At 37.2% G+C, this 72089-nt stretch overlaps 2 protein-coding genes across 19 annotated transcripts in view; both read left to right on the top strand.

Annotated features, from left to right (window-relative positions):
- Positions 1 to 37710: 37710 nt before the first annotated feature.
- LOC107815739 (uncharacterized) lies at positions 37711 to 58641 on the top strand. Of its 3 annotated transcripts, XM_075219122.1 has the most exons (11): positions 37711 to 37962; positions 39673 to 39783; positions 39923 to 40039; positions 40394 to 40501; positions 41339 to 41441; positions 41515 to 41572; positions 41655 to 43051; positions 43167 to 43278; positions 43680 to 56137; positions 57514 to 58324; positions 58429 to 58641. In XM_075219122.1, the coding sequence occupies exons 1-7, from the start codon at positions 37860 to 37862 to the stop codon at positions 42975 to 42977; spliced, it is 1923 nt and encodes a 640-aa protein (XP_075075223.1). In that variant the 5' UTR covers positions 37711 to 37859; the 3' UTR covers positions 42978 to 43051; positions 43167 to 43278; positions 43680 to 56137; positions 57514 to 58324; positions 58429 to 58641. The 3 variants fall into 3 exon arrangements, with proteins under 3 accessions (XP_075075223.1, XP_016496845.1, XP_075075224.1); XM_075219123.1 differs by lacking the exon at positions 37711 to 37962 and having other exon boundaries at positions 37972 to 39783; positions 39918 to 40039; XM_016641359.2 differs by lacking the exons at positions 43680 to 56137; positions 57514 to 58324; positions 58429 to 58641 and having other exon boundaries at positions 43167 to 43386.
- An 8216-nt stretch (positions 58642 to 66857) lies between these two features.
- LOC107815740 (uncharacterized) overlaps positions 66858 to 72089 on the top strand; it is a 5801-nt gene continuing 569 nt past the window's right edge. Inside the window, exons 1-7 of one of the 16 annotated variants that reach the window (XM_075219116.1) lie at positions 66858 to 67023; positions 67114 to 67196; positions 68369 to 68509; positions 68980 to 69050; positions 69157 to 70989; positions 71394 to 71544; positions 71648 to 72089. The exon at positions 71648 to 72089 is cut by the window's right edge and continues 569 nt beyond it. In XM_075219116.1, the coding sequence (XP_075075217.1) occupies positions 68377 to 68509; positions 68980 to 69050; positions 69157 to 70989; positions 71394 to 71544; positions 71648 to 72089 (2630 nt within the window). In that variant the 5' untranslated portion in view covers positions 66858 to 67023; positions 67114 to 67196; positions 68369 to 68376. Of the gene's footprint in view, positions 67202 to 68368; positions 68510 to 68979; positions 69051 to 69141; positions 70990 to 71390; positions 71545 to 71647 lie in introns of all 16 variants that reach the window. The other 15 variants (XM_016641366.2, XM_075219113.1, XM_075219111.1 and 12 more) reach the window with 15 other exon arrangements.

Raw genomic sequence — 72089 nt, 5'->3', positions numbered from 1 at the left:
AGAGGAATGAAACATCAGTCTTAAGGGAAGTAGTCTTTGGAGGAGTAAGATAACACATTTTTTAGAAATGTTATCCCCAGCAGTTCGCATAGAAGACAGTACAAGTTTTGAGGGAAGTAGTTTGAAGAAAGATAATTCAGGACAAAAGGAAAAGGGTTGATAGCATCCCCAGCAGGAGTAGCGCAACCAACCACCATGTTTAAACTCACAAGTTTCCTTTGTTTGAAACAGGGATGGAAGCTAGGTTCATATCAAAGCTAGGAAGGGTGAATTTTTCAGGTGTAGTGCCCCAATTCTGCTTGCGCAAAAGGCTTTTGAGACGATCACACGTCACCGCTAGGAAAATCATTTCCTAGGCTAGGTCTTTCAAGTTTATTTTACTCCTAGGAGACGCATTTCCTCCTAAGTTTATTTGTCCCATAGGAGACGCATTTCCTCCTAAGTTATTTTACCCATAGGAGACGCATTTCCTCCTAAGTTTGTTTTACCCATAGGAGACGCATTTCCTCCTAAGTTTATTCTTACCCCTAGGAGAGGCATTTCCTCCTATGTTTGTTTTACCCATAGGAGATGCATTTCCTCCTAAGTTTATTTTTACCCATAGGAGAGGCATTTCCTCCTAAGTTTATTTTTACCCATAGGACACGCATTTCCTCCTAAGTTTGTTTTACCCATAGGAGACGCATTTCCTCCTAAGTTTATTTTTACCCATAGGAGAGGCATTTCCTCCTAAGTTTATTTTTACCCATAGGAGACGCATTTCCTCCTAAGTTTTGTTTTACCCATAGGAGACACATTTCCTCCTAAGTTTATTCCTACCCATGGGAGAGGCATTTCCTCCTAAATTTATTTTTACCCATAGGAGATGCATTTTCTCCTAAGTTTATTTTTACCCATAGGAGAGGCATTTCCTCCTAGGTTTGTTTTACCCATAGGAGAGGCATTTCCTCTTAGGTTTATTTTTACCCATAGGAGAGGCATTTCCTCCTAAGTTTATTTTTACCCATAGGAGACGTATTTCCTCCTAAGTTTATTTTTACCCATAGGAGACGCATCTCCTCCTAAGTTTATTTTTACCCATAGGAGACGCATTTCCTCCTAAGTTTATTTTTACCCATAGGAGAGGCATTTCCTCCTAAGTTTGTTTTACCCATAGGAGACGCATTTCCTCCTAAATTTATTTTTACCTATAGGAGAGGCATTTCCTCCTAAGCTTATTTTACCCATAGGAGATGCATTTTCTCCTAAGTTTGTTTTTACCCATAGGAGATGCATTTCCTCCTAAGTTTATTTTTTACCCATAGGAGACGCATTTCCTAAGTCAATAGTTCAGTCATGGGAGACGTACTTCCTAGTTTTAGTCACTAAAGTTCTCACCCATAGGAAACGCACTTCCTAGTCTTGACCATTTAAATTCATCTTTAGGAGACATACTTCTTAAGTTTGCCTCATTCAGGTTTCAGGATAGCAGACGCATCTGCTAGTCAGAGCCTTGGTTTTACTGGTAGGAGACACACATCCTAGTCTATTCTTTAGTTTAATCTTATCATTGCATCAATAGTAGAAGCGGTTTACAATTTGGCCAACAACTCACAAATATTCCTAATGCAAATTGGGGCAAATTTTTTTTTTGTTTTTGTTTACTTTGGTTGCAGGAGCCCACCTGGAGGACAAAGGAATACATTTCAGTCTTTGCATTTTAAGTATTGAAGTTGGGAGTCCGCCCATATAATAGAGGAGTACATTCAAGTTGGAAGTCAGGAGCCCGCCTGTATAATAGAGGAATGCATTTCAAGATCAAGTCAGAAGCCAGCAATGCGGAGGGTTACAACAAAAAATACCCGCAGTATGAATCCCAACGGAAATCCGAAGGAAGACCACAAGTCAAGCCGAAATAGAGAAACAGCAGAGGAAACACAAATCAACGAGACATCAAGGCAACGAGAGACACAAGAGCAAGACTGAAGATCTAAATAAGATTTTGTAATGCATAGACTATAGTTTAGTCTAGCTTCTTGTTTTCTTTCAGCATGGTGTAATAAGAAGGTCAGTAAGTAGAGGCAGCAGCAGCAACAACAGTAACAGTAAATCCACAGCCCCATGGTAGTCCCAGCTACCAAAACTTTCCGAACTACATTGACCTGATTCCCTTTTAGCCAGGGATATGCAGGAAACCTTTGAAGCAGAGGTTCGGTCATATCTTTCAAAAATGCTTCACACGGAGTATCCTAACGGGCAAAAATTGCTCATATGCGCTCACTTTATCTTTGCACGAAAACCCTTCGTGTTTCCGGACAAAGAGGGGCAGTTGTGAGCATGTGATTTTTGCCCTACGAGGACTACTCCAAAAAAATTCAAAATAAAATAGTTTTGTGTTGTCCGTGATTTATTCATATTTGTCTGTGCATGTTTATTTCTACTTTAATTAAGAAAAATACAAAAATATGTGTCGCATGTGCATTTACGATTTAATTGTGCATTTAGGAATTAATTAAACCTTAATTTGGTTTTAAAAGGAAAATCACAAAAATATGCATTTTTATGCTATTTGTTGTCATTGTGTGATTTTATTTTAATGTTCTAAATTGTGTGTTAATTGTTGTTATGTGTTAGTTAATAGTTTAATTTTTTGTTCCACATTTTTAGGAATTTTGTTAATTGTTAAATTAGAAGAAGGAAAAGAAAAGGTTGAAAATTAAGGGAAATTCAGATTGGGCTCATGTCAAACCGAAGAAAATCAGGCCCAAAGCTATACATTGACCCAGTCCATGACCCAGCCTCTCAGACGAAAGAAACGACGTCGTTTCAGGAGCTTTGATATGAGCCGTTCATCTCTCTTGATCCAACAGTCTCAAACACGCCTCATAGCTCGACCCATTCCCATTTGAGACCGACCCAGTCTCACAATTAAACCACACGACGTCGTTCCCATTGACGAAAAGATCCTGGCCATTGATCTCACTAGATCCAACGGCCAGGATCAAACCACCCACCCCGTATATAACTCCTCATCTCTCTACCCAGCCCCCCAAGCCTAGACCCCCCCCTCACCTCTTCGTCTCTGAGCTTCAGAGACCAAATGTTACCTCCGCCACTCACCACCGTACTCTGCCCACCGGAAATCGCCTCACGGCGGTTCCGGTGGTCCAAACGACCCTAAAATTACACCATAGCTTCCCCATGACTTCTTCTTTCCAAATCCCTTATCTGTTTAGTTCGAATCTCAACCGAGCTCTTCGAATCTTCAATCGAAGAAACGACCTAAAACCTCACCTCCTCCTGACCACCTTCATCACGAATTCGTTAACCGTTTGCTTCGAATCAACCCCTAGCTTCTCGAATCTTCAATCTAAGATTTGAGCAAAACCTAAACCTACCCCAACTTACCCCAAACTCATACCACGGAACCCCCTGACATCCATCATGCCATAAACACCGTTGGTTCCTTTCGAATATAACCAGAAACCTTCAAGCCCCTAATCGACTGTATGAACCCTAGAAATCTAGAACCTTGGGGTCTGTCCAATTAAACAAAGGGTTGGGGTCTAATAGACCTTAATCGAGGTGTTCTCAGTTGAGAACACTTCGATTAAAGTCCGTTCGACCTCAAATGGTCGAGTCCGGTTCGAGCCTGGGTCATTTTGTTTTTGAGCTTCCAAGATAAGTTTTTCTTTCCCTTCTGTCCTTGTTTGAGTTCTATTTGTGTTTGTCTGCATGTCTAGTTGATTTGTTTGATTTTTCTGTTATTTTTCTTTCAATTTTCTCCGGCTTCATAAGACCTTTTGTTTGGTTCAAATTAGCTTCTGTTTGTTTGTTGTTCATTGTTATTGTGAGTTGTGTGTCCATCATGTTTAGAGTCGTAGAATAGTTTAGTTCATATCAAGGTTCCCTGGTAAAATCACTGAAGCTAATTTGGTAACCCGCTTGAGATATTTTGGTTATTGATTGTTAGCTATCTATTGTAGCTCATATAGTCAACTAAATGAATGTCGTCAATTGAATTCACTAAAAGAAACTAGGGAACCACGAATTGTTCATTCCAGTGTTTGTCATTTCTGCCTCTTTTCTGTTCTTATGTGATTGAGTTGAAGTTGTTGAACATATCCAATTGCTTCTTTGAACCAAACTGGCTCGCTCATTTTAATGCCACATGAACCTCATTCCCTCATCCCTTCTGCCTGAAATCAGTTTGTATGTTTGGATAGGATTGAATAGGTCACAGTTATATAATTTGATAGTTAGTAATCAAGATTTAGTTGAATTTAGAGGGGTTTATATACTGACTATTAAGAGTTAGGGCATAACAGTAATCTTCAGAGGGTTAAGGGTAATTTTGGCATTTGACAGAGTTTTGGAATTAATTTAAGAACATGTCAAGTGGTAATAGATAACATTAGTATAATTGTCAGTGGGGAACCAGACAACAAGCATGGGAATTAAATGAATACTATAAGCCCCCATAACTATTGATTAAAACAAGGGAACAAGTGTGGGGAACCAAATAGTTTGCATCAAGAAAAGACACTTAGGCATGGGAAGTTAAGGGGTATGGGCAGAGTTAAGGTCTGAAGGGATCAAGGCAGCCTTGTGCTTACCTAATTTGCCTATAAATAGGCTCATTTAGAACAAAGTAAGGGAGAGACTGGACACTAAGATTTCAGAATTTAAAAAGCAAAAAAACCGTGTTGGTTTTGAATCTTCATAAGTCAGAGGATATTGAGTGTGAGATAGGCTGGAATTTGAATCGAAAAGTCCAGAGTTAGAGATCTGTGGTTCTAGGCTGTTTTCTTACAGTTATTTTCAGCATATTGAGAGATAGAAACTGAAAAAGTGAGGTCTTTTCTTTACTGCTGAATACAATACTGTTATAGCTTCATTGGCCTGTCGATTGTTCGATATTGCTGGGTTTTTCAAACTGGTTTTGCTGGGTCTGCTACTTGGGTGACCTGTTACTGTTTCATTGAGTGTCCTGGGTTTCTGTTTGGCTTTAAAAATCTGTCACTGGGTCCTTGTTGCTGTTAATTGCTGGTTGTTATTATTGCTGTTGTTGTGTATGCTACTGCTGCACTGATCACTCCTCTTCTTCTTTTGCTTTCCAATATCAGGTACACAACTGATCCATTGGTTCAATGTAAGCTGAAATTTGAAGCATGAATGAAAAATGAAGAGTTGAAGTTGTTTTGAATACTTTTTAGTTGTATATTGAACATTCAGCGGTATACATATAATAGTTCATGTCTTCTACTAGAATCATGTAGGTGTGGGCTATGTATAACTGAACAATGTTTTGTAGTAGTTTAGTTGTAAACTTCCTCCCTTGTATGCTTAGTTAAAATGGATTGATGTTGTAAAAAACATATTCTGTTATTTCAGTATTATTTGTTAAATTGCATATCTCAAAAGCCTGTTAGGCCTCTTAGACTATTTCTAAATACTTAATAGTTACCTCATGGAACAAAAGGCTTGTTTTGAAACTTATAGGAACATTGTTTAATTAGATAGCACGGGTTCACATTTCAGCCCCTTGTAAATGTCAAACATATATAAAATAAGTTAACTAGGCCCAATTGGAATAAGGATGGCCTAGGCCCAGTTTCACGCCATGCTCTTACTACGTTCATTTTAGATTTAACGAATCATGTTCGAAACTTAACTATAATAACTCGTAAGTATGTAAATAAAGTAGGACCTTTTCTTCATTTATTTTAGAGACAAACGAAATAGAAAACATAGTCATTATAGGACGACCTTTAAAATAAAATGAGGCGCGCCTCGCCAAATAAATTACAAATCGCGGGGCCCTCAATAAACGTATACAATAATTGGTTAGACTTCGGAGTTGGCCGTTTAGCGAATTTTCACGGTCTCTTCCTAAAATAACAATACGTTAGTCTCTTTAGGACGCGCCTTAATTAATCTTACCTTCTTAAATACGGGTGTGCATTTATGTAACCCAAATCCAAATCCCAATGAAGTCGAAATGCGTCGACCAATCACGAGTACATTGATTGTGACGTGGTTCGAAATGCATTTCCATGATGCTGCAATTCTTTAAAACAAAATAACAAATGAGACGAGCCTCGCCAAACAAAAAAATGCATAAGCTGCGGGGCCCTCTATACGTGTTTGCGAAGTTGCTTAGACTCTGGGACGGGCCGTTTAGCAAAATTTCACGGCCTCGCCCAAAATAACACTACGCTAGTCGCTTAGGGCGCGTCTTTATTAAAATTATTTCCTTAAATACGTGTGTGCATTTATGTGACCCAAATCCAAATCTTAACGGAGTCGAGACGTGTCAATAGCCTCGGGTATATTGATTGTGACGAGGTTCGAGATACGTTTTCACGATGTTGCAATTCTTTGTAAAAATAACAACAATAATAATAAAAGCGATAAAAGAATCCTAATTTGCACTAAGTACATAATTGTAAAAATCAGATAAATAAGCCGAATATAACAGTTGAGCGACCGTGCTAGAACCACGGAACTCGGGAATGCCTAACACCTTCTCCCGGGTTAACAAAATTCCTTATCCGAATTTCTGGTACGCAGACTGTAATACAGAGTCATTTTTTTCCTCGATTCGGGATTAAACCGGTGACTTGGGACACCCTAAATCTCCCAAGTGGTGACTCTGAAAAATAAGTGAACAAATCCCGTTCGATTGTCCTTTAATTGGAAAAACTCCCTCTGCGCTCCTGCGGGCGCGGGCCAAAAGGAGGTGTGACAATAATAAATAAATTTAACAAGATTGTTGCAAGGAGATTAAAATTAATTATCTATTCTTTTGTATATTTGGTTGATGATACTAAGGATATATACTAACTATAAGACCATGAGTCGATTAAGACTTTAGTATTTTAATTTTAAATAAATTAACATTTAAATTTAAAGTTTTAGTATGAATTTTCACTCTATATTTTAAAGATTTTTTGATCTTATATAATTGAAAATTTATTTTACTTCATCATATATTAAATGCAGTAAGAAAAAAATATTATCAGAAAATACTGAATTAAAACACTTTATTTCCAAGGCAATACCTTAATTTACTATAATGCATATTTCCTTCAACTAGATGAATGACTTTTTTTTGGGTTAAAAAAAAGTTTGTTACATAATTTGACTTTAAGAAAAATAGAAATTAGGTATGAAATTCGTCTCATAGCTAATGGGAATTTTTCTTTTGATAATCTGTCACTAATCCACAGCTAAAGTTTACTTAGAAATTAATATTTACTGTTTAGCTACATAATTTATTTGTCGTAATTTTTTTAGTTGCTCTGTCTAGAATACATATTACCTAGACAATTATTTTTATTTTAAGTTAAAACAAAAGAAGGATAAATGATAGATCACTAAGTTATCAAAATTATCTTGATTGTTTTCATGCTTAGCTAGGTCATCTTCTATTTTGTTGACTAAATAAGATCAATATTCATCATTTTCAAGAACTTATATTTTTAAAATTTATATTATAACTCATACATATTATTTAATAATATTTATATAATTTTAAAATATATATACTTATTGATATAGGATACACGCGCATTGCGCGTATCCTAAAACTAGATTTCAATATGATCAAACATTATTATTAAGAAAATTCCCTTAAGAATAATAATTATTCTCTTTAATGTTAAGAATAAATAATTAAGTCCTAATTTACCAGAAAAGTCTTTGATTTTACTAATGTGTAGAAAATCCAAGTCATTCTTTTTAAAATTCATCATATAAATTGGTTATAGGTAATTGTTAAAAATACAAATGTTATACAATAACATGAAGCATTAGAGACAAAATATATTCTCAGTGAGTTGTCATTACTTATTTTTCTTTCTTTCGATATTCATTTAAACAAATGACAACTCTTTATATTTTTCTACGTACAAAGTTACTTATTATAAACTATTATCTTAATGTAGGCATTTTAAAACTCAGTATTTGATAATTTCATTTATTTGTTCTTCTTGTACATATATTTTATTGATTGATGCTAAGCATTGACGCGAAATACACGTGCAACGCACGTACACTAAAGCTAGTATATATATCTATATATATATATATATATATATATATATATATATATATATATATATATATATATATAAAGTAGGGAATGAGAAAGCTGATGTGGCACTCTCTACATCCAGGATCTCTATTTATCTTTTATCTCAATTTTTTGCTTTTTTTTCCACTTTTTAATTTTGAGATATTTTAAAAAGTCCAAAAGTCACCTAATTAACTATCTACATAATTGCACCTTTTAAGACTACTAAAACCTTAAGCGTTACAACTGACAACTTCTCAAAATTCATTCATCTTCTTCGTTTGCCTTCTTCTCTATTTTTTCTATTCTTCCGTCCACATATATTATTTATGATTGCAGAGTTAATGTTTTGTCGCCGGAAGAGACGTATGCAACCAGATCTATGCTTTTTCTAAAATTTACTTTTGCTTTGAGTTTGTTTTTGTTCCTCCGTTTATTTTTTCTTTTGGCCTATAGCCAATCAGTTTTTTATCAATCTTTTATGTCAAAACGTTTTTTACATACTAAAAATTTCATCATCTTTCTCGTGCAGATTCAAGAGAAAACATTAAAATCCAATGATGATTTAGCTTTAGAAAATAATATTACTTCCGATAATTTTGTTTTTGTTATCTTTTAGTGCTTAACTCTATATTTTTTTCTTTTTTTTTTGGTCAGTACTGTTTTGCCGTAAGCATAAAGTTTAATGCCTTTTTTTGTACCAAATATTGTTGTGTTGTAATTGGCATTTGATATACACATAGTAAGAATAATTTGAAGTGATGTGTGGACACCTAATTTTTACACTATTTTAACACCTCCTAAAGTCATTAGTGTTTTGTTATTTTAATTATTTTTCTTAATTTTTATGTCTTTATTTGCATATTTTCTATCATAAAAAATATCAAAAAATAATTCTCTTTTATTTGTACATTTTAGGAATTAACTAACTATTCAATTGGTGAATTAACCTATTTAATTGGTCATTTGAATAAGTTATTTAATTAATTTATTTGTTTGTGTAAATTTAGTTTAATAAATAGCATTAAGGAAGAAATTGGGCCAAATTTGAAAGAGAAATGTGGCCAAGAGTGCAAGACAAGGGGGCTGTCATGGGAAAATTTAAAACGACGTAGTTTCAAGACAAAACTACGTCGTTTTAGTTAAGTGAATCAAAATCCATCATGGCCATTCATTTCATCTTAATCTAATGGTCCAAATTTATCCTTAACCAAAATATAAAAAGCCTAAAATCAGATTTTTGGCCCTCATTTACACACCCAACCCAAACATTAGCCCCCTTTCTTCTCTCCCCACTCTCTGTCGCTGCCGCCCTTCACCATGGCGGCGGCGCGGTCCTCCGGCGGCCAAACGCCCTCCATCCAACATCATCCTCTTCTCCTCTTCTTTCTCTACACGGATCCAAGCCTCATATCCTCCAAAACTCCACTAATCTCCATAAATCTAAGAAAATCCGAAACCCTAGCCGCAGATTTTTTCATAAATTCGAGAATATTGAGCCCTTTTATCCACTTAATTTTTACATACATAGATAGAGCTCAACAAGGGCTACCATTTGGCATTGGTCTTAACCCGAAATTCCGGCGATCGGAATTCCGGCGACCCCCGCTGCTATCCACCACCATTGCCTCACCACCACGCCTCTGTCTTCGCCTATCTCGTTGACTCAAAGCACGAGTTTCTCATTGCTGATATCGTGACTGATTGCTGGCTCGCCGAAAATCACGGTTACGATTCACTAATTAGAAAATCGTGCTCGAAGTTCATATTGTTATCAAGTTGGCATCCCACAACTGTTTCGGTCACTTAGATTGTAAAATGGTAAAAATCCTAATCATTTTCCTCGCCATTGTTTTTTTTTCCTTTATGATTGTTTGTAGGATTTTAGTATAGTTACAGGTTTGTTAGTGATTGTCTAATTTAATTTAATTTTTTATTTTGTACTTGTTTAAGCTGGTTAGTTTTAATGTTCTCATTATCTAATACATAATTTCTTTTTGGCCTTAATCGTTAAGTTATGTCCCTTCTCGTTGGTTTTAGTTTAGTCGTCGTGTGTTGTAATTGAGTGATGTCTCTGGAAGTTAACTGAAATTTCAATGTCCGGACTGTAACTGAAATCCCAATCTCTGCCCCTTTTTGTTCTGTTTTGCTTATGATTAACTTAGCATCTAGTTAATTTAGGTTTTGTTTCGTGTTATTATTTAGTGCATTATTATTTCTTATTTTAGTGCTTAGTTAGCATTTAGTTGGGCGTAGTTTAATTTCTGCATTATAGTGAAATTGATTGTTAAAGTTTATTTTTGAACTTTCTGCTTTTGTGATTGCTAAATCAGTGTAGAGCGATATAAAGGAATAGAGCTGAAGGGTAGTAAAAGGTAAATGATAAAGTAGGGTACATGTTTGGTTTACTTTTTACTGTTTGTAGATTATTTGGAGTACAATACTCCAAACATTGTTCATAGTTGGTAAAAGTTTGTCCTTTGAACAGATTTTTGACCAAACAATCCGTCCTTTGAATAGTTTGGACATATTTTTGGTGGAAAATCTGTCCAAAGGACAGATTGGTAACAATAATTCAAGGTCTTCCCTCTCCTATAAAGAGAGGGTCTTTCTTTTACTTTAGGGGGGAAAAAGAATCAGAGAGCATTTTACTAAGTTTTCAGCACTTACAATAGGTTTTAGGTAAGAAAAGCATCAAGAGTCTTGGTTTCCTTTGTTTGTTTTGGTCTAAAACACATGGGTGATTCTCTGGATTAACTTTTTAGTTCACTTCTGGTGTTGAATTTGTTGCTGATCGTGCTGCTATTTGTTATCATTTGTTGCGTTTGGTTAAGGATTTATCCGGGTTTTGCACTGCTGTCTTTTCTATATTCTGTTGCAACATAAGGTAGCTTTCAAGCTTTGTAATGCAAATCTTTGAATGGAAATTGTGATGTTTTGAATATGCTCAACTGTTGGATTGTTTAAGATTGTTTGTTCATGGTTAGTAAGCATGTAAAAGTGTTTTACTTTTCACTTCATAAAGATTGTTAAAGACTTGCATTAGGAAAAAAAGAATGAAACAATAAACTTGTTTAGAAGTTTGTGTAACTCTGTTTCAAATTCAAGGTAGTAATTTATTTTAATCTAAATGCTTTATAGCTTAAAGTGCTATTTTCTATTTGATAAAAATGTTTCTCCTCCAATGTAGAAATTCATGTCAAAAGTTCTGAGCGTGAGAGTTAACCTTTTCCTTTTTACTGTATATGAAAGCTTTTGTGCAAATTATAGATTCCATTAAAGGTTGATATAAAATTTATATAAATACGTGGTAAAAGTCCTAGTGTATTTTTGAATGTTTCTGAGCTTCAAGATGATTTTATTAGTTTTTTTTTCTTTAGTCTAATTCTCACTTTAAATCTTAAGGAAAATAATATAATCAATCCTAAATGACATAGTTAGTCGTATGTAAAGGGGCCATTGTTGGAATAATATCTTGGATTCAAGCAAAGTTACAAATTAAAGGATATCGGAACCATCAAACCGATAATTTGGTATGCTCGGCCAACCTTAAAATGCCAGCGTTGACAATTTGGTTGCATAGCTTAAGAGCCTATTTGGATGGGATTGTTTTAAGTGACTTTTAAGCGAAAATAGCTTTTAAGCCATAAGTTAGGAATTCTAGCCTTTTGCTTTGGGCTTGTTTTTGTCATTTTAGCTAAAAAATAAATGCTTAAAAGCACTTTTTTTACTTTATGCAAACACTACAAAATGGATTAAAAGCTATTTTTGGCTTAAAAGTACTTAAAACAAGCCACGGGCTCTAAATATTGTCACGTGTGTGAACACCTAATTTTTTACCGCACTCAAATTTTATACTAGTTTAGTGTAAATATTTCTTTTAGGTCTAATCTTAATATTTAAAAAAAAATTATCTTACTTTTAATATGTTTTACTTTATAAAAAAAGGGGTGCCAAGAAAAGTTAAAATAAAATAAATAATAAACTAACGGAAGAACAAGAATCAGTAAATTAAGAAAGATACAAAATAAATTCCTTTTACCCATGATCTCCTCAACCGCCCCACGATTTCTCCTCCTAACTCCCATTTTTCCACTTTCTCATGTTAGTGACTTTCCCACTTCCTCATATTAGTGACTTTTCCATTTCCTCATATTAGTGACTTTTCCACTTTCTCATATTAGTGACTTCCCACTTCCTCATGTTAGTGGTCATGTCCCAATCCCCACTTCCTCATGTTAGTGCTCACTCCCTCACGTCTCACATCATGCGCACACATACAATCACTGGCACACACACACGATCTTACACAAAAACACAAATACACATCTATATAATACACTTCACAAATAAAAAGAAGAAAAGGAGAGAAAAAAAATAATTCAAGTAAGAAGAAACGAGAGGAGAAGTTCAAAACACAGACGAAAAAAAGGGATGACTTCTTCTTAAAGGAGACAGGGGGTATACACTCGATATACAGTCGCTATACATTCGATATACACTAGAGATACTCTCGATATACACTGGATATACACGGACGACCACTATTTCGTCTTCTACATCCTCACTGTTGGAAACAGATACACACCCACACACAACAAAAGAAAGAACAGAAATTCGTGGACTTCAGTTAGTTCGAGAAACTCCGGCGACCTCCATTAACGTCGACGAAATCGCATTTTTGTCTCTCTCCACTGTTCTCCTCTCATTTTTCAGTTATTTTAGTGACTTTGTTCTACAAAATCAGATCCGGCTGTTTTTTTAAAAAAAAAAATCCGACGAGGTTTCGTCGAGGTCTGAGTTCCTGTCATGGCTGCGGTGTCGATTTTGTTTGTGTAATTGCTGAATGCTTTGAGGAATTGAAACTTCATTTTTCAGGTGCAATTCTTACTTCTTCTTATGTTTCTCTAATGGTAATGGTGTGGATTCATTTTGAGTTTATTTTGCAAGTATTATTTTCTATTTGATTTACAACAAAGTAAGGAAACATGATTAATGTGGTTATAAGGAGAAGAAAACGGTACTGCCCGTCATTTTGATAATAGAAAACCATCCAATTTTCAGTTAAGGATTATATTCATTAATTCATATAAAGTAATTGTTAATATATACATTTTGTAATATTGTAATAAGTGTCATTTGGAAGACGTATACATATTGTAATGACACTTATTTGTGACCTTTTTGATTAATGATATACGCAGGAGACAAGAACTTTTCCCAACAGAAAGCTCTTTCTTTTCTATAATGTTTAGCATCTTTCCATCCTTCAAGTGCTTTAAGAAGTGCAATATGTGATTTTTACACTGTTTCATCTTCACAAAAGGAATTCTATAATAATCTTCCACGAGTTATGTTTTGATAATTACTTGGACTGGAGGATATATAGTTTTTGTAATTTAGTTAGTCATTGCAGTTGAATTAGCAATTATCGTGATTGTGTACACGTTCGCGTGACATGATCATGATTCTAATAATCAATTCGGAGTATGCCTTCGCGCAACTTCGATCAAACTTTTGTTAATAATAAAAATGGGTTTCCATGGGCTATTAATTAATTTTAGTTTATATAGCTTGAGGTGTGTCATTCACAATTTTATCATTTGTGGCCCCCATATTAACTTCACGACTTAGATATAAAATGACAAATGTTTGTAGCATGCTTTAGGCATGATTAATAAATAAATCATCATGATTGTGTACACGTTCGCGTGATATAATTATGATTCTAAAATAAATTGAGGTATGTGTTCGCGCAACTTCGGCAAAACTTTCTTAATAATTAATATAGCGTGATTAATTGTTAAAATAAAAACGCAACTTCCTTTAGTTAAAATAAGTAAGGTGTGTCATGCCAAACAAAATTTATAATTCATGGCACTCGTAAGATTAGATTAAGAACTAACACTTATAGAAAATATTTGAGGTGTGCCATAAATAAATTAAATCATCCATGACCCTCACAAATATTGCTTTTAAAAATTTGAACAATCGTAATTTGCTTTAGGCCCGATTTAGATTAGTATTGCGATTATATATACTTTCGCGTAATATGATTGCAAATTTAACTCTTAAAAGACTCGAGGGATGCGTTCGCACACCTTCAACCAAATTTTCCTAATGAATCAATGAAGCGTTATTAATTGTGGACACGTTCGCGTGACATGATTTTTGACGTGCCAAAGGAAAAGAGTATACGTACGCGTAACTCAATTCTTTAATTACGAATAAATCAAGTGATTTAAATGCGGTAAAAAGATAATTGCACATAGGTTCTAAAATAAGTAATTAGACAATTTAAGTCGAGTATAAATTGGTAAGTGACCGTGCTAGAACCACGGAACCCGAAAATGCCTAACACCTTCTCCTGGGTTAACAGAATTCCTTACTTAGAATTTCTGGTTCGCAGACTTCAAAAAGGAAAGTCGAAATTTCCTCGATTTGGGATTTAAAATAAACCGGTGACTTAGGACACCATTTAAAATATTCCAAGTGGCGACTCTAGAATTAAATAAATAATCTCATTTCGAATAATGTCACTTAAATTGGAAAAACTCCCTTATACCCCTCAGGTGTGTAAAAAGGAGGTGTGACAGCTTTGGCGACTCTGCTGGGGACAAGAACCCAGAATTTCTGGTTCAGGGTTCAAGAATTCGAACTTACAGTAACTGTTATATTTGGCTTTATTATTTTTTCATGTTTGTGCTTAATGTGCGAAATATTGCTTTTTACCGCTTTGATATTATCTGAACTGTATATATAAACTGTTACAAAACCCTTCTTCTTTCTGAGTCTTCTGAATTTATGTTGCACACGTGTGCGTGGCCCACCTTTCTGTTAGAGGTCATACCAAATAGAACGAAGTTGGTCCAAGTAATTAGGCCGAGTAGACTTTCGTGCTCTCGGTATGTTACCCCCACTTCGGCTCGAGCTGTTCGCTTGGGAAAGCCAAGTCTAGAACAGTATACCCCAGGTTTTATACTTAGAATAACTCAGCTTCATGTTGGATCCCTAGTAGGAACGTTTGTTTGCATCATGTGCATTTGACTTCGGAGACTCAACACAGGGGTTGGGTCTGTCTAAGGCAGGTGTACCCTGAAATGAAAAGACCATCCTGATGCATCTTACTTGTGCATTCATTTGTTTCGGATTTGCATGTTGACCAGCTTATAGGAAAAGTTAGAAAAGGAAAATCAAGGTGAGGACCGAGAAAGAAAATTGGCTGTTTTTCGGGAAAAAAAACAATTTCCAAAATATTTTGAAATTCTTTCAAAATTTTGAAAAAATAAAAGAAGGAAATTTTGTGTTTCTTTTAAAAATAGTTTTATTAGTACGAACTACGTAAGTTTGATTCTCGCCGGATGTGAGATACGTAGGCAACCCACATCGGGCCCACCTATTTTGTTTTAAAAAAGAAAGAGAAATAGATAATAAATAAATAAATAAAAATATGGGTACATAAATGTCGTTGTGTTGTCATAAGTAAGACGATGTAATTCTTGTCCAAAATATGCCGAATGTCCCCAAAAGGGCGCCGGAAGGCTGTTTTTGCAAAAACAGCCGCCTTTGGTCGTTTTTTTAAAACAAAATATAAATAAATAAAATAATTGCCGGTTAACAAACACAACCTTTAAATCTTCTTCATCGAAGTGTTTTTTTTATGAATTTCTTTTTTCAAAATGAGTCTTGATTTTGTTTTTAAAATTAAAATCAGTCGCAGGTACAAAATGAGCACCATCCAAAACCCACCGTTCACAGATGTAGATGAGTTTCTATTTCGGCTTCAGATGTGGTGGTATGTATTAGGAGGAGATGGTCAGAAATGGGTCATTAAGTATTTGGGAGCTCTCACATATATTATGAAAGTTAAACCACACGATGATTTCATTACGGCACTAGTGACTTTTGGGGACCCTGTTCACAATGTCTTTTGCTTCTCTAATTTCGAGCTTACTACCACATTAGAAGAAATAGTTGGATATTCCGGTTTTGATGGAGATTTGAGAAACCAGAATCTTATATTCTCAAAGGCTCCCTCAGTACACCGATTCTTTGGTCTTCTGAATATCAGTAATCAAATCAGAAAAAGCAACGTTGTCAAAGGGTGTTGTTCTTTCAACTTTCTATATCCAAGGTTCGGAAAACCGGATAGATTTGAAATTCATGAAAAGGGCCTTACTAACAAACAAAACAAGGACATCTGGTAGATTCACCGTCGCTTCGCTTTCATGGTGGCTTTTCTGGGAATCGTGGTCTTCCCAAACAAAGAGCAGACGATTGATATTTGCATAGCCAGAGTCGTACAAGTCCTCACTACCAAAGAACATCACACTCTTGCCCCGATCATTCTCTCAGACATTTATCGGGCATTGACTTTGTGTAAATCCGGGGCAAAATTCTTCGAAGGATGCAATATTTTGTTGCAAATGTGGTTGACTGAACATCTCCGACATCACCCCAAGTTCATGCAGTATGGTCCGAGCAAGGACAATTTTATTGAGAGTTATGAAGAAGGAATAAAAGATTATAAATCTCCAGAAGGGGTGGAAGCCTGGATATCCCATTTAAGATCTTTAATGGCAAGTCAAATTGAGTGGACTTTGGGTTGGCTCCCGGTAAGAGAGGTGATACACATGTCAACCTTAAAGAGTTATTTGCTGCTGTTGGGTTTAAGAAGTGTCCAGCCGTATGCGCCACAGAGAGTTTTAAGACAGCTAGGGAGATACCAAGTGGTGCCTGATGATGAAGATTTGAGTGTGCAAGTGATTGAGCTACACCCCGAAGCCACTCTCCCTGAGGCTTTAATCCAGCGGATTTGGAATGTTTGTCAACACTTGAAAGATGATACCCAAGTTCCAGATCCTGCGAAATGTGAGATAAATCCGGGTTATGCTAGGTGGTTTGAGAAAAGATCCCGTGTGGATGATGCACCAGAACATGATCCTAGAAGGCCCATAAAAAGACCGCATGTTCAAGCCTTTGATGACAAAATCCAAGAACGGTTGGCTTGGGGTGAAAAGGAAAAGGGGTACAAAGCAACTATTCATGCCTTAGAAGAAAGCCTGAGGAACCTCAATTTAGAGAAAGACTTACAAGCACAAGAAGCAGAAGGTGAAAAGAAGAGTCGGATTAGCGAGAATAAAACTCTCCACGCTCATTTTCAACAGATGAAGAAAGCCTCTGAAGTGCCAGTGAGAAGTTGGAAAGATCATAAAATCATTGCCAATCTGATGGAAAAAATGCAAGATTATGACTCCATCTTGACAAAGACTGAAAAGACGTTAGACAAAGCTAAGGAAAAATCATACAATTGAATGAGGAGGCCAAATCTAGTAAGGAACGCCAAGTAATGAGATGTGAAGAAGAAATAGCTCAATTAAAGAGAGAGAAGGACCATTGGATACATTCAGAAGCTCAACTCCATGCACAGTTGGAAGAAATGAGAAGGTACAATAGAGAACATCAACACGCAGATATTGATAGGGAGAGAGCACAGGCAAAACTCGATCAGGACAGACTTCGGGCTCAATTGGAGTCGGCTTTAGATCGAGAAGGCCACATAAGAGATATAGCCACCACTCGCCAACAGCAGTTACAAAACCAAGACCAGAATCTCCAGGACTTCAGAGCACAAATCCATGATTTGGCTGTTTACACCTCTCAAAGTTATGTGAACTGGCAAGGGATGGATTATGAGAGGTTTTTAGAGCATGCACCTACTTTTGCTCGTCATCTTGCAATGGAGTTAGAGAGGATGTACCGTACACTAGGAGGTCAGTCGGGTCAAGCCCCACCGTGAGCAGATATTCCAGTGATTAAAAGCAAAAGATTGTGGAGTGAAGCGTGGTCATAGTTGTTGGAACTTTTCATATAATAGTCATGTTTTAGTTTAAGTCCATGTTGAGTCTTTTAAACCATTTTTTTTAAAGTATTGTCCAAATGTAATGTCATTTCTGTCTTTGTACTGTTTCGTTTGTTAAATAAATAAAAGTAATAATAATTGTTTCCGCCAGAACTACACTCGGTCTGATTCATGCGGGGTCATGATACGTAGACAATCTCCATAGGATTCGACCACAACCAAAAGAAAAAAATAAAATGAATAAAGGGGGAGAGGAATAAAAGATAGGCGTGAGCGACAATAAAAGGGAAAGGGCAGGAAAAGCTGGGATGACACAAGCAACCGAGCAATTACATGGTAGAAATGACTAATTGCCTAGGTGCATTGCATCCCTATGTATGGTTGTTTATTTGTTAAAACTCTAATCACTAACAAGTTTGGTTGTTGTTATCAGAATTCAAGCAGTTAGTACACCTAAGCATACTGGCAACCCACCCCTACCAAACCAGATCCAAAGGAGAAATAATCATGTCTATCCCAGATGTAGACACCAGTGTCATTGAGGGAGAAGAGTTGGACGTTAACGCCATAAAAGAAGAGATGTACAAATTAAAACAACAAATGGCCGAAATTTATCAGGCCTAGGCTAAAGGACAACCGCCATCCGCCTAGCCGACTAACCCTACCTTCACTCCACCACCGGCTCAAACTCGGGATCATCCTACCACCGATCTATCCCCGAGCTTTCCCATTTACCAACACTACCGGGGCACCACTTCTCATACACCACAATCTCCACCCTCTAAACCGATTCCATACCCCCCTCCGCCAGTAACTCTTGTCTTCGTAGCATCTCCACTAGCTACACTCCACAAATCTCCTAGCGAGCTTATGTTCCAGGCCCAGGACAACCAATACTACCCCTCGGAGCCCACTTTCAAAGCTCCATAAACCCTTTCATATACTCCTAACTTTGACCTCCCGATAGAAGCTGATAAACCAGTCAAAAATACCGAACATGAGGAGATGTTCAGGAAAGTTAAAAGCTTAGAACAATCATTCAGAGACATGCAGGGGTTGGGAGGACAAGTCAGCGTGGCCTACAAGGACCTATGTCTGTTCCCGAATGTGCAATTACCGGCAGGTTTCAAGATGCTCAAGTTTGATCTATACAACGGGCACGATGATCCCGTAGTCCACTTGAGGGGTTTTTGTAGCAAGATGAGGGGAGCTGGAGGAAAAGATGAACTGTTAATGGCTTAATTCAGTCAGAGTTTGAGTGGATCAGCATTGGAATGGTATACCCGCCAAGACCATGGGAGATGGTACACATGGGATGATCTGGCGCAAGCATTTGCTTGTCACTTCCAATACAATCTTGAGATCATTCCAGATCGACTGTCCTTAACTAAACTTGAGAAGAAGCACAGTGAAAGATTCAGAGAATATGGTTTCAGATGGAGAGAGCAAGCAGCAAGAGTAGATCCCCCGATGAAGGAAAGTGAGATAGTAGATTACTTCCTACAGGCTTTGGAACCTACTTACTATGGCCATTTGGTCTCAGCTGTGGGAAAGTCATTCAACGAAGTAGTAAAGATGGGGGGCATGGTAGAAGAAGGCCTCAAGTCGAATAAAATCATGAGCTATTCGGCTATTAAAGCGACTACTCAGGCTATTCAGGGCGGCATAGGAGGGATTGGGAAGAAGAAGAGAGAGGAAGCAACAATGGTTGATTCAAGAACTTGGTCCGGATCCAGAGGTTCGCCTTACCACTACAATCAACCTCGATCCCACCAACAAACTTATCACCACAATCCACCCCAACACTACTATTCCCCACCAGAACCTCATTTTTCCGCCCACCATGCACAAGCATACAACCAACCTCCTGCCCACACGCAATGGCGTACTCCCGTCCTACAAAATACTTATCCATATCCACGAGCCTACCAAAGCACTCCCGGACCAAGTTTCCGGCCTAGTCAAGCATTCAAGGGTAAAAGGTTGCAGAAAAAGAAAACCTTTACTCCGTTGGGAGAATCATACACCAGTCTGTTCCACAGGCTAAAATAGCTAGATATGCTAAGGCCGATACAGTCCAAACTGCCAAATCCTCCTCCAAAGAATCTTGACTATACTGTCAGCTGTGAGTATTGTTCTGGTACTCCGGGTCATGATACAGAAAAATGTTGGCACTTGAAAAGTGCAATACAGGAGCTTATTGATACCAATAGAATTGAAGTTCAAGCTCCCGAGGCGCCCAATATTAACAAGAATCCAATGCCAGCCTACCAGGAGGCAAATATGATCGAAATAGTGCATACGAAGGGAGAGCCCAAGAAGCCATCACAGACCGTCATGATGATTCAGTCTAGTGGAGTCAAGATAGATGAACAATCAGCAAGTGAAAAGTTGGTGATCAAGCCTTGAGCCATCTCTGGTAGTTGAAAAGGGGTCTTTAAGCAAAGTTGCGACAAAACAGGAAGGGGCGAAGGTAATTGTACAAGGAGCGACCAGCAAACCCGTCATAATCGTGGAAGGTTCTCATGCAGACCATGTTATCATCAAGCCGGTAACCCAGTTACCAATAATCAATAGCAAGGCTATTCTATGGAATTACGAATGGGTAACATTGATGTACAAAGGGAGGGAAGTCAAAGAAGAAATCTGTGAAATACAGGGTTTGACTCGCTCGGGAAGGTGTTTTACTCCCGAGGAGTTAAGAAGAGCTAAAGATAATCTAGCACTAGTAAAGAAAGCCGTAACTGAAGAAGAAGCAGAAGAATTCTTGAGGAAGATGAAGTTACAGGACTACTCTATCGTGGAACAATTAAGAAAGACGCCTGCTCAAATTTCCCTATTGTCATTATTGATCCATTCGGATGAGCACCGTCAAACTTTATTGAAGATCTTGAATGAGGCGCATGTTCCCGATAAGATTTTCATGAATCACTTGGAAACAATAGCCAACAAAATCTTCGAAGCAAACAAAGTCACGTTTTCTGATAATGAATTGCCCGTAGAAGGTACTGAGCACAACAGAGCTTTTTACCTCACATTAAAATATGAGAACTCTGTGGTGACCCGGGTATTGGTTGACAACGGGTCAGGTGCAAACATCTTTCCTCTCTCCACTCTAAGCAAGTTGAAAATAGAAGATGAGAGGATCCATAAGAACAGTATTTGCGTGCGGGGATTTGACAGCGGAAGTAAAGATTCAGTTGGGGACATAGTGCTAGAACTGACGATAGGGCTAGTTGAGTTCACAATGGAGTTCCAGGTGCTGGATATAGCTGTTTCCTATAATTTACTGTTGGGTCGACAATGGATCCACGCCGCTAAAGCAGTCCCATCAACACTACACCAGGTAGTCAAATTTGAATGGGATAGACAAGAAATAGTTGTGCATGGGGAAGACAGTTTATGTGCTCGCAGTAATGCCATTGTACCGGTCATTAAAGTGGAAGATGACCAGGGACCATGGGTCTACCAGGTTTCTAACACGATGTTGGTAGAGAAAGTTTCGGAGGGGAAATACATTCCAAATCCAAAGATAACCGCCACATCAGTCATGGTAGCCTATGAGATGTTGAAGAATGGTTTTATACTCGGTAAAGGTTTGGGCTCGTCTTTACAAGGCATCATACAGCCGGTGTCTCTTCCCGAAAACTTGAGAACATTTGGTTTGGGATTCAAGCCCACTGCCGCAGACATAAGAAAGGCCAGAAAGCTAAAACAGAAGGCATGGGTCCTTCCAAAGCCAGTCCCACGTCTTTCCAAATCATTTGTCAAGTCCGGTACCAGAAGTCGCCCAGTAACAACAATTTCCAGTTCTATGATTAATCCTTACGAGGAGTTAATTGAAAGATTTGAAAAGTTGTTTGACGGTGTGAACATGGTGGAAAGTGGTGAAGGTCCTAACAACGCAGAAATTCAATTCGTTGGGCCAGAAACAAAGCTTAATAATTGGAAAGCCACTCTTCTCCCCACTCGGAAGGAGTCTTGGTAGTTTATTTTGAGTTTCCTTCAGTTTGTCTAGGTTATTCCAGGGTTGTAATCCAGATTTTTTATCTTTTAGTCTGTTTGAAGTGCGCAAACCTTGTTATCTTTCATCATTTAATAAAATGCGATTTCCCTTTCTTTATCATTCCTGATAGTTTTTCTTTTGTTTTTCTTTTCTTTTCTGTACAGTTCTTTTTACTCTGGTTCTAATGACATGACATGCATGAGGAATCCTCAGCCCAGTCTTAAAAATTAATCTGATTCCGAAATAATAGTTCAAGAAGTAGATTGTGACTACGAATCAGAATATGATGAAGATGAAGCCTTCGAAGAGATCAGTAAGGAGTTAATTCACTTCGAAGAAAAACCCAAACCCAACCTAAATGAAATAACAACCGTCAATTTAGGGGACACAGATAATGTCAGAGAGACTAAAATAAGTGTCCATCATGAGCCAAAGATCCGGGAAGAGTTAATCAAAGCATTCATCGAATACAAAGATGTTTTTGCATGGTCGTATGCCGACATGCCGGGTTTGAGCACTAATTTAGTGGTCCACAAATTGCCCACTGATCCAGCGTTTCCTCCCATCAAGCAAAAGTTGAGGAAATTCAAAACTGATATGAGTGTGAAGATTAAAGAAGAAATCACCAAACAGTTGGATGCAAAGGTTATTCGGGTCACTCGATATCCTGTTTGGTTGGCTAATGTCGTACCTGTGCCAAAGAAGGACGGCAAGATCACAGTATGCGTCGATTACCACAATCTCAACAAAGCAAGTCCGAAGGATAACTTCCCACTACCCAATATCCACATTTTGATCGATAATTGTGCCAAGCATAAGATTGGATCTTTTGTGGATTGTTATGCAGGGTATCATCAGATTCTAATGGATGAAGAAGATGCAGAAAAGACGACATTCATCACACCATGGGGAACTTACTGCTACCGGGTAATGCCATTTGGTTTGAAGAACGCTGGGGCAACTTACATGAGAGCGATGACTACTATGTTTCATTATATGATACACAAGGAGATTGAGGTATACGTGGATGATGTGATCATAAAATCAAAGCATCAGGCCGACCACGTTGGGGATTTGAGGAAATTCTTCCTGAGACTTCGCAGGCACAACCTCAAGCTTAACCATGCCAAGTGCGCATTTGGTGTTCCATACGGAAAGCTATTGGGATTCATAGTCAACCGGCGAGGCATCGAGTTGTACCTATCAAAGATCAAAGTCATCCAAGAATTGCCACTTCCGAGGAACAAGACTGAAGTGATGAGTCTGTTAGGGAGGTTGAGCTACATCAGCAGGTTTATTGCTCAGCTCACAACAATTTGTGAGCCTATTTTCAAATTGCTGAAGAAGGATATTGCGGTCAAATGGACTAATGAGTGTCAAGAAGCATTTGATAAGATAAAAGGATACTTGTCAAACCCACATGTGCTGGTTCCGCCAGAACCAGGAAGACCTTTGATTCTTTACTTGACAGTCTTGGAAAATTTATTTGGCTGTGTACTGGGGCAGCATGACATCATCGACAAAAAGGAACAGGCCATCTATTATCTTAGCAAGAAGTTCACGGCTTATGAGGTTAAGTACACTAATCTGGAAAGGACATGTTGTGCCCTAACTTGGGTGGCTCAGAAATTGAAACATTATTTGTCATCCTACACTACTTACCTCATTTCGCGCTTGGATCCGTTGAAGTATATCTTTCAAAAGCCTATGCCGACAGGAAGACTTGCGAAGTGGCAAATCTTGCTCAGAGAGTTTGACATCATCTATGTGACTCGGACTGCGATGAAAGCCCAAGCATTGGCCGATCATTTGGCCGAAAACCCGGTCGATGAAGATTACGAGCCATTGAGAACTTATTTTCCCGATGAAGAAGTGATGCATATCGATGAACTGGAGCAAATTGAAAAACCAGGCTGGAAACTTTTCTTTGATGGGGCTGTCAACATGAAAGGAGTCGGAATAGGAGCTGTGCTTATTTCTGAAATAGGGCATCACTATCCTGTTACAGCTCAGCTTCGGTTTTATTGCACCAACAATATGGCTGAGTATGAAGCCTGTATTTTGGGTCTAAGGCTAGCTGCAAACATGGATATCCAGGAAGTCTTGGTCTTGGGAGACTTAGATCTTCTGGTACATCAAATTCAAGGAGAATGGGAAACACGAGATTTGAAGCTCATACCGTACGGACAATGCTTGCATGATCTTTGTCAACGGTTTCGATCAGTGGAGTTCAGGCATATTCCAAGGGTCCATAATGAGGTCGCCGATGCTTTGGCTACCCTGGCATCAATGTTGCACCATCCGGACAAAACTTATGTCGATCCTCTGCATATTCAAGTCCGAGATCTGCATGCTTACTGTAACATGATTGAAGAAGAACTTGATGGCGAACCATGGTTCCACGATATCAAGGAGTACATCAGAATGGGGATATATCCAGCGCAAGCCACGGGGGATCAAAAGAGAACAATTCGACGGTTGGCAAATGGATTCTTCTTAAGTGGAGGAGTTTTGTATAAGAGAACACCAGACCTTGGATTATTAAGATGCATAGATGCTAGACAAGCTACGACTGTCATGTCTGAAGTACATTCGGGAGTCTGCGAACCACATATGAGCGGATATGTGTTGGCAAAGAAAATTCTCCGAGCAGACTATTATTGGCTTACCATGGAGCGAGATTGTATCAATTTTGTGCGCAAATGTCATCAGTGCCAGATACACGGAGATTTGATTCATTCTCCACCACCTGAATTGCACACAATGTCGGCACCATGGCCTTTCGTTGCTTGGGGCATGGATGTTATTGGACCAATTGAGCCAGCAGCATCCAACGGGCACAGGCTCATTCTAGTAGCCATTGATTATTTTACCAAGTGGGTTGAGGCCAAAACTTTCAAATCGGTGACTAAGAAAGCAGTGGTCGATTTTGTTCACTCAAATATCATCTGTCGATTCAGAATCCCAAAGGTGATCATCACAGATAATGGTGCTAATCTTAACAGTAACTTGATGGAAGAGGTATGTCAATAGTTTAAGATTACACATCGCAATTCTACCCCATATCGTCCCAAGGCGAATGGAGCAGTCGAGGCAGCCAACAAAAACATAAAGAAAATACTTCGGAAAATAGTAGAAGGTTTGAGGCAATGACACGAAAAATTACCATTTGCATTGTTGGGATATCGCACTACTGTTCGTACTTCGATAGGTGCAACTCCTTATTTGTTAGTATATGGCACTGAAGCAGTAATACCTGTAGAAGTTGAAATCCTTTCCCTTCGGATTGTCGCTGAGGATAAGATTGATGATGATGAGTGGGTCAAAACTCGTTTGGAGCAGTTGAACTTGATTGATGAAAAAAGATTGGCAGTAGTATGTCATGGCCAGTTATATCAAAAGAGAATGACAAGAGCATACAACAAAAGGGTGCGTCCTCGAAAGTTTAAAGTGGGTCAGCAAGTATTGAAACGTATCCTTCCACATCAGGTTGAAGCAAAAGGCAAGTTCGCCCCGAATTGGTAAGGGCCATTTATTGTAACCAGAGTATTGTCCAATGGTGCTCTATGTTTAACAGATATCGAAGGAAAATGCATAGACATGGCCATCAATTCCGATGCAGTCAAGAGATATTATGTATGATTTCTTTGTTATAATTGTTGATTGTTTGTACCGGGCATTGTTTCGGAGATTGAATGACGAAGACAATTTGTTCTGCTATCTAAACACTTTATCCTTTGTTCCCCCTTTTGATCTTTATTTATTTCTTTCATACCCCTCTTTTGGAATCAATAACGAAAAAGAGAGAGAAGAAAGAAAAAGAGAAAAGAGAAAAGAAAAGAAGTGAAAAGAGAAAGTATAACAACAAGGAAATTCAAGTGTGAATTACGTTTGACCTGATTCCTGTTAAGGATACGTAGGCAGCCTCACGGCTCGGTCATAGTAAAATAAAATATCAAAAGATCCCCAAGAAAGAAACTGGGGCAGAAGTTGTATTTGTAATAAGAAATGTGATTCCAAGAGTTGTAATTTTAAACCCATGTCAAATTGTTTTGAGCCTTTAATACCCTTTCTTTCTAACCCCATCCAAAAGCCCACATTACGGTCCAAAGAAAGACCTTCTGATCAGTCTTCGAGAGATGCCAAGTTGAGCAAATAGAGGTGATTCATATCAGGATAACACTCTGGTCCAAGCAGGAAAAGTAAAAATGAGAGAATCTTATTGGTGAAAACCCTCATGGGCACCATGAGGCGACGAAAGCTGAGAGAAAGTACAAATGAGATAGTCTTACCAGTAAAAACCTTCACGGGCACCATGAGGTGACGAAAGCTGAGAGAAAGTAAAAATAAGAGAGTCTTATCGGTGAAAACCTTTGCGGGCACCATAAGGCAACAAGTAATTGAGGAACAAACGAATGAGATATGTTTGTCGGTGAAAACCCTTCAAGGCACTGCAAGTCGAACAAGGTCCGTAAGTTGGTGAAAAGTAAAATTGGGTTGTGGAAATCTTGGAGAACAAAGTAAAACAATTGGAAAGGAGATTGGTTAAATAGACTGGGCTGATTAATCCAAAATGCATACCATGATCATTGGTGCCAGTGACTCCACTCAGATAAGTTCATTTTTGCTATCTCCAACAGTCATCCAAATTTGGATTTTTTTCTTTATTCTTAATTCTTAAAATCGTCGCATTTCATTGCTGTTAATTTTTACTCCTCTAAAGCTCTTCCAAGGTTAGCCTTATTCCAACGAATAAGAAGGAATGTCAAAGTGTACTACCAGATTCAAAATTGCACAAAGCAAAATACGGCTAGGACATGCTGGAGATAGTATGATAAAAAGTGGGACCTAGGGTGTAAGCAAAGGTTAAATCGGTTGAATGGTTCAGTAATGTCATGAGAGATGTATGGTTACGAATAAAAGGGTCAGAAGTGAAAAACAGTTGGGGATCCTGCAGTTAAGGATCAGTCATGAGGTCAAAACAGTCCTTTCGACCAGTTCAAGGCAGTTTGTTGAAGCGAAGCAAAGCATGGCAAACGAAAATCCCCAGCAAGAATGCCACAACTAACCACCACGTTTTAAACTGACAAGATTTTCTTTGATTTGAAATAGGGGCAAAGATGACATTTATTTCAGGAAGCACCCTGTAAGGAAAATAAGTACCATACAGGTTTGATCGTATAAATTCTCAGGACCCTCCTGAAAAATGAGACTTAGCTTTAATTCAAAATATTCATGAGTACAAGATCTAGCATAAGCTCTACTTCGTGAAAATATAAGTTGGTTTGAATTTTTCATTTTTTTAAGACAAGACTCAATTTGAAACTTCAGGACCCTCCTGGAAAATGGGACCTAGGTTAAAATCCAAAAAAGACATAAGTAGTGAATATAGGACAAATGTGCACCAAAAGGGATATAGTTGGCTTCAAAGTTCGCATAAGAGTTTTCAGGACCCACCTGAATAATGGGACGTAACTTTAAGCATTCCATTAGTTAAGTAAGTGTTGTTATAAGAGAGTACAATTTAGCCGTAAAATTGTCACTCTTAAGATAAGACTTGATTTTTGATTGTCAGGACCCTCTTGGATAATGGGACGTAGTTTAAAACTAGCTTGGATAACAAGATTTAGCATAAGACATACCTTCAGTAGATATAATTTAGCTTTAAAATTGTCATTAATTAAGAGTTGTCAAGACCCTCCCGGATAATGGGGAGTAGTTTAAGACCTTCTTAGATAACAAGATTTAACAGAAGTCATACCTTTAAAAGATATAGCTTAGATTTAAAATTGTCGTTTAGTTAAGAGTTGTCAGGACCCCCTGGATAATGGGACATAGCTTTCAAATTCTTAATATTTGGTAATATGATTCAGTTTAACACTCACAGATGCACCCAGCTACCAAACTGGGCCAGAAAATTTTCTTTTGTTTTGTCTATTTTTGTTAAGTCAGGTGCCCATCTGAAGAACAGGGAGAACAACACGGATGTTAAAGATAAGAGCATGACCAAGTACTAGCAATCAGGCGTCCACCTGGAGAACAAGGAAAATAGTTGAAATATCAGCAATCAGGCGTCCACCTGGAGAACAAGGAACAACAGTTGAAGTATCAGCAATTAGGGGTCCACCTGGAGAACAAGGAAAAGCAGTTGAAGATTCAGTAATCAGGCGTCCACCTGGAGAACAAGGAACAACAATTCAAGTTTCAGCAATCAAGCACCCACCTGGAGAGCAAGGGTGTACAATTCAAGTTTCAGCTTTCAAGTTCTTACTGATATTTGGTAACATGATTTAGTTTACACTTATATATATGCCCATCTACCAAACTGGGGCAGAAATTTTTCTTTGTTTTTGTCTATTTTGTTGAAATCAGGCGCCCACCTGGAGAGCAAGGGAATACAATTCAAGTTTCAGCAATCAGGCACCCACCTGGAGAGCAAGGGAATACAATTCAAGTTTCAGCAATCAGGCACCCACTTGGAGAGCAAGAGAATATAAATCAAGTTTCAGCAGTCAGGCGCCCACCTGGAGAGCAAGGGAATACAATTCAAGTTTCAGCAATCAGGCGCCCACCTGGAGAGCAAGGGAATACAATTCAAGTTTCAGCAATCAGGAGCCCACTTGGAGAGCATGGGAGTATAATTCAAGTTCAGCGGTCAGGCATCTACTTGGAAGAAAGGGAAAACATCTCAGATTACAATTAAAGTCAACAACAAAAGAAGTTCGTGGCAAGAATGCGAGTCAACAGTCCGAGCTGATCAACAAAAGTTAGTCACGATCCAAAAAAAAAAAGAGAAAGGCAAGAAGTGAATCCAAATGCAGAAGTTGATGAAAGATGTGAGCTTCTCAAGACATGGTTAAGGTGACAAGAATTACATGTCCGTTCTTGATCCGAAAATCTGAAGAAGAACGGGCTAGCACCTGCAACTAGCAAGCGTCAAGGTTCAAATCCAAAGTCTGCATGAAGAACCATTCAAGACTCAAGATCTAGCTTCAGAAGACTTATAGATAGGAATCTTGTAACTCATAGTTGATAGGCTTAGCTAGTTTTTCCATGTTTTGATTTTTGATGTAACATCAGGATTATGGATCGGAGCCTCGGACGGAACCTCACTCGACTCTCGAACATCACTTCATCACCTCATCCATTTCTGAACTACACGCGACCTGATTTCCTTATAACCCGTGATATGTAGGCCGTCCAAAACCAGGACTCGGTTGTACCTTTTCTTTTTATTTTTTTCCTCTTTTGAATACCGATATGGTCAAAAAATTAGTCACACGGTTCACTTTATCTTTGCCCGAAAACTCTTCGTGTTTCCTAGCAAAGAGGAGCAGCTATGAACACCTAATTTTTTACTGCACTCAAATTTTATACTAGTTTAGTGTAAATATTTCTTTTAGGTCTAATCTTAATATTTTAAAAAAATTTATCTTACTTTTAATATGTTTTACTTTAGAAAAAAAGGGGTGCCAAGAAAAGTTAAAATAAAATAAATAATAAACTAACGGAAGAACAAGAATCAGTAAATTAAGAAAGATACAAAATAATATCCCTTTTACCCATGATCTCCTCAACCGCCCCACGATTTCTCCTCCTAACTCCCATTTTTCCACTTCCTCATGTTAGTGACTTTCCCACTTCCTCATATTAGTAACTTTTCCATTTCCTTTAGTAACTTTTCCACTTTCTCATATTAGTGACTTCCCCACTTCCTCATGTTAGTGGTCATGTCCCAATCCCCACTTCCTCATGTTAGTGCTCACTCCCTCACGCCTCACATTATGGGCACACACACAATCACTGGCACACACACACGATCTTACACAAAAACACAAATACACATCTATATAATACACTTCACAAATAAAAAAGAAGAAAAGGAGAGGAAAAAAATAATTCAAGTAAGAAGAAATGAGAGGAGAAGTTCAAAACACAGACGAAAAAAAGGGATGGCTTCTTCTTAAAGGAGACAGGGGGTATACACTCGATATACAGTCGCTATACATCCTATATACACTAGAGATACTCTCGATATACACTGGATATACACGGGCAGCCATTGAAAAATACAAGATCATGAACTCCATCCCGGACGACCACTATTTCGTCTTCTTCGTCCTCACTGTTGGAAACAGATACACACCCACACACAACAAAAGAAAGAACAGGAATTCGTGGACTTCAGTTAGTTCGAGAAACTCCGGCGACCTCCATTAACGCCGACAAAATCGCATTTTTGTCTCTCTCCACTGTTCTCCTCTCATTTTTCAGTTATTTTAGTGACTTTGTTCTACAAAATCAGATCCGGCTATTTTTTTAAAAAAACAAATCCGACGAGGTTTCGTCGAGGTCCGAGCTCCCGTCCGTTTGAGTTCCTGTCATGGCTGCGGTGTCGATTTTGTTTGTGTAATTGTTGAATGCTTTGAGGAATTGAAACTTCATTTTTCAGGTGCAATTCTTACTTCTTCTTATGTTTCTCTAATGGTAATGGTGTGGATTCATTTTGAGTTTATTTTGCAAGTATTATTTTCTGTTTGATTTACAACAAAGTAAGGAAACATGATTAATGTGGTTATAAGGAGAAGAAAACGGTACTGCCCGTCATTTTGATAATAGAAAACCAACCAATTTTTAGTTTAGGATTATATTCATTAATTCATATAAAGTAATTGGTAATATATACATTTTGTAATATTGTAATAAGTGTCATTTGGAAGACGTATACATATTGTAATGACACTTATTTGTGACCTTTTTGATTAATGATATACGCAGGAGACAAGAACTTTTCCCAACAGAAAGCTCTTTCTTTTCTATAATGTTTAGCATTTTTCCATCCTTCAAGTGCTTTAAGAAGTGCAATATGTGATTTTTACACTGTTTCATCTTCACAAAAGGAATTCTATAATAATCTTCCATGAGTTATGTTTTGATAATTACTTGGACTGGAGGATATGTAGTTTATGTAATTTAGTTAGTCATTGCAGTTGAATTAGCAATTATCGTGATTGTGTACACGTTCGCATGACATGATCATGATTCTAATAATCAATTCGGAGTATGCCTTCGCGCAACTTCGATCAAACTTTTGTTAATAATAAAAATGAGTTTCCATGGGCTATTAATTAATTTTATTTTATATAGTTTGAGGTGTGCCATTCACAATTTTATCATTTGTGGCCCCCGTATTAACTTCACGATTTATATATAAAATGACAAATATTTGTAGCATGCTTTAGGCATGATTAATAAATAAACCATCGTGATTGTGTATACGTTCGCGTGATATAATTATGATTCTAAAATAAATTGAGGTATGTGTTCGCGTAACTTCGGCAAAACCTTCTTAATAATTAATATAGCGTGATTAATTGTTAAAATAAAAACGCAACTTCCTTTTGTTAAAATAAGTGAGGTGTGTCATGCCAAACAAAATTTATAATTCATGGCACTCGTAAGATTAGATTAAGAACTAACACTTATAGAAAATGTTTGAGGTGTGCCATAAATAAATTAAATCATCCATGGCCCTCACAAATATTGCTTTTAAAAATTTGAACAATCGTAATTTGCTTTAGGCCCGATTTAGATTAGTATTGCGATTATATATACTTTCGCGTAATATGATTGCAAATTTAACTCTTAAAAGACTCGAGGGATGCGTTCGCGCACCTTCAACCAAATTTTCCTAATGAATCAACGAAGCGTTATTAATTGTGGACACGTTCGCGTGACATGATTTTTGACGTGCCAAAGGAAAAGAGTATACGTACGCGTAACTCAATTCTTTAATTACGAATAAATCAAGTGATTTAAATGCGGTAAATAGATAATTGCACATAGGTTCTAAAATAAGTAATTAGACAATTTAAGTCGAGTATAAATTGGTAAGAGACCGTGCTAGAACCACGGAACTTGGGAATGCCTAACACCTTCTCCCGGGTTAACAGAATTCCTTACTTAGAATTTCTGGTTCGCAGACTTCAAAAAGGAAAGTCGAAATTTCCTCGATTTGGGATTTAAAATAAACCGGTGACTTGGGACATCATTTAAAATATTCCAAGTGGCGACTCTAGAATTAAATAAATAATCTCATTTCGAATAATGTCACTTAAATTGGAAAAACTCCCTTATACCTCTCATGTGTGTAAAAAGGAGGTGTGACAACGTGTACTAACTAAATTCTCAAATAAGGTCTACTGGGGGTGTTTATTTAGTGATGTTTCTTCCAATCATGTTAAAAAAAATATATTGTCTCTCAAGTTAAAGATAAAGATGGTAAAAGAAAAATTAAAAAATGATATAGAACTAGTATGAGCAATGTTAATAAAATCAGTTATTTCCTCAAAATTAAAGTGATCTGGTTACTTAATCACCTTAACAATTAATTTAAGAGCTAAGCAACTAATAGGCGCGTTAACTTTTTCATTCACGGATTCGCTTGCGTAGTGTGATATTTAACATTCAATAATTTAATTTAATAATCTCATACCATACGTATTAGTTTTAGTTAATTTTTAATTTAGTTAATCCTTTGCTAATATTGCGGATTCGCTTGCGTAGCGCGATAGTTGACTTTTAAATTTTCAAGAGCTAATTTACTCAAATGTAGTAATTTTTTTAAAAAAGTATTACAAATAATAGATTGTCATGATTTTGGATTCACTTGCAAGGCGCAATTATGATAAGTTAATTAATATTTTTTTATTCGATCATGCATTCGTTTGCGTAGCATGGTTATGACAACGTAATATTATCTAAATTATTTTGTTTAGTAATTCTAATAATCAAGAAATAAAAGCGGATAGGTAAAACATGAAAATCATACAAATCACAGTTTGTCCAAAATTAATTCAAGCCAGGTTTTAAGTCAATAAAGCGACCGTGCTAGAACTACGGGACTCAGGAAATGCTTCACACCTTCTCCCCGGTCAACAGAATTCCTTACCCGAACTTTATTTTTGCGGACCGATATAAAAGAGTCAAATATTCCTTTGAATAGGGATTCAAATAAAAGGTGACTTGGAACACCCAAAAATCAATCCCAAGTGGCGACTCTGTAAACAAAATAATCCCTATTTCAAAATTGTCACTTTAATTGGAAAAACTCTTTAACCCACAAATCCATGCACGTATCTTTTTTGGGGGGTAAAAAGGGGTGTGACATGATGCACATTGCCGTTTTTTTGACTTTACAGGTTACTCATGAATAGACTCTGTAGCAAAGAGAATCAAGCGCTACCATGAATTAATCTTTTAATTGTTACATCAGAACTATTACAGGTACTACTATATATCAAATCTACTTACTCTATGAGATTATACTTTTGCTGTTGGGCTTGTGGTTTAATTGTATTAAGCTGTTGGTTACTATCATAAATGGTATTCTAAAATATTAACTTGGAGGCACTCGGTCAGAAAATGGTAGATAAGACTAGGGCGCGACAGTAAAAGCTATTGAAATATGCCAATGAACTTATGGAAGAAAAATACATTTAAAGACTAAAAAGGAACATAACACAAAGTGGAGCGAGTATTTTGAAACTAACCTATCGTTTTAATTTGTATTTTCTGTGTAATTAGCTATGCATCAAATTGAAAACCATTTTGCACTTCTACTTTGTCTTCTATATTTTCCCTAATTCAAAAACAAATACTTTCTATCTCACCTTTTTTTTGTTGCTCATTTGCTTAATGTTGATTTTTTTATGTACTATGTATCTGAAAGCTATTATACTTGATTTTTACTGTTAAAGTGAGAATATGAAGAGATTAGTGTATGCTTGTGTTTATTAATTCCACTTGCTGGTGATGTTTATGGTATTAGGTGAATGATTCACCTGTTAATAATTCAGCAGCATTTATAATTGAGATGTCAACATATCGAAATACTTAGAGTTTATCTTGTACTTGGATGTAGCTCTATTTACCATCATTTGAGCAAAGGTGAAGTGAAATTGTTCATTGTAATTAGGAAAAAATTAATATATTGTCAAGTGTTCTATTACGTATTCACAAAGTTGTTTTTGCTATATTTTTCATAATTTCATTTCTTTGAATACCAGGATTATTATTTAAGGTGTGTATTTGGTCGATCATGTTTTAATTCAATATAGTGAGTTAATATAGTTCCATAATATAGACCGTTGTTATAAACAGTGGTGCTGTTATTGTTATTAGAGCATTCATGATTTTTCTCGACAGTATTCTCTCCTCTTGGTTGATTCGAAGGTGTTTATATACTAGAGAAAGTGCGAGTGTCGGAGGCCGAAATGCTTGTCAGAATAAAGCAACAGCTTAACTTCAAGACTAGAAATCCTTATTGTGAGTACATATATGTTATGAAAATGTATTCATCTTTTATCTCCTTTTACTCTTTTTTTCCCTCCCATTTTCGTGTTTAGGTCTTTTTAATGACTCTTTGTGCTCAATCTCACGTTTCATTCTCCCATCCTTTTTTATTCTTAAATTCAATTTTCAGTTGTGCACTGGATGATGCAATAAATCAAGATTTTGTGTGCAAAAGAGTGGCTGCTTGCTGTGTATTAATTCCTTCCAAAAGGAAAACGACTTTTGGTCATTATGGAGTAATTTTGTATTTACTAGCTATATATGATATTCAATAAAAATGTAATAAAGTATCAAAAAGAATTTTTTTTATGACATTTAATCAATTATAAGAAGTTATGAGCTAATTATTGGTACTTTTGTCTTTCTATTCTTTTTTCAGAAATTTATTAACTTCTCTGGCCGATCACACAACCAATTTCATCGTTTTTGCTTTCACGTAATTATGTTTAAGTTAAGACAAAGGAAGGTGAATTTGTGCATGTAATACTCATGACAAATATTTCATACCAAATTGGGAGTGTGTCTAACGATAGTGAAAAATTAGATATAAAAAATGTGAAGGAGAAAGATGTCTCAATATGACAAAACAGTGACATTAGAAAAAAGAATTATTCTATGAAATTAGTCTTTAACCCTACAATATTTAGTAACTTCCTGTATACACATTTAATAATCCTATATGTTTATAGTTTTAGGTCGAAAACTCTATCTATCTATTTTTTCCAAAATTTTAAAAAACCTTTTTTATTTTATAAAATTATACGGTACTATAATTTTTCGTCCATAAGTCTTCCATAAAATTAAAATACTTATTTGAGGTTTTGAACATGTTTACTAACCGCTCATGTTCTTTTTTTTTAAGTACTTTGGTAGATTTCTGCTAGGGGTGTACATAGGTCGGGTTGGTTCGGATTTTACAATTACCAAACTAAACCAATTGTGTCGGGTTATTAATTCTAAAGACCAAACCAAACCAATAAAACTCGGGTTTTTCACTCTCGATTTTTCTCGGATTTTCTCTGGTTTTTGGGTTATTCGGGTTTTTCCCGGTAAAATCTTCATAGAACAAAACATATAAATTATGCTCAAAATATTTCTTTAATCCCAGTAAGATACAACTATATAAAGTATTTTCCAAGAAAATAATACGAAATATGAGATGTGTCATGACATTATCATAAAATATTCTACAATAAAGACAATAAAATTATGTAATATGAATATTGCTAATTAAAAAGCCATAATAAAAATAAGCTTAATCTAAAAGTACTAAGTCATGCTAAAATAAGTAGACTAATAAGGGAGTATTAATTACATGACTAAACGCTAAAGAAAAAATTAAAATAGGATATGCATTTTTATCTAAATTATTGCCAAACAAAAAATAGATATTCAATACATTCTCATTTGTAGTATTGAATTGAATGACTTTTATTAGCATTAGTATTGATTTGATTTTGGTTTGAGCTTTTGTTAGCATTATTTAATTTACTAATATTAATGGCTATAAAACTTATTGGAACATTCAAAAGTTCTAAGTCCAACCTTGAAATAATACCTTAAAAGATAAAATTATCAACAATTTTAAGAAATATTTATAAATTACATCACAATAAGTATATTTATATATTAAATATATCTAAAATTTCTATATATGTAATGTCGGGTTGGTTTGGTGTCGGTTTGACTTTTTTTAGTTAAAACCAAACCAAACCATTTATGGTCGGTTTTTTTTCCAATACCAACCAATTCAAACCAAACCATAGTCGGATTTTTTTTCTCGGTTTGACTCGGATTATCGAGTTGGTGCGTTTTGTCGGTTTCCTTTGTACACCCCTAATTTCTGCCTTATTATTTGGTTATTCTCCCCTTCCACTATAATTGTATTTGTTAAAATATAAATATGATATGTATTAATGTCTATAAGTATTCACATTTGTAGTATGTTTTGCATTAGTTGATCAATATAAGTATTTTTGAATTTTTTTTAGTAGAATGCGAAACTCTATCAGTGTGAAAAGAAACAAGCACTCGGGTGAAGGTTGATAATTGGTGTTGTCGACTTCAAGAAGCAAATTGATTAGTGTTGCTGTTTGATAACGAATTGCTTTGTTTTTATTATTTTCCTTTTGTATGGTTAGAGACTTCTTTTCAATAAGACTTGCATATTAAAAAAAAAAAAGAGTTGTTTGTAAATTTATTAATCACCGCGTGAAGCGCGGATAAATTCACTAGTTAATGTATAATTTCAAAAAGACTCGCACGATCTCTTTCTTCTTATTCTTTCTTTATTGCACCCATTTGAAGCTTACATAGTAATGAAAAGACTGATTCACTGGTTGGATCGAAAAAATAAATAATATTTGAAGAAGAACTATAATAAAGTCCAAGAAAAATCAATGTCCTAACTTTAGTTCGAAATTCAACTTTCCAAAAGATTTTGAAAAGAAGTTGAAGGTTCATATTTCATTTTGAAGTTGAAAATTCAAAGGTTGAATTGATCAAACTACTTGAATGGTGTTAGTGACTTGAATTTGAGGAGAAATCAGAACCACCATTGTCAAAAACTAAAAAACTTGATGTGGAAAGCTGAATTTGAAATGTATTTGAGTATTGCTAAGACTTGTTGAACTAGTTGGGTGAATGAAAATTCGAATTTTGGAAGCCGGTAAATGCTTATTCACACCAGATGTTTATACCTGACTAATAATTAGTATTAAAAATCAACAAATCAAAGTGAAAATAATCTAACTAAGTTAAGTGTTAAAAAATATATATGTACAAGAGACATATAGAAGAATTTACCTAAATAACTGTCACTCAATCGTTTAAATTAAAAATAGTCGTTGGGAGAAAACCATACGTGTAACATATTGTATAATCAATATATAATTTATGTTTACAAGCTAGAAATACAAATAATAAATTCAATCGGCTATTTATGTAAAAATTATTGATTTGGTGTAAACACCCCATGTTTTATCTTGGAAGACGTCGAGGCCAATTTGAGGAGGGTTAGATCGAAATTTGAAGCTCAAGAATGAAGAAGAGTTGCAGTCAACTTCAGATATTTGACTAAAATATCAAACAAAAATTATAGATATTTGAGTGAAACTTCACACAAAATAATTTTAGGCAAAAATTAAAACGTCAGACAAATTTTTTTAGATAAAATGTAAAATTTGAAGACAAAAAAGTTTGAGACTTCAAACCAAACTTCAGACTTATGGTTAAAAAAATTGAAAGATTAGATTTTGAAATGATTCGAATTACAAAAATTTATGAACTCTGACTATGCATTAAAAATGTATTTTTTTTTTAACTTTTGACCCTCGATTGCTTCATAAACTTCAAATTTAACAAGTATGGTAGGTTATTTGTGTAATTCAACTTTAAACAGGGATCCTCAAAGTGGCTATCTGCGCAATTCCAGCAAGCCCAACCGCGCAAGTTGAACCGCCTAGGCGCCTAAATTCATTCTCTTCGTCTTATAAATCGAAGGTTCAAATTTGAAAGGCTTCATTGATCACTGCACTTAGGTTTTCCAAAATTTCAACTTTCAGGAAAAATACCATAACGTAATGAGGCGAAGATTCAAATCCGCTATTAAATTTCCAGCAAAAACCCTAAGCTCTTCAGCTGGAGTGGTCACTCAACCTCAGGGCCTCGAAGATGCACGATCCGGTACTGATTGTCACTTGAATTTGCAGTTTTTTTCTGAGTCTAGTCGAAATTATATTATTGTTGGTTGCTCGATATTTTGTTTCAGCTACTGGATTACATTTGCTGCTCCACATTATCAAATATTGGTGTGAATCATTGTAAAATGGTCTGTGTATCATCAGGAACATCGGCGGATGTATATAGAAGGCAGTGGCTGGAGCTGCACCTGTTGCCTTGATTCAAAACCTAGAAAAATTATTTAGAAGTTTTGTGTAATATATTTATAGTAATTTCGAACCATAGTAGCAAAAAAAGGGAAATAATCTTCTAGTATTCTGCATTCACTGACCTAAATCCTGAATATATCTTTGTGCATGAATTGTAACAATGATAACTGATTAAGTCTTTTGGGCCAGAGCATTATGTGAAAAAGGTCCCTAAGATTAGCCACCAGGAAATGAAGTTGACTAACGAGAGGTGGGTTCTTGGGGATTTAGTAACTTCTCAGAATTGGAAGTTAGTACTTTTACTCTAGGTCCTTGCTTCCAAAGATTGGTTTATCCTTTTATAGATTTATATGTTTAGAAAATACAAAGAAATTCTAATACTTTTAATTTGTGTTTGCCAAATATTAGCATGATATGAGTTTAAATGGAGTAATGTGGTCAGTGAGGATTCATACAGCCGACCTCAACTTGTTTGGGATTGAGACATATTTGTTGTTCTAACTCAAGGCTACCTCAAACCATCATAGTCCCATCATGATTGAAGGAGGTCATAGTTCTACCTTTTTCCTTTGATAGGCTTCTTATCATCAGCCACATGTTAAGCGAAACCCATCAAGATGCTATGAATGAATGGTTTGAGATCCTTGGCGCATATCAGCACCATTGTCACCTTCTTCAAGATCATGTGTTTTTCTTTTGGATTAATGGGTCATAGTGGTTGTTCAACAATGGCATATTGGTATCTGTATGTCATATGTATAGCTTCAGCCATTTGTTGGATTTCATTTTATTTTTCTGTCATTTGTTTGTTTTGGTATCCTATTTAGTACAGCAACAACAACTAGGATTCAGTTCCAAGCGAGTTAAGGTCCATGTCGCTCTATTTAAACTTTGGTATCTTACTTATTATAGCAATACAAATGTGTCTTGACGCTCATTTCATTTAAAAGCTTCCTAACAAAATAGCTTATTTCCACTGCCAAACCAGATGATCATTGAATAGAATGGATTTGGAGGTGATTACAATAAAATTTCTCTGCCTTAACCTTAAATAATCGAAGTCTTAATGCAAGCAAAGGAGGTGTCAGGTGTTACATTTAAGTGCTCCCCCTTATTATTGAAGTCTCTTGTTTGCCATTTTTATGTTGATGTCTTTCATGTCAATGGCATTTTACTAGCAATAAAGATGGTATGAACCCGAATCATTTCAGATGTTGGCAAGTATCAGCAGTCAGCAAACACTACTACTGATGACCTGCTTCATATGCGTTTTGCTTTTGGACTAAGTGGAGAGAGTTGGACTTACCATGGATGTATCATTAATTCAATATCTTTATATAAGATATTGTCTTCATTCATTTTTTGTATTTTGATTTGATTCGCTGGCCATTTTTCCTCTATCTCATTTATTCTTGCGTTAACGATTTTGTGCTTGATATTAGACCTGTGCTCTCCCTTTGTCCTCCTGCTATACATAAAGTTTGTAGTAATTTTTCACTGTTAGATGCAATCAAGGCAAAAAATGTCACATCCCCAGATACGGAAGCAGATCCTCTTCCTAATGTTGGAAGAGTTGCATTTTCCAAAAAATATCAGACAGCTCGCAACCCTAGATGTAAGGTTTTTCTTTATTTTGAACTACCTTTTTTATTACTTATGTCCCAAGTCCCAACCATTATATGATTTCAGAAGATGTTAACTGTTTCAAATATATATCTCTAAATTCTTTAAAAATTATAGTATTGTTAGTGCAGCTGATATGCCCAAAACTTCAGAATATGCTTTCTTCAAGAAGTTGAAAAAGGATGTTGGCCATAGTAATTCAGATCTTCTCCACAGAAGGAGTAAACTATCAAAGAATAGTACCTCAGGTGGGTTGCACTTTGATTCTAGCTACTAAACTTTCTGGTTCCTCAAAAGCTTTAAGAAAATTCAGCTTGCTTTATTTTATTCAGAAACCACCTTTTATTTGAAGGATTTAACTAATCATGCCTAATATGCAGACACAACGAGCACACACAACGTGCTGAAGTGTCCAAATAAGGACCTTAAAATCCCAATTCAAGTAGAAAACGAATATCAGACTAATGAACGCCAGTCCTTTTCACCTGTTGATGGTGTCATACGTAGGAAGCAGAGTATAATGTGTACAAGTAATATAAGCATCTTGACTCTGTTCGGTCGGTTGTTAATTTCAGCGACCTACGTGGTATGACAAAATGCAGGTATATCCAAGGAGGCAAAACTTAAGTCCTTTTCACTCCCAACTGCAGTGACTCCTGTAGATTCAAATTTGCGGCTGTCACCCCTTGCAGGTCCATCAAATAATTCAGGTTACCTTCCATCAGCCATTCAATTCTCTCTGAAACATTGATTCTTCACTTAGGATTCTGTCTGCATAGTTACGCTATCATCCCTCACCCTCTCTCTTTCGATGGATAAATATCGACTTGTGAGATGGACATGGGAAGAACTAGAATGACTGCCTTATTAGTGAGAATTTATCTTTATCCAAGGAAAAGAAGAAGAAAAAAAAGCTCTAGGAAATGTTATTACTGGACCCTTCACACTAAGAAAGAAGCTTGCTGTTTTTCAATCTGAATGCTCCTTACTATGAAGTTATTTTAGTGTTTAAACAGAGGTAAATATCAATGTCATACATTCAGTACAATAGTTGATGCAGAAGCACCACAATTTGTACACTGCTGAATCAGCATTACAGGCTTTCTCCTCAATTCTTTTTCATTTTCTTGCTAAGAGTTCAGGTAGGGGTTGATGCTCTATGCTTGGAGAAACCTCCTGGCGCTAATGTCTAAAAAGTTCCAGCATAACCCTTAGGTCGTTTGAGCTAGATTATTCAATCTACCAAGTGTTTCCTTGTATTAGCAGTCTAATGGCCGTAGTTTTTTCCACACTAGCAAGACTCCAAGAGGCCTTTTCTAGTCATGATGAAACAAGAATGAAAACCTTGTCTCTTTGAATATGTGCTCCATTGGTTTTTTGAAGTGGGGAAATCATATCTATATCTTGTTTCGTCTGTGTTCTGTTGTTGTCTTAGTTGACTGATTTCATTAACCTCAGCCAACTGATTATGGAGCTTGCTCTAGCAGTTTACAGGGCGTGTGATTAGACTTAGACGTAAACATTTACATCTTCCTTATCACTCTTAGGGAGCCAGTACTCTGGTAATGGAATTTTTGCTGCAAAGAGACAGAAACTACGTCAGCAGGCAAATGCACTGTTTCTTGACGTCGAAAAACTCAATTCTGAAAGGTCATCAAGATTAATGTTTTCAGTTGCTTTGATATCTTGATAAGTTCCATCTCAAATTGACTTATGGTTCCAGGTTTGATTTGGTTTCTGCACTTCTCAGCCGGCTGTTCCCTGGAAGGAAGGAGGGTGAAGTATGATCTCTTAGCTTTCTCATCAACTATACAAGTCAAATTTCTTTTCTTTTTTCTGACTTTCTGTTACTTGGAAATTCAGGATTTCTGGGATTCAAAGGTCAGGAAAGGGGATTCAAGTACTACCTCACTTGCACATGCTAAGCCAGATCATGCGCGACCTCATTCAAAACACAAAGAAGATGTTACAATACCAGAATATAGGATGAGCCAGACTGATGGCTGCCTCACTAATTTCTTTTGTAGGCCAAAGGAGAGAGTTCCCCTAGAATGGGATAACTTCAATTCTGCCTTTCATCTCATCGACTATGACGCAGAAACTGGTTTGCTCTGTGAAGATGTAGATAATAGTCAAATTTCAAACAACAAAAGTATAAGTTTATGGGATCAGAGTGATTCATTGCCTTCATTATCCTTTGACCGGCATGGGTTTGCTGATCATCTCCTACCGGATAGACTTCATAGTGCAAATATACCTGTAAGCAGAGAAGCACAAAACTTATTCTTAGATTGGGATTTCAATGAGGAGAAAAATGATCCAGCATTAGCCATTACTACTAGCGGAGGGAATAAACTGTGTTCACCAATAGCCACCTTACCGCATGTTGATTACCAGCGGAGTACAGAAAAGAAGCTTGATGCGCTGGCACTGTCATCTTTATATACAAACTCTGCCTGCTTTGATGCACTGCCATATTTTCATTCAAACAATTTTCAGCAGAAACTCTTTCCTACCAAATTTTGCTCCAGGGACTTTGGAACGATTCTTGAACATGAGGAATGTGCAGTTGCAAGATTGGACCAGTTTGACCTACCCTTGTTATGCAACTCAGAAGATTTTAATTCTCTGGAAGATCATAATCCTGATTTTCGAACAATTCTTGAACATGAGGAATGTGGAGTTGCAAGATTGGACCACTATGACCAACCCTTGTTATGTTACTTAGAGGATTTCACTTCTCTGGAAGATTGTAATCCTGAGAATGCATTTGAAAGTGGCAATGTTATTGTCTCTTATCTTAGTCATCTTGAGAAGAATCATTGTGATTCTGAAGAACTCTTGCCAATTGCCTTGGATACATTCGGCTGGAATTTCCTGTCAGCAACCAGTTCCCAGTTGCAGAGGGGTTTATCTACTTATCATACTTTTAGATTACCTCATAGAAAAGATACAGTTGGTCTAACAAATGAGGAGATCAAATACAACTTGTATGATTTAAACCCAAGAGAAACTGCTCCTCAATCATTTGAACAGTCATTCAACTCTCATATCTGGTACTCTCGCAACTCTGAAGTATCTTGTGACAAAGCAAGGGGTGGATCTCTATTACTTGAAAATTCAAGCAGGGTTACATCTGTTGAAGAAATTTCTCCTGATCGTTCTGATGAATGGACATTGAGCTGAAGATTCACATATAGTTTTGACGGGTCCTATACTCATATTAAATAATCATAGTGCTGCCTCCTATTCCATTAAAGGTATGTTCTTTTTCCGTGATCATCCATCGTTTGGCCCTGTTATGTTGTGTTTGAGATTCAGCCATGTAAATAAATTGATTTCAAAACCAACTAGATTTCCTTTTTCTTCCTACAGAATGGAATTCCGCCAAGGAGAACACCTTTCATTTTTGGGTGTTTGTTGCTCTAGCGTGACAGTGATCCACTATGTGTAAATCACCCTTCCGGAAGCATTCAACAGACTAAAGGTATGTATCAGGGCCTTTAGTAGTACATTGTTTTCTGCGGTTGCAAGTAGAAACATAGTGTAATTCTGGTATTTTGCAATCCTTAGTTTCATTTACTATGTAAACAAATGTCTCATTAGGTATTTAGTATCTGCTGATGGCACCCTCTAAACAGCATCAAGCAAGACCTTGTTAGTTTTCATTTACACTAAAATGTGACACCTGACACCATGTTACACGTATGCAACCTACATTCTAAGGGGTCAACCGAGAAAGTATTTTGAAATGGAACACAAATATATATGTGAAAAATCACTAAATTTTCAAACATATTAAATTCTAAACCCATAATTTCAGAAGTACAATGTTTTCAGAGAACCTTTAAGATTAAATCCAATTTCTAAATTCGCATATGATATTAGGTAGGAAGAGGCAAGGGTGGCAAACGTATGAGTAACGTTATCCATTTTGGAGGGTTGGCGCTTCCTAATAATGGCCTCTTTTTGTATATTAAAATTGTTAGGATACTTTCCATTTGAATCCGCAGCATTTCATATGACAAGTGTACTCTTTCAGTTCTCAAAACTCTTTTTGTCTTTGCTTGAAATTCTTGTTCCCGTCTCCTTATGGAATACTAGTATATATACATATACTCAAGTTTCTTGTATTATCATGCAGTGTTCTTTTTGTTCGTTTTCCTTCTCAAAAACTGGAGGTCAACAGTGAAATGTCAATTACTACAAGGAATAATAGAATAAGCATACAAAAAATTGTACTGAATGAGCAGCTGTGTGGAGAATATAGACAAAAAAAATCAAAAAAAAAAAATGAGAAACTACTCTGACGAATCTTACTGTGGTCCCCCTTTTACTCTGTCGGCCAATCCTATTTGTGTTCATTGACATAATTTGTCGAACACTCCAGCTCTTATTCATTTTGGTTCTTGGCTTCTAAAGAATCTCTCAAAATATACTTAAAACAATTATTTAGTCCTATTGGCTCGTTTAACGCGTGAGAACAAGCTGACCTTTTGTGTCCTATTCTTAACAATGAACTTTTTGTATTCGAACTTTTGTTTCAGCTTCTAGCCGTCTATCCAAAGGCGTTCTTAGCTTTGCCATTTTACGAGTTCAAATTTGTTACGACCCCGGTTCACCCTCCGTGAACCATTGTGACGGCAATTAGTCTCTACGACTAGGTAAGCCTAACAATGCGGAAAAGAAACCAATTTGCGGAATAAATAATTAAAAACCGAAATAGTGAAATAAGACAGTATTTTAAAGTGTCGCTTGGCATACACAATAACAACTCTCGAAAACTAATAACATTTCCCAAAACTCGGAATCTCATGATCACAAGCCTTTGAATTTTCTATAAGCATTTAACTCCAGAATATCTAACAAGGAAAACGAAAGTACAGAAGGGCTAATACAAAAAAGGGGAGTAGAAAGAGACTCTTCGGTCTGCGGACGTGGCAGGTATACCTCGGAGTTCCTACAAGCGTCTCGCCTCACGAGTGATAAGTCTGAATGGAAGTACTTGGATCTACACATGAAAAACATGCACAAAAAGGGGAATGAGTACACCACAACGATACTCAGTAAGTGTTAAGCCTAACCTCGGTCGGGTAGTGACGAGGAAGGTCAGGGCCCTACTGAGATTAAATGAAATACCAGGTATAACAGAATGAGATAAGCAGTACAGTTGAAAACTAACAGTAAGAATTAATACAGGATAATAAAGATAACAACAATTGAAACAGAGAAAAAAACAATCACAAGGAAATACTAATCTTCACAAAGATAACACCCAGGGATCTCTTAGTACCCTAAATATATGCCAGGGATCTCTTGGTATCCCGATGATCTCTTGGTATCCTCAATGTATGCTAGGGATCTCTTGGTATCCTCAATGTATGCTAGAGATCTCTTGGTATTCCCAATGTATGTTAGGGATCTCTTGGTATCCCGAAGATTTTTTGGTATCCTCAATATATGCTGGGAATCTCTTGTTATCCTCAATATACGTGTTGGGGATCTCTCGGTATCCCGCACTTCAGCTCAAATCATAAATGCGTACAGGGGATCTCCCGGAATGTCGTCCCGTAGTCCCAAAGTAAAACACACAACAATGGCACAAAAAATATTCAAATAAACTCAACTTCATACCAAAGTAACACAGGCAATTCTAACCTAGCATACTTCACGTAATACAAATATGGCAGTTAAAGTAGATAAAGCAATTAAGTCAATTAGACATGCTTCTCTAAGCTATCAGCATGTTTAAAAGTGCAAGTAGAATAAATAGGAAGGGAAAACGCAATTAAAGTTGCTTCATGAAAATAGGATATTCAACAATTAGCACAAGTACGCACTCGTCACCTCACGCAAGGCATTTCAATTATCACAATACAAATCCTAAGGGGAAAGTCCCCTACACAAGGTTAGGCAAGCCACTTACCTCGAACCAGCTCAAATCAATCCGAAACCACGCTCTTGCCACGATTACTCGACTCCAAATGACCCAAACCTATTCAATTCAATTTCATAATGTAAATAACATTTCAAGTAACTGATTCTTCAAAGAAATTCTAAGCTAATACGCGGAATTAGGTAAAATGACCAAAATGCCCATTGGGCCCACATCTCGGAATCATGTAAAATTTACATTTCTAGAATCCTCACACTCTCATGAGTTCAGTCATACCAAAATCGGACCTCAAATGGTCCATCAAATCATCACTCAAAGGTCTCTAATTAGTCAAGCCCTAACCCCCAAATTACCACTGATTTTCCTTAAATATTCATATTATAATGATAAAAATTACCTCAATAACGAGTTTAGGTTCCAAGAATCTTACCTCCTCGAAGTTCCCTTGAATTCCCTCTCAAAAACCTCCCCAAAAGCTCACTTCCCGGATGAAAATGGTGAAAGAATAACTCAAATTCGCGAAGGCAACTATTTATATGTTCTGCCCAGCAATCCCGCATCTGTGGTCCACCCGTCCCATCTGCGATCCCGCTTCTGCGGTTGGGGAACCGCTTCTGCGGTTCTCACTTAAAACCTCTCTGCCGCACCTGCGACCCAGAATCCGCATCTGCGGTCTCGCAGGTGCGGTACATATTTTGCTTCTGCGGTTCCTGGCCCCTTCCTCATCTGCCGCTTCTGCGGCTGCATTCCGCATCTGCAGGAGTCGCACCAACAGCCTCTCAACCGCATATGTGGTTATGACAACAGTCATAGCTTCAGCTGCAATTCCAAACTCCAAATCCTTTCGTCAACCATCCGAAATCATCCCGAGACCCTCGGAACCTCAACCAAAAATACGAACAAGTCATATACCACTAACCAAACTTATACCAATCCTTCAAACACCTAAAACAACACCAAAACCTCGAATTAACCATGTATCCAAGCCTAAGAACTCCAAAATTCTCAAAATACGCTTTCGATCAAACAGTCTACCAACCCTCGTCCGAATGACCTGAAATTTTTGTACACGCGTCACATTTAACACTACGGAGCTACTCCAACTTCCGGAATTCTATTTCAACCCTCGGGTCAAAATCTCACTATCGAACCGGAAACTTCAAAAATTCAACTTTCGAAATTTCAAGCCTAAATTAGCTACGGGCCTCCAAACCACAATCCGATCACGCCCCTAAGCCCGAAATCACTCAACGGAGCTAACAGAACCATCGAAATTCCATTCCGAGGCCGTCTTCACACTGTTTCGACTATGGTCAATTTTTCAAAACTTAAGCTCTTATTAAGGGACTAAGTGTCCCAAAACTCTTCGAAACTCAAAATTGAACATCCTGACAAAACAAAATAGCAGAAATAAATACGGGGAAAGCAGTTAATAGGGGATCAGGGCGTAAATTCTTAAAACGACAGGTCGGGTCGTCACATCCTCCCTGAAGTAGTGAAAAGATTAGGGTAACGGCTGCGCATATCCTGCTCGGTCTCCCAGGTCGCCTCCTCGACCGGCTGAGCCCGCCACTGAACCTTCACTGATGCAATGTTCTTTGACCTCAGCTTTCTAACCTGCCTGTCCAATATTGCCACTGGCTCCTCAACATAGGATAGATCCTTGTCCAACTGGACTGAATTGAAATCCAACACGTGCGACGGATCACTGTGATACCTCCAGAGCATCGAAACATGAAATACCAGATGAACTCCTGCCAAGCTGGGAGGTAAGCCAAGCTCATAGGCAATCTCCCAACACGCCTCAATATCTCAAAAGAGCCAATAAACCTCGGACTCAACTTCCCTTTCTTCCCAAATCTCATAACTCCCTTCATAGGCGATACCCGAAGCAGAACCCGCTCTCCAACCATATAGGAAACACCACGAACCTTCCAATCTGCATAGCTCTTCTGTCTGGACTGGGCTGTACGGAGTCTGTCCTGAATCACCTTGACCTTCTCCAAGGCATCCTGAACCAAGTTTGTGCCCAATAGTCTAGCCTCACCCGGCTCAAACCAACCCATCGGGGATCTACACCGTCGGCCATATAAAGCCTCATACGGTGCCATCTGAATGCTGGACTGATAGCTGTTGTTGTAAGCAAACTCCGCCAGTGGCAGGAACTGATCCCAAGACCTTCCAAACTTGATCACACACGCACGGAGCATATCCTCAAGAATCTAAATAGTACGCTCGGACTGTCCGTCCGTTTAAATGTTGTGCTTAACTCTACCCGAGCACCCAACTCATGCTGAACGGCCCTCCAGAACCGTGATGTGAACTGAGTACCTCTATCTGAAATGATGGAAACTGGAATACTATACAAGCGAACAATCTCCCGGATATAAATCTTCGCTAGACGCTCCGAAGAATAGGTAGTACACATAAGAATGAAGTGCGCGGACTTGGTCAGCCAATCCACAATCACCCAAATAGCATCGAACTTTCTCAAAGTCCGTGGGAGCCCAACTACAAAGTCCATGGTGATCCGCTCCCACTTCCACTCCGGGATCTCTATCTACTAAAGCAACCCACCCGGTCTCTGGTGCTCATACTTCACCTGCTTACAGTTGAGGCACCGAGCTACAAATCCAACTATATCTTTCTTCATCCGCCTCCACCCATAGTGCTGCCTCAAATCCTGATACATCTTCACAGCACCCGGATGAATGGAATATCGCGAACTATGGGCCTCCTTCAGAATTAACTTTCGAAGCCCATTAACATTGGGTACACAAATCCGACCTTGCATCCTCAATACCCCGTCATCACCAATAGTCACATCTCTGGCATCACCATGCTGAACCTTGTCCTTGAGGACAAGCAAATGAGGGTCATCATACTGACGCTCCCTGATACGATCAAATAAGGAAGACCGAGAAACCACGCAAGCTAGAACCCGACTGGGCTCCGAAAGATCCAATCTCACCAACTGGTTGGCTAAGGCCTGAACATCCATCGCCATAGGCCTCTCCGATGCTGGTAAATAGGCCAAACTCCCTAAACTCTTTGCCCGGTGACTCAAGGCATCGACCACCACATTGGCCTTGCCCGGGTGATATAAAATAGTGATATCATAGTCCTTTAGCAACTCTAACCACCTCCTCTGGCGCAAGTTTAAATCCTTTTGCTTGAACAGGTGCTGCAAGCTCCGATGATCGGTATAAATCTCACAAGGAACACCGTACAAATAATGACGCCAGATCTTCAAGGCGTGAACAATGGCAGCTAACTCGAGATCATGGACATGATAATTCTTCTCATGCACCTTCAACTGTCTGGAAGCGTAGGCAATCACCCTACCGTCCTGCATCAAAACCGCTCCAAGGCCAATCCTTAAGGCATCACAATAAACGGTGTAAGACCCCGATCATGTAGGCAATATCAAATGTGGGGCTGTAGTCAAAGCTGTCTTGAGCTTCTGAAAGCTCGCCTCACACTCTTCCGTCCACTGGAACGGAGCACCCTTCTGGGTCAGTTTGGTCATAGGGGTTGCAATCGATGAAAACCCCTCCACAAAATGACGGTAATAACTCGCCAAACCGAGAAAACTGCGGATCTCTATAGCTGAGGATGGTCTGGGCCAACTCTGCACTGCCTCTACTTTCTTTGGATCCACCTGAATACCCTCACTCGACACCACATGGCCTAAGAATGCCACAGAATCCAACCAAACTCACATTTCGAGAACTTAGCATATAACTTCTTTTTCCTCAGAGTTTGGAGCACTGTCCGCAGGTGCTGCTCATGATCTTCCCGACTCCGGGAATACACCAGAATATCATAAATAAAGACAATGACGAACGAGTCAAGATACAACCGGAACACACTGTGCATCAAATGCATAAATGCCGCTAGGGCATTGGTTAGCCCAAATGACATAACAAGGAACTCATAATGACCATACCGAGTCCTGAAGGCAGTCTTCAGGATATCTGGCTCCCGAATCTTCAACTGATGGTAACCTGAGCGTAAGTCAATCTTAGAAAACACTCGTTCTCCCTGAAGCTGGTCAAACAAATCATCAATACGAGGTAGAGGATAACAGTTCTTCACTGTAACCTTGTTCAACTAACGATAATCAATACACATATGCATAGAACCATCCTTTTTCTTCACAAACAAGATAGGAACACCCCAAGGTGATACACTGGGCCGAATAAAACCCTTATCAAGCCATTCCTGTAACTGATCCTTCAACTCCTTCAACTCAGGAGGAGCCATACGATACGGAGGAATAGAAATGGGCTGAGTGCCAGCACAGATCAATGCCAAAATCAATATCTCTATCGGGCGGCATGCCCGGAAGGTCAGCTGGAAACACATCAGAAAAATCTCGTACTACTGGGACTGAATCAACAGAAGGAGGTATCAATACTGACATCTCTCACATAAGCTAGACACGCGTCACACCCCTTCTAAACCATACGCTGAGCCTTAAGGAAAGAAATAACTCTACTGGGAGTGTGATCTAAAGCACCCCTCCACTCAACACGCAGTACACCTAAAATAGCCAGCGTCCTAGTTTTGGCGTGACAATCAAGAACAACATAATGGGGCGACGACCAGTCCATGCCCAAGATAATATCAAGATCTACCATGATGAACAATAACAAATCGGCTCTGGTCTCAAAACCACTAAGAGCAATCAAACACGACCGATAAACGCGGTCCACAATAAGAAAATCTCCCATAGGAGTAGAAACATAAATAGGGGAACTCAAAGAATCCCGAGATACACCCAAATATGGAGCAAAATAAGAAGACTCATAACAATAAGCGAAGCCTAGATTGAATTGAACCGATGCACCTCTATGACAAACCAGTACAATACCTGTGATGACAGAATTGGAGGCAACAACCTTGGTATGGGCAGGAAAGGCATAATATCTGGCCTGACCTTCCTCTCTAGCTGGCTGAGTAGGTGGGGTAGTAACTGGTGCTATGATCATAGCCTGAGAACTCTACGGAGCGCGATGTGGCTGAGAATTCTGTGAAGGTGCACTCCTCCCAAGTCTAGGGCAATCCCTCACCACATGGCGTGTGTCACCACACTCAAAACAAGCTCTGGGAGGACGTTGAAGTGGGAACTGTGCGGTACGGGTACTCCAAGACCCCTGAACACCTAAAACACTGTGTGAAATCTGAGATGCAAACTGAGCTGGCTGACCCACAAAACCTCTACCATGTCGTACTCTTCCTCCAAAATAAGGACCAGTGGTTCTCTCCAGTCTACGAGGTCTCCTCATTTCCCTATACTCTCTCACTTGACCTCGTCCGTCCTCTCTCTCTTGGACCCATCTGTCTTCTGCTCGGCGAGAGGTCCTCACCACCCACTAAACTGGGACCACAGGCTGTGTCGCTATGACACCTGGAACCTGACCAATGAGAACTCGCTGCTCTAGAGTGGGGGTGGCGGAAGTCTGGGTCCCTTTCCCGATCTATGAAGTAGTTGGTACAACCTGAATCAACCCCGTCTGTACTAATGTACCAAACATGCTCAGGAACTGTGCTAATGTCCCCCGAAGTGCTGGAGTAATAGTAGCAGTAGGCGTATCCGGTGCCTGGGCTTTGGCTGGAACTGCTGGTGGCTCCTCGATGGTAGCTCGCGCGAGTGCTCTGGCTTCACCGCGTGTGCGTCCTCGGCCTCTACCCCGGCCCCGACCTCTGATGGCTCTCGCAGGGGGCGCGAGTGTCTGATCATCTCTAGTGGCACGTGTCCTCACCATCTGTGAGAGAATGGAAGACAGAGGTTTAGGATTGTGATGTCAAAAATCTCGCACGACAGGGAAATCAAATGAAGTGGAATTTTTCTAACGGTTACATAGCCTCTCGTAGATAAGTACGTACGTCTCCGTACCGATCCGCGAGACTCTAATAAGCCGGCTTGTGATTCATGACGCCTATGAACCTAGGGCTCTGATTCCAACTTGTCACGACCCCGGTTCGCCCTTCGTGAACCATCGTGACGGCACCTAGTCTCTACGACTAGGTAAGCCTAACAATGCGGAAAAGAAACCAATTTGTGGAAGAAATAATTAAAAACTGAAATAGTGAAATAAGATAGTATTTTAAAGTGCTGCTTGTCATACACAATAACAACTCTTGAAAACTAATTACATTTCCCAAAACCTGGAATCTCATGATCACAAGCCTTTAAATTTTCTACAAGCATCTAACTCCAAAATATCTAACAAGGAAAACGAAAGTAAATAAGGGTAAATACAAAAAAAGGAGGAGTAGAAAGGGACTCTTCGGTCTGCGGACGCGGCAGATATACTTCAGAGTCTCTACAAGCGCCTCGCCCGAGTGATAAGTCTGAATGGAAGTACCTGGATCTGCACATGAAAAACATGCGCAGAAAGGGGCATGAGTACACCACAACGGTACTTAGTAAGTGCCAAGCCTAACCTCGGTCGGGTAATGACGAGGAAGGTCAGAGCCCTACTGAGATTAAATGAAATATCAGGTATAATAGAATGAGATAATCAGTACAGTTGAAAACTAACAGTAAGAATTAATACAGGATAATAAGGATAACAACAACTGAAACAGAAACAAAAACAATCACAAGGAAATACCACTCTTCACATAGATAATAACCGGGGATCTCTCAGTATCCTGATGATCTCTTAGTACCCTCAATATATGCTGGGGATCTCTTGGTATCCTCAACGTATGCGTGGGATCTCGTGGTATCCCGAGGATATCTTGGTATCCTCAATGTATGCTAGGGATCTCTTGGTATCCCGAGGATCTTTTGGTATACTCAATATATGCTAGGGATCTCTTGGTATCCTCAATATACGTGTTGGGGATCTCTCGGTATCCCACACTTCAGCTCAATCATAAATGCGTACAAGGGATCTCCCGGAATGCCGTCTCGTAGTCCCAAACTAAAACACACAACAATGGCACAAAGAATACTAAAATAAAATCAACTTCATACCAAAGTAACACAGACAATTCTAACCTAGCATGCTTCACGTAATACAAATAAGGTAGTTAAAGCAAATAAAACAATTAAGTCAATTAGACATACTTCTCTAAGCTATCAGCAGGTTTAAAAGTGCAAGTAGAATAAATAGGAAGAGAAAATGCAGTTAAAGTTGCTTAATGAAAATAGGATTTTCAACAATTAGCACGAGTACGCACTCATCATCTCACGCACAAGACATTTCAATTATCACAATACAAATCCTAAGGGGAAAGTCCCCCACACAAGGTTAGGCAAGCCACTTACCTTGAACCAGCTCAAATCAATCCGAAACCATGCTCTTGCCATGAGTACTCGACTCCAAATGGCCCAAATCTATTCAATTCAATTTCATAATGTAAATAATACTTCAAGTAACTGATTCTACAAAGAAATTCTAAGCTAATACACAAAATTAAGTAAAATGACTAAAACACCCCTCGGGCCCACGTCTCGGAATGAGGTAAAATTTACATTTTCGGAATCCTCACACTCTCACGAGTTCAGTCATACCAAAAGTACCAAAATCGGATCTCAAATGGTCCCTCAAATCATCACTCAAAGGTCTCTAATTAGTCAAGTCATAACCCCCAAGTTACCACCGATTTTCCTTAAATATTCATGTTTATAGTGATAAAAATCACCTCAATAACGAGTTTAGGTTCTAAGAATCTTACCTCCTTGAAGTTCCCTTGAATTCCCTCTAAAAAACCTCCCCAAAAGCTCACTTCCCGGATGAAAATGGTGAAAGAATAGCTCAAATTCGCGAAGGCAACTATTTATATGTTCTGCCTAACAATACCGCATCTGCGGTCCACCCATCGCATCTGCGATACCGCTTCTGCGGTTGGGGAACCGCTTCCGCAGTTCTCACTTAAAACCTCTCCGCCGCACTTGCGACCCAGAATCTGCATCTGCGGTCTCGCAGGTGCGGTACATATGCCGCTTCTGCGGTTCCTGGCCCCTTCCTCATCTTCCGCTTCTGCAGCTGCATTCCGCATCTGCGGGAGTCGCACCTGCGGCCTCTCAACCGCAGATGCGGTTATGACAGCAGTCATAGCTTCAGCTGCAACTCCAAACTCCAAATCCTTCCGTCAACCATCCGAAATCATCTCGATGCCCCCGGGACCTCAACCAAAAATACGAACAAGCCATATACCACTAACCAATCCTTAAAACACCTAAAACAACACCGAAACCTCGAATTAACCATGGATTCAAGCCTAAGAACTCCAAGATTCTCAAAATACGCTTTCGATCAAAAAGTCTATCAACCCTCGTCCGAATGACCTGAAATTTTGCACACACGTCACATTTAACACTACGGAGCTACTCCAACTTCCGGAATTTCATTCCGACCCTCGGATCAAAATTTCACTATCGAACCAGAAACTTAAAAAATTCAACTTTCGGCATTTCAAGCCTAAATTAGCTACGGGCCTCCAAACCACAATCCGATCATGCCCCTAAGCCCGAAATCACTCAACGGAGCTAACGGAACCATCAGAATTTCATTCCGAGGCCGTCTTCACACTGTTCCGACTACGGTCAATTTTCCAAAACTTAAGCTCTCAGTAAGGGACTAAGTGTCCCAAAATTTTCCGAAACTCAAAACCGAACATCCCGGCAAATCAAAATAGCAGAAAAAATACGAAGATAGCAGTTAATAGGAGATCGAGGCGTAAATTCTTAAGACGATCGGTCGGGTCGTCACAAATTTGTAGTAGCTTTTAAAAAAAAAATATGTAGGCATGCCTTTGTCTCTATTTCATGCTTTGAAGAAAGAAACCCATGCTTAACCAAACCATAAGTTCCTCAATTAATTTGAAAATATTGTTTTAACTGTAAATGTAATTTTTGAACAAGGTGGAATCAAATTGGATTAGTCAATTATTCTCGTAGTTCAAGTGAGATTCAGACTATTAGCACCCAAGCGTGTAGCTTATTGATTAATAAAGTGAGATGAAATTCTTGGAGATTAGAGTTCAACTTTCAGCTACGACAAAATTTGTTAGGTGATCGCTTCCTATGTACGTAAGTCTTGATAAGCAGAGTCACGTGATAACTATGTGGTTAAAGGTAGTAGGTTCGGTGGAATAATCAAAGGTGCGTGTAAGTTGGCTCGAATACTATCGTTAGAAAAATAAATAAATAAATAAATAAATAAGATTCTATCGTTACTCTATTGTTAGGATATACTATTAACCATGCGGTTTAGACATAATATTATATTTTATTCTTTATGGAACAATTATTTATTTAATTTATTCAATTCAATAAAGTACTATTTTAATTAGATTATTTGTTACATGTATGTCCTTTTAGTTATGTAGTAGACGATTTAGTGTATGGAGTCTTAGCTCATGCACAGAAGATTAAATTGTTGGTTCTCATAATTAATAAACTATGTTCACAATCAAAGATATTGTTGGACAAAATATCTTGATGATTATTACAGATTATAGCACAAAATTATAGTATAATTTGTCTTGATTATGGGAGTAGTTTTACTCCAACTTCCTGTGCTAGTATACTCAGTGCATATTGAACGGACCAAGTAGAGAAAAGATGTTTTTGTACTGAATATATAAAATATTTTCTCTAATTCATTAAATGAGCTTATACTCCTAATCTTGATATAATTATTATGATCAATGTAATTTGTTTATTGTTTTGATTTATCAAAAGGTACGACTCTATTTAGAGTTAGTGTGTGCCTAATAGATTGGACAATAACGAATTATATTTGTGAATAATAATTAGTTGATAAAATCCATGACTCGATTTTGAGTTTGATGATACCCCTTTATGTAAGCTTATAAGTTTTCATGTGAAAACCCAGCCGGTGGATTTTGTATCCGTCACATGAAATAGTTTAAGCGGAATTGTAAAGGATTTAATTAGTTGATTAAATTAAATTTTCAATGATTTAATTTGATTAACTGGTATTTGAGATCTTAACATGGGGAATTAAAATAAGTGTTATTGAATTTTCGAAATTTATATTGAGGAGTTCAATTGTAGTTTTTTAGTGGAATAAATTGCAATTAATTATAGTAAGAATTAATTCATGCTAATTTTGAACTAATGCTATAATTGGTAGTCTCTTATTATTTCTGTGGTCCCTGCTATACCTAGTAAAAACCTGGACAAGACTTGGGTAAAAAGTGACTTGAGAGAAAAGTCATCTAATAGAGTTGGAGTAGGATTCTACGTGTAGAAGAAGAATCCTACACGTTTTTGGAGCACAATTTCGACAAAAAATAACTCTATTAAAGCAAGACTAATTTCACCCAATAACTTACTTTTTAGAGTTGTATTGTTCTTGCCCACCCAAAAGCAAAAATCGTCCAAGGTTTGACTAGGCAAATAGCAGAAGACTGCAGCCCTGGATTCATGTTGTTTGGAAGATTTGTGCAACTATTTCAAGAGGTTAGTGCTTCTAATCTCGTTATTATTGCGTTGTCTAGTTTACATGTATTTGATGCCTGGTTTGTATGCTTGCTTCCGCCGCGCATGTTCTAATAATTGGTATCAGACGCCTACTAGATAACGTAATACAACATGAATAAAGTAATAATAAAATGTGTTGTTTATTGATACATGTTTGGTATAATTATTCTATGTCAAAAACCTGATTGTATTTATTAGTATCTTAATTCTGTAATTATGAAATTATGAATTAATATACATATGTATAAACAATGGCGTTATATGACAGTCTGTTTAATTACGTTTTCTGATCAAGAGCAATCTGTTTCTTTTAATAAAAACATGACTATTTTTTATTGCTATTAATTCTGTAATTATGGGTTAATATACATATGCACAAACAGTGAATTAATTCCATTAATCTGTTTTAGTTGCGTTTTGTCCATAATCACATTGTTATATTAATAAAAACTTGACTGTTTTGCATGATATTAGTTCTGTAATTTTGGATTAATATACAGAATTATGAACAGTGGCATTTTTTGACTAGTGAAAAACATACTGTTTTTACAATTTTGTCTAAACACGTTTTTATTAAGTAAAAAAAAAATATTATTTTGAGTTCTGAAATGATGTGTTAACATACATTAGTATATTATGTGATTTAAACAAGTCAAAATAATAAAACCCTTAAAACTCCAAAAAAAAACAAAAACAGAATTCTAGAAATAGGTCTTGATTTTAGAATTCTGAAATTTTGTCGAACTCCGATTGACCTCAAATTTGGTAGGTTCATTGGAAACGGCCCAGTGAGCAATAAACATGAGCAAAAGCTCATGATGTACATCGTTTGTTGGGCATTCGGGGTCGTTTAGATGGGTTTTTGGCCATTTTTCTATTTTCTGGAATTTTTTTTAATAAAAGAATTTTTTTTTTAAAAGAAATCTATGATGGTAGGGTTCAATTCCTATTGTTTCCAATCATGTTTTACAGTAATATAATGAATTTATATGTTGATATATGTCTACTTCCACATCGGATAAATTCATTATAGATGATTACTGTAGTTTTGCCTCTAGTTATTTGATTACTTGTATTAACTCTCCAACTGAGTTACATGTTGATTCAATGAAACTAGAGTTTATAAAAGTGATATTTACCTATCTTAAATTAACAGTTTACTCTCCATCTGAGTTGGTCCTGTTTTAATTTATGGGGTAAATATCTTACATCACTCATATATTTTGCATGAATAATTAAGTTTCTCTAACGAATCTTACTGTTCAATGAGCATGGTTATATGTGTAATGTACTATTTTGAATTTAATTATTCTAAATACATAACTAATGATCTATTTAATGTGAATATCTCTCAGATTAATCATGTCTTTGTCATTCAACCCACTTACCTCAATATTGAACCAAAACAAGTTAGAAGGATCGAATTATGTTGACTGGAAAAGGAACCTTGATATTGTCCTAACCGCTGAAGGTTACAAATTTGTAATCACTGAGGAGTGCCCAGAAAAACCTGAAAATGCTACTGATGATCAGGTTAAGGCCTATGGCAAATGGGTTAAGGCCGATGAGATGGCGCGATGTTGCATTCTTGCCTCTATGGCGAATGTTTTGCAACATCAGCATCAGTCTATGGGGTCTGCTTATGATATGCTCGAAAGTCTCAAAGAGATGTTCGATGAGCAAAATCGTGCAGCTAAGCAGACAACCATGAAAGCCCTTTTGAACACCAAGATGGCTAAAGGATCATCGGTCAGAGACCATATTCTGAAGATGATGAGTCTTCTGAATGAACTGGAGGTCCTTGGAGCTGTGATTGATAAGGAGTTTCAAGTTGAGATGGTCATGCAGACTCTGCCTGACAGTTTTCAACAGTTTCGCTTGAACTATAATATGAACAAAATGGATTTGTCACTAGCGAAATTATCGAATGAGCTGCAAGCAGCAGAATCTATTATCAAACAACAAGCTTCAGTTGTGGCACTCAATGTTGAGAAAGCTTTGGTTTCTAAGTCGAAAGGCAATAAAAAAAGAAGAAGGCTCAAAAGGTTTTGGCACCTGGTGGTGCGGCTGGTGTGAAAAAGCCCAAAGGCAAGTGCTATCATTGCAAGCAACTTGGGCATCACAAGAAGCAATGCCCTGCCTATCTGGCAAAGTTGAATAAGCAAGGTAATTCAAATTTAAATGTCGTTGAAACTTGTTTAGCGGCTGTTTCTATCATGTTTTGGTGTGTAGATTCGGGAGCCACTAATCACATCTGCACTACTTTGCAGGGGTTTCAGGAAATGCGGCGGTTAAGTGAGAATGAAGTTTGCGTTTTTCAAGCCAATGGCGAGCCAGCACCAGCTTTAGCTTTAGGAGATATTAGAGTTTCGTTTATTAGTGATAGAGTTTTAGTTTTAAAAGATGTTCTCTATGTACCTTCTATTAGAAGGAATTTGATTTCAGTTTCGAAAATAATGGATGCTGGTTATAATGTTTATTTTGCTAATAACTCTGATGTTATTAAGTTTAATAAATGTTTTATCTACACTGCTGCTAGAGTACATGACCTTTTTATTCTTGATATATCTCCTCATGTGCTACAACAACCAAAAGAATTAAATAACATTAATCTACCACGTAAAAGAAAATGTATTTCTGAATTGAGTCAAACTTATTTGTGGCACTTATGTTTAGGTCATATAAATCTAAATAGGATTTCGAGATTGGTCTTTGATGGACCTTTGAGTTCATTGAAAGTGGAGTCGCTACCATCATGTGAATCCTGTTTAGAAGGTAAAATGACCAAGAGACATTTTCCCTCAAAAGGAAATAGAGCCAGTGATAAGCTAGAATTAATTCACTCTTATTTGTGTGGCCCTATGAATATACAAGCAAGAGGTAATTTTGAGTATTTTGTGACTTTCACAGATGATTATTTAAAATATGGATATATTTATATGTTGCGACGTAAGTCTGAATGCTTTGAGAAATTCAAAGAATTTAAGAGGGAAACGGAGAAACGACATGATAAACAAATTCATAAAATACTTATCAGATAGTGGAATTACATCTCAATTATCTGCCCCAGGAACACCACAACAAAATGGTGTGGCAGAAAGAAGAAATAGGACCCTTATGGAAATGGTTAGATCAATGTTAAGTTATTCCGATTTGCCTTCTTCCTTTTGGGGATATACTTTAGAAACAACAAACTACATTCTAAATTTAGTTCCTTCAAAGTCAGTACCTTCAACTCCAGTAGAATTGTGGGCTGGGCGCAAACCAAGTTTACGGCATATTCGGGTTTGGGGTTGTCCAGCACATGTGCTGAAAGGGAAAGCGGATAAATTGGAATCAAGGACAGAAGTATGCATTTTTATTGGATATCCAAAAGGAACTAAAGGCGATTTATTTTGTTATCCCAAAGAAAAGAAGGTAATTGTTACGACAAATGCCAGATTTTTAGAAGAGGACTATCTAACGAACCATATTCCTAGAAGTAAACTAGTTTTACAGGAATTAAATAATGGAGTAACTAAAGACTCATCTCTAGAACGTATCCCGGAAGCCAGTATTGACATACCAATGTATTGCCGTAGCGGGGGAAATGTCAATTGGCAGCAGATTGCACAAGAGCAATTGCTTGACATCTCACTACCCCAAAGTAGTGGGAGTAATGTTGAGCAGCCTCAGGTTGTTGAGCAACCTCAGATTGTTGAACAACCTGAAATTGTTACGCAACCTGCACTCCAGGAAGAAGTTAATGATATCCCAACGCCGCAAGGTGTGAAGGATAACATTGAGGCTTCAGTTCCAGAAAATGATGTTGTGATCCAACAACAAAATCAGCCTCCACCTGTAGTGACTAGTCGTAGTGGGAGAATTATTAGAAAACCTCTCCGATTTGCGCTCTTGGGAGAATCTTATGATAAAATCCCTGAAGGGCCTAATACAGAACCTATTAATTACGACGAAGCACTATAGGATACAGATGCTGATAAATGGGTTGAAGCTATGAAATCTGAAATGGAGTCCATGTACTCCAATCAAGTCTGGGATCTTGTAAAACCACCTACTGGAGTCAAACCCATAGGTTGTAGATGGATCTATAAGAAAAATAGAGGAGTGGATGAAAAAGTGCAAACTTTTAAAGCTAGGCTTGTTGCAAAAAGGGTTTACTCAAAAAGAAGAGATCGATTATGAGGAAACTATTTCGCCAGTAGCCATGCTTAAATCCATTAGGATTCTCTTATCTATTGCTGCTCATTACGATTGTGAGATCTGGCAAATGGATGTCAAGACCGATTTTCTAAATGGAAGTCTTGATGAGTGCACCTATATGGCACAACCAGTTGGTATCATAAAAGTGGCAATGAGCACATGTTGTGTAAATTAAAGAAATCTATTTATGGATTGAAACAAGCTTCTAGGGCATGGAACACTTGTTTTGACGCATCGATTAAAACCTTCGATTTTGATCAATGTGAAAATGAGTCTTGTGTCTATAAGAAGTGGAATGGAGATAAAGTTACATTTTTGGTTTTGTACGTAGATGATATTTTGCTCATAGGAAATAATGTGAGCATGTTGAATTCAGTAAAGGAATAGTTGTCCTCACGTTTCGATATGAAAGACTTGAGACAGGCAGCACATATCCTTGGTATCAAGCTTATGCGAGATCGCAAGCAAAGGATATTAGGCTTGTCCCAAGCACTTTATATTGATACTATTCTCACCAGGTTTAGCATGCAAGATTCCAAGAAAGAGTTTCTCCCTTTTAGACATGGAATCTCTTTGTCGAAAGATCAGTCCCCAAAAACGACTGATGAGATAGAAAAGATGAAGGCGGTCCTTTATGCTTCTGCTGTAGGGAGTCTTATGTATGCTATGCTATGTACTAGACCTGACATCTACTTTGTTGTTGGCATCATTAGTAGATTTCAGTCTAACCCTGGTCGAGAACACTAGACTGTTGTTAAGCATATAATCAAGTACTTGAAGAGGACTAGGGATTATATGTTGGTGTATTACTCATGTGATCTTGCACCCACTGGCTATACTGATTCAGATTTCCAGTCAGATAGAGACTCTAGAAAATCTACCTTAGGAGGTGGAGCCATAAGTTGGAGGAGCATCAAGCAATCATGTGTTGTTGATTCCACCATGGAAGCCGAATATGTGGCTGCATCTGAGGCAGCCAAAGAGGCTGTTTGGCTCAGGAACTTTCTGAAAGAGCTTAATGTGGTTCCTTCAGTTCAAGCACCAATTGTACTTTATTGTGACAATAGTGGTGCAGTTGCAAACTCGAAGGAACCAAGAAGCCATAAAAGGAGTAAGCATATTGAGCGTAAATATCACTTAATTTGGGACATAACTTAGAGAGGTGATGCAAGAGTATTGAAGATTGCGTCAGAGGACAATTTGGCATACCCGTTTACAAAGAGCTTGGCACAGAAGATTTTTGACAAGCATGTAGAAGGAATGAGTGTTAGAGTAGTAGACACATGGTTATGAGTCTTAAGTGTGAGATTGTTGGGATATACTATTAACCATGTGGTTAAAACATAATATTATATTTTATTCTTTATGGAACAATTATTTATTTAATATTCAATTCAATAAAGTACTATTTTAAATAGATCATTTATTACATGTGTGTCCTTTTAGTTATGTTAGATGATTTAGTGTATGAAGTCTTAGCTCATGCACAGAAGATTAAATTGTTGGTTCTCATAATTAATAAACTATGTTCACAATCAAAGATATTGTTGGACAAAACATCTTGATGATCGTAGCACAAGATTATAATATAATTTGTCTTGATTATGGGAGTAGTTTTACTCCAACTTCCTGTGCTAGTATACTCAGTGTATATTGAACGGACCAAGTAGAGAAAATATGTTTTTGTACTGAATATATAAAATATTTTCTCTAATTCATTAAATGAGCTTATACTCCTAATCTTGATATAATTATTATAATCAATGTAATTTGTTTATTATTTTGATTTATCAAAAGGTACGACTCTATTTAGAGTTAGTGTATTCCTAATAGATTGGACAATAACGAATAACATTTGTGAATAATAATTAGTTGATAGAATCCATGACTCGGTTTTGAGTTTGATGATACCCCTTTATGTAAGCTTATAAATTTTCATGTGAAAATCCGGCCGGTGGATTTTGTATCCGTCACATGAAATAGTTTAAGCGGAATTGTAAATGATTTAATAGTTGATTAAATTTTCAGTGATTTAATTTAATTAACTGGTATTTGAGATCTTAACATGGGGAGTTAAAATAAGTGTTATTGAATTTTCGAAATTCATATTGAGGAGTTCAATTGTAGTTTTTGGTGGAATAAATTGCAATTAATTATAGTAAGAATTAATTCATGTTAATTTAGAATTCATGCTATAATTGGTAGTCTCTTATTATTTCTGTGGTTCCTGCTATACCTAGTAAAAACCTAGACAAGACTTGGGTAAAAAGTGACTTGGGAGAAAAGTCATCTAATAGAGTTGGAGTAGGATTCTACATGTAGAAGGAGAATCCTACACGTTTTTGGAGCACAATTTCAGCCAAAAATAACTCTATTAAAGCAAGACTAATTTCACCCAATAATTTACTTTTTAGAGTTATATTGTTCTTGCCCACCCAAAAGCAAAAATCGTCCAAGGTTTTACTAGGTAAATAACAAAAGACTGCAGCCCTAAATTCCTGTTGTTTAGAAGATTTATGCAACTATTTCAAGAGGTTAGTACTTCTAATCTCGTTATTATTATGTTGTCTAGTTTACATGTATTTGATGCCTGATTTGTATGCTTGCTTCCGCTGCGCATTTTCTAACATTTTGAACATACTTTGCCTTCCTTTTCAAAATTTTGAGCTAGCCTATTTGTTGGATGATTAATTCCTCTCATAATTGAGTTAGAGTATATTCTTGTTGTTTAGACCCGTGAGTAATACATTTGGTCATTACAGTCACCTCTAAGATTCTTCACACTAGGATAGTATCAAGATCCTTGTGCACTTTAGCTCTCTTGGAGTTTTATTATCTGTGTTAATTAGTTCTTCAAAAAGCAAGTGGTCTAACTCGCCAAAATTGACTTTCCAAAATCCAAATTGATAGTGTATACAAATTAGAAAATGCCAAAACGAAATCCAAAACGTAATCCACAGAATTGTTAATAGCTTGTTCAACTTAGCTAGCAGAAAAGACAGTAATGCAATTGTTTTCACTTGCATGTGAGTTCTCTAGTTAGTAGGCACCCGACTTCAGAAGGTTTAATATAGTAGTTGAGAAGTCATAATTTGAATCATAGACATAGTGACTAATTTTTTATCCGGATTAGCTTGTGCGCACCTCAATTAATTCTATAAAATACCTATTACTTTCCATTAACACAAGTACCGGAGCACGTTGTCCATCAAGACTTGAACAAAAGGGGGAAAAAAATACCCATCATTGATGCTTACTCTGGAATTTGAACGTAAGATTTCATGATTCTCAACCCACTTCATTAATTACTCTTGGATGATAGCTAGTGACTATTATTATTTTTTCACGTATATTGTTGAAGAGGTCATAACACGTATCGATATACTTAAAAATATGACAGCGTAGGGAAATTAATTTGCCGATGTATTTTGGCTTTCATGTTCTCCAATTAACTACGTGAAAAAAGATATTATTAGGAAAAGAACTGGTTCTTGCTTGACCCATTCAAGATTTGCTAGATGTAGATGTGAAGCCACCAGAAATCCCCCTCCTTCCTCTTCTAAGATTTATCAGTATAGGGAAAAGCTCAGCCACAATTCACAAATATATATATATATATATAAATGTAAAGATTAGAACCTCGCTTACCGATCATAAAACAAATAAAAAAGATTAACTATCTTTTATTTTATTGCATTAGGAATACTACGCCCCTAATCATCAACAAAACGTGCACTATGGTGGTACGAATTTAATATTTAAAAAAAAATGAGAGAGAGAGACAGAGAGAAAGACCAGATAAAGGCAAAAGTCAGCTTACTGCAGCTAAGAAATCAATCCTCATTATTTTAATATGACCATTTTATATCCATGCTTTTTAACGTTACCAACTAGTGACGTAAATAATGAGTGAATTTAACTTTTTTGGCACATATTCATAGTATTATTATAACCAACTTATTTACTTGTCGAATTATAATTGGTTTGTTATAATTGTTTTTAGCTAATTACCTTGTTTATTGAAATGGTTAACCAGCAAACAAATGTTGAATCAGATGTGTCCAATCTATTGAAATTACTTATTCAAATAATTTAAGTGTAAAAATTTCAGACAGGTGGGGAGAGTGAAAATACATTTATCTCAAAGAATAAAAGCTTAAAGTTTCTTCACATGAATTCTTAACAAATGACGTGGCCGTGAAAGCCTTTGTTCCCATTAAGCAAGAAGATGCGCAGCACGAGTTTTTCAATATTAAAGTTTGTCGTAAATCATGTTTAATCATATAGGAGTAATTTGCAATTTAGCACAGACAGGAAGTTTTTTAAAACTAATAAATTCCCACGAATTTACTACGTACTTTTTTCTTTCACAAAGTATGACGAGTATAATAACTACCGCATTTAAGTTTTGGTGTGAATCGAGAGATCAATTCATCAAGTTTCAAATAAAATGTGTAGGAATGGAAGTACAAAAAAAATGTAATATAGTAATTCATAACTTTTAACATTAAAATACACCACGAAAGGTTATGATGGGATCGATATGATCCGTTCATCCTTAACCACCTGAACCTGCTTAGAAGGGACTCAATAACGGAGATCTTCTTTGACACGCAGACCTAGTTTCCACCAATCCAGATATACCTAATAGTTCGACCTAGAAAAGAAAAAATTTATAAAAAGAAGTATTTCCCCTTTAACTTTATCTTACGCAACATGAATCCAAATTAATCGGGTCCTAATATAGGATTCGGATACCGGATAAAAAAATCTCTTAAATACACTGGGGCATAAGAAATAATGTTATGGTTAGTCGTTTCATAATATCTTGGCAAGGAAGTGTCAAATTGATTGGAATAAGGGTCCCTTTTGTTGTATGTGGTCGTAAATCCTTCTTTGAGATTTTATAGGCAATTAGATGGTCCTGAATTAACTGGACCTACCAGTAAAGCTATGGAAATTAGTCTAAAAATCCACTTTGTTTGGTTGATTTTTAGAGAAAAGTGTCTTTTTCTCTTTTATTGGTATAATAATAACGCTTGAAAGAGCTGTCATAAATAGTAAATGTAAAATTTTGCAATCGAGTTGTCACAGTCCACGAAAAAGGTCTAAGACTTTACGTGAAGTGAATGAGCCAAAAACATCATTATGGAACTAATCATAAGAAAAATACTTTATTATATGCTTTTCATATAAAATATGCCTTAGTATTTTATAATTATAGTACAACTGTTGATACCATACTTGCATTGGAGATCTTTTTGTTTTCTTGTGTTTGAGATTCTCTTGATTGCTAATAAATATACATATCCATCCAATTGTTGCAGCTACTCATCTTCTTCCCACAAAAGACAAGTAAATTAAGAGGAAGATGAGACATGTAACAAAAAATCAGCACAAAAGGCGACGAGGACAACAATAGATCCGGTATAATCTCACTAATAAAATTTGGGAGGATAGTATGTAAGCATACTTTATCGGCAGAGAGCCCAAAAGGCAAATGATAATAAAAAACCTTAATAAATTATGTAAAGAAAAAGACAAATCTTGAAAATTTTCATAATTTTTATTTTTGAAAGATTGTAATGTAAATTAAACCTTCACTTATAATCTCAAATTGAATATGAATCTTTCAGATTTTATTTGCAGCAAACTGGAATTTTGTAGAATTAGTCTACCAAGATGTACCAACTACCAAGTAAAGGGGTGGATGCGAGGATAATGCTAAAATACTGAATATTAGAAATGTAAAAAAGCAAAATTAGCATGTATAACACGCATAAAATAAAATCCATAATTACTTAATATGTCAAAATGTCATTAATCATTTTACTGTTGCATTACAAATTTGGACTTAAATTGAAGCTCCTAAAATGCTAAAAGTAGATGTGGTAGCTATCTCATAATCATGTATACACCTAATTATCTATTTCAATGCATATGCATTAAATTGAAGGATCCACTTACCTAAATGTTTTATGTTAACAAATTGGTCACAACATTAAATTCATAATATGATCATATAATAAGTGCATTCAAAAATTGTGATTTAGTGGTTACTGAAATAGACTGAAAATAGTCTCAAGTTTAAATTTCAACAGTGCAAAAACACTAAAAAAAAATTATTTATTCAAGTTTTGATGGATAAAATTATACGTTGTACTGGTGGGACCTAGCAAGATAGTCCAAACACCAAAATTAATTAAAGAAAAGGAGGCAAAATACAAAATTGGCCACTTGGCCGAAACTAATTGCATTCTCTAGTCAAAAGTATAAAAAATATATATATTTCTGTATTTCTTAAAGAAAATATCATACAATAAGTGTAATTTACAAATATTCAACAAACCTTTGCCGGTGCACTAGTTATACAAGCCGCGTTATATGTGGGGGCAAATCTTAATTAGAAAGTGGGGTCGAAATACAATTATCCGAAACCATAAGGATCTTTCCTTGTCAGGTCAATTTATTGGTATTTACTTATGAAGTACTCCATATCACTTTTATTTTGTATCCTTTTTAATCCACAAAATTTTCACTTCACTTCCTCTCTCTACTCTCTCTATCAACGTGATCCGTGAACAGATGAACGCTCTCCGGCGAGTTTCCTACCGGAATTTCAGTTTTCAGTTTCCGGCGACCTCCGTTCCGTGAAATAATCGGTAGCTTAAAGTTGAACTTTCTACGTTGTTTTTCAGACACATATTTATTCACCTACTACTGTGTTAAACCTGCGGCGGTGGCATTGTCAGGTGGTCCTGCATACCGTCGATACTGTGAAGATTTTAGCAGAAGCTTTTCAGTTTTTGCTTTGCTCCCTTCCGATCTCGCTTTTGTAAGGTTGCTCGAATCAGATTCTCTTTCTCGTAATTTCGTTTTCTGTTTTTTTTTTCCTCGGATTTTAGCTTTTCAAAGTTTTGTTGTTTATATTTACCATTTCTGTACTCTCTTAAAAATTCGTATGATTGGTTTGTTTAAAGTAATGGTGATGTGTACATTGAATGAGTGCAGGTTATTACTCGTTATTGGTAGTTATTTTAGTACAAAGTTCCTTTTTTTTTTTTGGTTGAGTTTGTTCTGGTTTTTGCTTGAGTGGTTGATCTGAAGTTTCATATGGACTCTCATGTAATTTCTCGCTGCATAATTTGGCCTAAACACTTTAATGTATGCAACAAATCAAATTGCGGACTCAACTATTAGACCGGATACCTGCTACCTCCCACCACTATAGGTAGCAGTTACCTGGTAACTCTTCCCATCAATTTATTAACATTGCAGCTAATAAAAATGAAGAATTATATATCTCCAAAATAATGAATAGAAATACCGCATAAAGGCCATTGCGACATCCACCAAAGGAGTAGTCCAGGAGCTACTTTAGTATATTCTTTTTTAATGGTTTTAATAATTCTCCTTTGGCGTTTTCTGTGGAACTGTTATTTGAGAAAACGCATCTTTTGTAGCTTCTCACATATTGTGATCCGTGGTATGGGTGTCTGAAGTGTGAAGGTGTGTATATCTCCTTTTAGAGGAAGCACAATGAGGGGGAAAATTGTCTGATTATAGATTTACTCTATGATTTTTAGAGCTATAGTTTTTAAACAGTTTATTAAATCAACTTACTTATTAACTCTTGTGGTTTTTTTTTACATGACATCTGAATTCTGAAAGCTTGTTCTTTATGTTCTGGTTTTCTCCTAATCTGTTGCGTGTACCAGCTACTTGTGGCACCAATGTTTTATGGTCGTAATATGTTTACCTAATTTCTAGCTATTTTTTGTATCATGAATGATGTCTTTTCTGTCAATTCTCTCCATTTCTTTTTGAGTAGATATATATACCTGTGTACACATATTTTGCTGTCTTGGGCACATGCCTATTTCTTTGGCATATGGAAATTTGAAATTGTTGGGGGTTTATATTCTCTACTCTTTGGGAAATAACATTTTGATGACACAATGATTGACGCAGCAATTTGGATTTACATGGTTAATTGTGTGGTCTCAGGTGGTGAGATGAATGGGTTTCAGAATGGTAAAAATAGCAATCTTGATAAACCTTTTCCAGGATGTTTGGGACGAATGGTGAACCTTTTCGATTTGAATTCTGTGGTGGCAGGAAACAGGATGCTTACAGATAAACCACATGGTGATAATAAATTTCTTCGCTATATACTTCTCTGTTCTCTCTAATGTTCCATCTTCGAATTTTGGATCCTTTATTGAGAACCACATAAACAAGACATTCTGGGGTAATGATTGTTTTGTAGATAAAAACATTACCGTAGTTTCACTTGGAAAATGTTTTTGTTAAGTAGTGGCAACTAGAACATTTTTGTGAAATTGATTCGTCAAACTAAGGAATAGTGCATTAATAGTATAGTTTGCAGAAGACTAGTCACATCGCCTATCAAGTTCAAAAAAGATATCTTGGATGTGTGTATATATGAAATGCGACTCCTCTATCTGGAGCTTTTTTCATTTTCCATAAAACAAAGCTCCTGCGAGAACGGCCATCTAGTTTGAATTCATACGGTATTTGAGTATTTGTTCTATTGTTTCTGCATCCTCTAACCGTGAAACTGAATCTTCGTGTTGACTTGGTCCATCTTACTGCAGGTTCTCTTTCAAGGAGCCAATCAGATGTTGTCAGGACGTATCCTTCTGAGGATCAAATAGAGGAAAAAATGGTACATCTTCAGTCTGTTTCTAGATGATATTAATTTAGGAAGCGAGATGAGTTGGTCTATTACTGAATTTTGGTTCGATACTAATGCTCAGATATGGTGCAAGCAGATTTTTTCAGATTTGAAGAGAAACAGTTCAAACAAGAAATCAAATGGAACACCAATGAAGAAGCTTATAGCCCAAGAAATGTCCAAGGAAATAAACACTTGTCAGAATCCACCTAGTGTTGTTGCCAAGTTGATGGGCCTTGATGCTTTTCCTATGCGGAGATCTGCTTCAGCTGCACGAAGTCATTTTGGAGGTCATTCACGAAGTCATACTGATTCCTCTTTCAGTTATTGCCAGCACGAAAATGGTTCCTTGATGGAAGAAATGCATAATGCTAATCAATATGCAGAGCAGAATGAATATAAGGATGTCTATGAAGTTTGGCAGCCACCCACGAAGATAAATTGTGTGAGAAGCAAATCTCCCCAAAAGGCAAAAGACGACGAAACCAGTATTGACAAGAAGGTAGCTTTTGTTCGTCAGAAGTTCATTGAAGCTAAATGCCTCTCTATTGATGGAAAACTTCGCCAGTCTAAAGAATTCCAAGAAGCATTGGACGTTTTAAGTTCCAACACAGATCTATTCCTCAAGTTTCTGCAAGAACCCAATCCTATGTTTTCGCAGCATTTACATAACTTGAAGTCTGTACCTCCTCCTCCTGAGACAAAGCGAATAACTGTTCTTAGACCATCAAAGATGGTGGATAATAGTAGATTTGGTGAATCAGGAAACACAAATGAAAAAGAGATGAAGAGAGCCACCCAGGTGGGTCAGGGAAACAGGGTAGACAAAAGCCATTGTGCAAGTTCCCCTCCTGCAGCAGGTTGGAATATTGACGAAAATCCTGCTCAACCGACGAGGATAGTGGTGTTGAAACCAAGCCCTAGCAAAACCCACAACTGCCGGGCTGCAAGTTCTCCACCTTCAGCATCACCAAGAGCATCAGAAACTGTAACGAACTTTGTGAACATAGAGGATAATGAAGCTGAGGACTCAGGGAAAGTGGCAATAGGCCTTACGCAGAAGATGCGAGAAAACCTTGGTGGACATAGAAGGGATGAAACCTTGCTTTCTTCTGTGTCTTCCAATGGCTACATTGGCGACGAGAGTTCATTTAACAAGTCTGAAAATGAGTATGTAGCAGGAAATCTCAGTGATTCAGAAGTCATATCACCAGTTTCTAGGCATTCTTGGGATTACATTAATAGATTTGGCGGCCTTTATTCTTGCTCCTCCGTGAGCCGTGCATCTTATTCCCCAGAATCTTCAGTTTCTAAAGAAGCTAAGAAACGGCTTTCAGAGAGATGGGCAATGGTGGCATCTAATGGAAGTTGTCAAGAACAAAGACATCTGCGCAGAAACTCCAGTACATTAGGTGAGATGCTTGCTCTTTCTGACACGAAGAAGGCCGGAGGAATAGAGCAGGAAAGTAACAAAGACGAATCCAGAACTTCAAATTCCAACTCGATGAGTAATTCCAACTGTGATGAAGGTTTGGATCAGTCACCTAGAAACCTCTCAAGGTCTAAATCTGTTCCTGTATCTTCTACTGCATTTGGTACGCAGTTGAATGTGGATGTTAGAGGTCGTGATACAGGAAAAAACAACCTTCCTAAAGACACAACAAAGCCAAGAAGCACAAAACTGTCACTGAAAAATCTATTGTTCTCAAGGAACAAAAAACCAGGCAAAGACAGCGCGAACCATTTGCAATCCAGCAATGAAATGCAGTCTGGTGACAAGTCTTTACATTGTTCTGCAAAAGTTGACAAAGATAAAAGTGAATACCTTAATGTTCCAGGGCTTGAGTGCTCATCAGCTGACCTTGATAAATCACCAGGCAAACTAGTTTCCCAGAATTTGTTTGGCGAGCGAGGCATAATCTCTCCTGAGGTAACGCACTTTCCTTGGAAAAGCACTTTCCTGGTGATTAGTTAGTGTGGTTTTATGGGTCAAATTATGGGAAATCAGTTAAGCTCCATTTTTTTCTCATTCATTTCATTTGATGGTTATCAAAACAAATATTTGTTCATTTCCACTTTTTCTTTCTTTCAGTTTGATGTTTATCATCTGTGTGTTCTATAATATTAGCAACTGGAGTTCTCTCACCTTTTGATTTATGTCCTTTCAATTTCTTGTATAACTTATTATATCTTCTATTGTTCCTTTTAAAGAGGTTTTGTCAATGTGAGGGAACAGTTTGTCACGCCAACTGAAATAGGGCTGATATGACTTTGCCAAATTGACTACTTTTGAGGAAATCCAAAGCTCATTTATGATTTAACTACTTTTAGCAGGTTGGGCTATTTGTATCAAAATCTTTGCCCTTGGGAAACCAGTGTGAGAGCCAGGACCAACCAAGTCCTATATCTGTTTTGGAGACAACATTTGAAGAGGATGAACATCCCGCACATATATCCTTTGGCAGGACTAAGCCAGATCATCATGGTAAAATCGTGTCACCAATCACACCTAGATCTCTGGTTTCCCTTTTTCTTTTGATTTATGTACAACTTATACTTCTACCCTATGCTTTTATCAAATTTAACAGGTGGTGAGTTGTCTTCTGACCCTATAAGGTGCAATCTGATTGACAAATCTCCTCCAATAGGATCAATTGCTCGTACTCTGTCATGGAATGATTCCTGTGTAGATACAGCCAGTTCAGTTTGTTTAAGATCGTCCGCATCCATTCAGCGGACAGAGGAAGAAGAAAAAGAATGGTTCTCTTTTGTTCAAACATTATTAACGGTGGCTGGCCTTAATGAAGTGCAATCTGATGCATTCTTGTTGATGTGGCATTCGCCTGAAAGCCCTTTGGATCCATCACTAAGAGAAAAATGTGTTGATCTGAACGAGAAGGATGTACTACATGAGGCCAGGCGAAGGCAAAGGAGATCAACCCGAAAACTTGTGTTTGATTGTGTAAATGCAGCACTGATGGAAATTGCAGGATATGGGCCAGACACTTGCCAAAGAGCCATACCTTATAG

This window comes from Nicotiana tabacum, chromosome 8, assembly GCF_000715075.1.
Source record: "Nicotiana tabacum cultivar K326 chromosome 8, ASM71507v2, whole genome shotgun sequence".
Taxonomy (NCBI): domain Eukaryota; kingdom Viridiplantae; phylum Streptophyta; class Magnoliopsida; order Solanales; family Solanaceae; genus Nicotiana; species Nicotiana tabacum.
The sequence above is the reverse complement of the archived record's forward strand: the minus strand, read 5'-3'. Positions and strand labels throughout refer to the sequence as shown.

Bases quoted from the DNA above. Each gene is read 5' to 3' on its own strand.
- LOC107815739 (XM_075219122.1), top strand. From the start codon at position 37,860: ATGAGGCGAAGATTCAAATCCGCTATTAAATTTCCAGCAAAAACCCTA. The intron at 39,784-39,922 runs GTAAGGTTTTTC...TTGTTAGTGCAG, and splicing joins GACAGCTCGCAACCCTAGAT to CTGATATGCCCAAAACTTCA. The intron at 41,573-41,654 runs GTATGATCTCTT...TTGGAAATTCAG, and splicing joins CTGGAAGGAAGGAGGGTGAA to GATTTCTGGGATTCAAAGGT.